Below are 72,089 nucleotides of genomic sequence, written 5' to 3'. Positions count from 1 at the left end.
CACATGGACACCAATAAATATTCGCAGTAGCATCAAACAGAAGCCGACAGGGGCGTACAGCAACAGCAGCAGCAGGATGAAGCGATCATTTGGTAACCTGTAAACACAGATGACAGGAATAGTAACCAGCTTCGAGATCTATTTCTGAGAACAGTCGCTTGGCCAACATCATGATGAACAGTCCACTTCAGAGAACTACTGAGTAACTACATGTTTACTAACTAGTGCAGTTCATTTCATCTGAAATATCTGAGTTACACTAACCTATTTCAGCATGACAATATTGGAAACTTGAGTTATAGATAGAATGGCACGAAATCTCGTAGAAATACGCAGATTATATGGCACTTTATTAGAAACACTTCTTTGTTTTCTATGTTTGTATAGTTAAAATTTTTTTTCATATTTTATATTTTGTCATATTTTCTACAGCTATATACTTTATATTTAAAGTTATTATATATATATATAACTCATATTTTCTATATATCGAAAATCGTCTGTTTTACTTCTTATTATCCTCCACAATTTAGATTGTTATTTATATTTTTTATAAGGTCACGGGTGGTTGTATTTACATCATTTTACTGCATATTGAACTGTGTATGACTGTGTTTGTGACTAAATAAAATTTGAGAATATTTAGCATAACATTAAGTCTATTTTTTCCTTCACTTTCGTCAATTGGTGAAGTTTTGTTCCTCGCCACTGGCTTGCTTGGTTTGGGACTTGTGAAGCTGCACTTCGATGGATTTGCTCTTCAGTGTGTAGACTTTCAGCAGTGGAAATTAAACCACACAGAACTGAACTGAACACTGGAATAAAGCAGTTTTAACGTACTAGAACTTCTATGTTAAGCTACTTTGACACAAAGTACATTGTAAAAGTGCTATAGAAATAAAGATGAATAGAACTGAATCTATTCGCTGAATAAATGTGTGTTAATTTATGTTTATTCAGATTTTACAGTAATTTCCGTAATATTACGCAAATGTTTATTGGGCTGGGCGATATAACAAAAAATTCATATCACAATACAAGTCATCACATATTCTGATAACGATATATATCATGATAAAGTACCATTTCTGTAAATTCAATCAGTTAATAGGTTATATAAGTGATATATATATATATATATATATATATATATATATATATATATATATATATATATATATATATATATATATATATATATATATATATATATATAGACAACATGCAAAGAACTTTTTTTTAAATTTAAAAGTACATACTCAGAAATGTACTCATTCATATGTAATCCTATTTTGCAAATTATTTAGAACTTCAGGGCAAATTTTGATTAAAAATGTAGAAATCTAAATCAAATGTGAATACAATTTAAAACACTTTTTAAAATCTATTTTTACGATGTATATCGGCATGTAGCAAAACTCTAAATGTTTATATGATATGTGAACAACATAGTTAAGTAATATTTTCTTTCTCCGGGTTTCTTTAGGTTTCAGCAAGTTAAATGTAAGACTTAAGACATTTTAAAGATCACTATAAATGAAATTTTAGACCCACACAGGGCTAAACGTGAAGTTTTTTGAATGGCCCAGTCGGAAAAGATCTTTATTTGCCCTATCAAACTTTATATATATATATATATATATATATATATATATATATATATATATATATATATATATATATATATATATATATATATATATAATTTAATAAATGTCATAATACAAAAATAATAATAATTTAAGAATTAAAAAAATATTTTAGTTAATTCTGAGCAAAACATTTTAAATATTGTCAAAACAAGCACGCTCTAGTTGTATACATACACTTTTACAACATAACCTTTATTAAAAATAAAAAACTGAAATTTTTTTTAAAGGTTTTTAAAACTACAATAAACTAAATGCATGCACAACAGTCTGTCCAATTCAGCTTCCTCAGCAGAAATTACATGGAAACTTTTAAACAAGCATTACTGTAAAAAAAATTAAATCATTATGGTAAATAATGACATTAAAAATTACATTCATAAATAAAAAGTTAAAAGTTTTATTGAGATGGATTGTAGGTGATTGTATGGGTGTTAATGACCAGTTTGTGTAGCTATAAATGAGCAAAGGAAAATTAAGACATGTTTAAAAAAAAATGTGAGACCTACAGCACAATTTTTCAGTAAATTTAAGACTTAAAAGGCCTAAAAGTTTTTGAGATTTGAGGCATTTTAAGACCCTGCTGTCTTTTAGAACACTCAAAAAAGTACTTTCACTGCTTGTTAAAACTGCTTATTTAAAATGAGTTGAAACAAAACAATTCCTGAGGTTTGTATTGGAAAATTCATTGTTTTATGTTCAATCTACTTAGATTTTCAACAACAAATAAATCAATGCGTTGTGACATGAACCCTACATATTTTAGAATGTAGATGTATGTTGTGAGACTTACTTTGTTAACCAGAGTAATTTGTATTGTTAACCTTAAATAAACGTTTTTTAAATTATGTTTTATTTAATTTGTCAAAATATTAATTTCTAAAGTCTCAAAATCATTACGCAATTTTTTACACACTTATTACACACAGATTCTGTCTGGCCCTTGTTATGGATTAATGATTTGGCTTTTGGGGAAAATGTCAGCTGAAATATCATCATACATATACATAGACTTTATATAAGGTGTAACGTTATTGATTGCAACAAGTCATAATCACAAATACGAGCCCTCGTTATGTCTATATACATCATGTGTTTACATGTTTGATTTACGACACGGCCAGTTTCGAAGACTGCATTATGTCTTATAGAGCATATAGTACTGTATCACAAGCATTTCTGGTAAATGCTGTGCATTAAATGACCATACCAGCCAAAATAATTCAGAAATCATTCCTCTTTTCTATTAATTTTCTTATGTACGGGTCTGAGTTTCATTTATGAGACTCTAACAGCCTTGACGCGGTTGTGTTTTTGAGAGTTTTGATGTTGTGCACGCTAAGGCTAATTGTGTTAGCGCACAATGCTGTTTTCAAAGCTTTAAATGTGAATAAGTTACCGCTGGAAGTCGAACATCTGCTCAATCCCCCGCGTTTCCATTATTTAAACTCTTTCTGTGGTATTTTCAAAGGCTGCTGCATACTATTCCTCGGGCTTAAACGAAAGGTGAGAGGGGGAGAAACGCTAGCCGTTATTAGCCTGTGCTGTTTTTCGCCATGTTGAGACGCGGCTGATGTTTCTAGATGAAGCGCAAAGAACTTCACCACAGAAAGGAGATCAGACACTCCGGAGTAACTTCCGTGCTTGATCACGTGTTTCTTGATGGCGCATCTGATTGGTGTTCAGATGTTGAATTTAGTTTTTAAGATTTAAAACAGCTATAATTATTTAGAAATTTGAACTGGGAAAATATGGTAATTTCAATAAAAATATTTCCTCACTGACAAGCTTACAGTAGTGTCTTTTAATTTAAATATTACACTGTAGAATTCACGAACATATTGATGGAGTTTGCATGTTCTCCTCGTGCTCACGTGGGTTTCCTCCGGGTGCCCTGGTTTTTCCCCACAGTCCAAAGACATGTGCTACAGGCAGGGGTGGAAAGTACCGAAAAATCATACTTAAGTAAAAGTACCATTACTTGCCTAAAATGTAGTGCAAGTAGAGTAAAAGTATCTGTTGTGAATATTACTCGAAGTATGAGTAAAAAAAGTAGACCTTTCAAAAGTACTCAAGAGTAGTGAGTATTGCGCTGTAAAAAGCTGATGTGTTTCCATGTCATTTGTGGATGTGTGTGTAAACGTAACATTCTGTAGTGCATTTAGTTATTGCGCAGCAGGCACACAAGGTCATAAGATGTTAATATTAAATTAGATTTAGGTTGTGTTGTCAGGAGACCAAAATTTAATGTCTAGCCAGCGTCTAAGGACAACGTTATTTTAATGTTCAATAATGACATCAAATGATGTTGATATTTGGTTGATTTTAGGTTATTAGAAAGTGACCAAAATTCAACGTTGAGCCAACATCTTAAACCAACGTCATATCGACGTCAAATACTGACATTTATTCATCAGGTATGGCAACCAAAATCCAACATCTGATAGACGTCATAGTGGTAACGTCCACAAAGCGTGAAGATGTAACATCATTAGACGTTACGGGTTGGTTGATTTTAGGTTGGACGTTGGACATTTACGTCGGCCTGATGTTGGGTTCTGACATCAACACGATATTCATTTCCAAACAAAATGCAACAACCCCACAACGTTGAGGTACAATGTCAATCTGACATCTTGTTGACGTCTAGTGCCTGCTGGGTGTTAAGGGCCATTTCGGGCATCATACAGTAAACATGGGTCTCTGGGTGTGTAAAGATTTTGGACCTCTTCTTGGACACTTTTAAGGTTCCAAACATGTCTCGGGGTAGTTCATTATGATGCGATTTACTTTCTATGTGCGATTTGATTGGACAGGAATCACAGGACTGATTTTTATAATCTCCATAGACAAGAAAAAATAAAGTAGTGGAGTAAAAATACCGTTACTGCAATAAAAAATGTACTCAAGGGAAAGTAAAAGTACACATTTTTAAAACTACCTAGTAAATTACAATTCCTGAGAAAAACTACTCAATTGCAGTAGTCTGAGTATTTGTAAATTAGTTACTTACACCACTGGCTATAGGTGAATTGAATAAACTAAATTGGCCGTAGTTTATGTGTTAATAGGTAGCCTATGTAAGGATGTTTCCCAGTGCTGGGTTGTAGCTGGAATGGCATCCGCTGTGTAAAACATATGCTGGATAAGTTGGCGGTTCATTCCGCTGTGCTGACCCCTGATGAATAAAGGGACTAAGCTAAAGGAAAACGAATGATTGAATGAATAAACTATAATTCTGTCCTTGTCAGTTTCATTCAGAAAATCCATTCATTCAGTTCATCCAATTAAATATTGTCAGGTCGACAATTCCCATAATTCTGATAAGTAGCCCAAACTGTCTGTCAACAAATGTAGATTTGTACACCTGCAGCCGTTCACGCAGATCCACTAGCACGGGCGTTCACCTGCATACAAGAGGGAGAGAGAGCAAAACAAATGCTGAATCGAAACTTTCAAATCCTGAATCAATATTGGAGTTACCTTTGCACGCTGGAGGAAGGACGACACCATGGCTGAAATATTTTTAGTTGTTACAAATGGGTTATATGCACAGAAATGTTGTTCAGCCACTTAAATCTCCCGACAAAAGATTAATGTGACTATATTCAGTTTCATAAGGGACCTTTTACAGCATCAATAATGTAGATTTTTATTGCGTTAAACAACAAACGTAAGTATTAGCGCTTTAGCGTATTAGCTATAAGCGTATTAGCGCTATTTAACAAAAGCAGTAATGTAGCGCTATTCCACCTAGCCTGCTTTACTGAGGTGAAGTTTACCGAGGTTTTATATTCACATTGGGTTATTTTTGAACAATGACAGCCTGTGACGCGCTCCTTAAATTGTTTATCATGCTACTCTGAATATTCGGTTTGAAACAGCATATAAGTATAGCTTAGTAATAAGTGTAATTCCTGCATGCCGCCAGCCAACCACTAAGCATACAGTAGTTGCTTTAGGACAAAGCGTGTGAGAGAGTGAGACCTTGCATGCGTGAAATATTACACATTATGACAAGTTTTGCTTGCTGACTACACAACTGTAAATGTGCTAGATACAATACAGTTTTCATTCGTAATTGTAGCATTATAAAGTACTATAAAGTTTATTAACTGGCAAATGACATGATCTAGTGCGTCTCTGTCATCTTTAATGTGAGTGTGTTCCTGTTTTAGGAAGCATGGCTTTTTAGGAGGGATTATGTTTCAAAGGTATTATGCTAACCGGTTAGCATTTAGGCAGATCACATACTGCACCTTTAATGGTAGGCCCATAGCCAGCCTATTAAAAGGGGTGGTTCTTTTTTCTCAAGAAGTGGAACTTTTTGCAGATTTTCGAGGTTCAAACACTGCATTTTAGAGACATTTTTAGCACTAATTTGTGCTAAATAGCTTGTCAGATAGTTATCATTACCACACTTTTTGATGCAACTAAAATACTTCCTACATTTTTGTCAAAGTGCTTATCATACTATTTTTAGTTTACAAACATTTGTTTATTTACAAGTTGTTACAGTTTTATAGATAATGTAATGAGATAAAAAATTTAGGAATATGAAAAAAAAATACTTATTTATAAATGATTATAAATGAAAAAACATCAACAAAAAAATTGGTAATGTGTTAAATCTTGTAAATGAAAAACAGTTGTCTATAGGCAAATAACAAACTGGCCAGCTCACTTCCTCAGTCAAAATTGGTCAATTTAAATAATAAAAGCCTTCCTTTATGGGTTATTTTGTTAGTTATTTTCTTAAAGTCTTCTTCCATTGGCTATTTTCACTATTTATGATGGCATACTGTCAAAAAAAGACAAATAAGCTCACATAAGGGCCAAATTCTGGACTTTGTCAGAAGGGGGGAGGGTCTTTTGAACCAACCAAACACCCCTAAATGGCAATATCCAACATTTATTACATTTATTAATGGTAATATCCAACATGATATACAGTTGAAGTCAGAATTATTAGCCCCTGTTTATTTTTTTCCCCAATTTCTGTTAAATGGAGAGCAGATTTTTTTCAACTCATATCTAAACATAATAGTTTTAATAACTCATTCCTTATAACTGATTTATTTATCTTTGCCATGATGACAGTAAATAATATTTGACTAGATATTTTTTAATGACACTTCTATACAGCTTAAAGTGACATTTAGAGGTTTAACTAGGTTAATTAGGTTAACTAGGCAGGTTAGGGTAATTAGGCAAGTTATTGTATAACGATGGTTTGTTCTGTAGACTATCGAAAAAATATAGCTTAAAAGGGCTAATAATAGTGACCTTAAAATGGTTCATAAAAATTAAAAGCTGCTTTTACTCTAGCCGAAATAAAACAAATAAGACTTTCTCCAGAAGAAAAAATATTATCAGACATACTGTGAAAATTTCCTTGCTCTGTTAAACATCATTTGGGAAATATTTAAAAAAGAAAAAAAAAAATCAAAGGGGGGCTAATAATTCTGACTTTAACTGTATATATTACGTTTAAAATAATTTTTCATTCATTCATTTTCAAAATGAGACATAGCCTACATTGTAAGAAAATAAGTGATTTTGCAATTACTAATTACTAATTAATTTACTTTAATTGACCCTCGAGCTCATGTTCATTTCATTTATTTTTCTTTCTTACCTTCTTTTCATACATTTTTTTCAGTTGGTATAATGTATATTGCTGCTATTTTTTGTATTGTATACAACTATTATATTCCAAGTCTGTATTCTATCTAAGTAAATAGTAAATAATGGCGTGTAACCTTCAATATATCAATATCAAACAGAAATCGTGGCAGACAAAACACTAATTTACTCACCCTCAGGATAACCAATATTCAGAGAGTTTCACTGATCTATATGTAAAATATTTTAATGCAGTTGATCATGTAATATTGTATCGTTATAAATGTATAGTATAATGCGTAATATATTATAGATCAGTGGGTAGGCGACTTTTTTTTTGAGTAGAACATTAAAGATTTTCTCGGATATGTGGTCCTTGGTGATTTATATATAATGTAAGTCAATGGATAACTTAGTATCGGCACCATAGACATTATAATAGATATTTCTTTTATTAAGCTTTCTATTATAATGTCTACGATTGGCATATTACATATGAAAAAATAATATAATAAAATTTGGGGGTGACACGGTAGTGCAGTAGTTAGCACCGCCGCCTCACAGCAAGAACATCGCTGGTTCGAGTCCCGGCTTGGTCAGTTGGCATTTTTGTGTGGAGTTTGCATGTTCTCCATGTGGTCCTCCGTGTTCCTCCGGGTGCTCCAGTTTCCCCCACAAGTGCAAAGACGTGGTACAGGTGAATTGAATAAACTAAATTGGTTATAGTGAGTGCATGTGAGTGTGTATGAGTGTTTCTTGTTACTGGGTTGCAGCTGCATCCGCTGTCTAAAAACATATGCTGGATAAGTTGGCGGTTCATTCCACTGTGGCGACCCCCGATGAATAAAAAGACTAAGCCGCAGGAAAATGAATGAATGAAAAGTTTGGTATACGCCTTGATAAGGGATCTTGTGCTCAATATTGTCATGAACGCGCTCATCATTTGCAGTAGGCTAATGTTCGCTTAATAATGCGTAGACCAGGGGTCACCAATCTCGGTCCTGGAGGGCTGGTGTCCCTGCAGGGTTTAGCTCCAACTTGCCTTAACACACCTGGCTGGGTGTTTCAAGTATACCTAGTAAGACCTTGATTCGCTCATTCAGGCGTGTTTGATTAGGGTTGGAGCTAAAATCTGCAGGACACCGGCCCTCCAGGAACAAGTTTGGTGACCCCTGGTGTAGACCATTTATTTCACAATGATCTAATGTCTTGTATTAATGTAGGCCTGCCTATATATGCACTTTTTGACTCTCGAAGTGACCATTAAGTAAAAATAATCAATAAATTAGGCTAAAAATCATCTTAGTCTTGTTGAACATACACTGAATGGTCTGAGGATGAGAAAATGAACATCAAATTGTCATTGAATTAATGTATTAGCATATTTCACTTGACGAATCAGACAAAAAGCAGTAAAATATTTAATTATTTAATCAACTGGGTAAATATAGTAATATCTTACTGTGTCTTTTGCCTTAAAACGGCAGGATTTAAGCTAAGGTAACTATTTAGCACATTTTGCTAAATCATCTGTCTGTCGAAATTCATGTAATAAACGTCACACACCTACTGTTAACCATTTCGTATTAGCCTTTCTAAAAGGAGGAATCGATAAATCATCTGTTTTTTGAATGCACATATACCCAAATGTTTTAGGTTTGATGTTGAATATCTTATATTTAAACTTACAAAATTAAATATTCTGTTTTCTTGTAAAGATTTTTTTTTTCTGATTTACAACAATAACAAAACTATGGAGCAAAATATGTTTATTAATTTAATGACAATATATGGGAAGTACCATGTACACACGCAAAAATGGTCCAATGATAAGCCTAATATTTATTTGTTTAAAATTGATCTTAAGCAATATATCGAAACCCTAAAAGACACAAAAAATAAAAAAGCTGTAAGAATGCATGCAATTTTGGAATCCTTTCTTATGCATTTTTTTTTGTAATTTCTATATTCCCTGTTTTATTTATTTTTTTTTGTTTTTGTATTTTTTTTCTACTGATTTGTTCCTTTGATGTGAAAAAATTTAAATATTGTATTCCTCATTTTTGTATGCTATTGTTCTTGTTATGCAATAAAAAAATATTAAAAATCAAATAAAAAAACGTTTATACGTCACACTGAAATAAAAGTACGCAGTAAAAAAAATTAGCCTTTCTAAAGCATGTGCTAAAATAGCAGCGACCTCTTGTGGCGCCCTTGTTAAACTGCTATTATAAGTCAAGAGTGGAAGAGCTGGGAAATGAAGCATCTTAGTTCCACTTGCGTTTTTAAAGGACAACTCACCTTTCAGCTTCTTATTTGCTTGCTTTTTTATATGCATTTTTCAAGTCGAAGGCTGACATCTTGCGTTATGGAATATGCATTACAATACTGACAACCTCAATCTTAGATGAAATATTTAATTTACATTCTATATAGTGTGCTGTAGTTTTTCAGTGTTTAAATTGTATACTTTTTTATTGTTGTGTGTAAATAGTTAGTAACCATTTCATTTAAATCATTTTGATAGTCATTTTGTAGAATTTGTTCAAACTGCTGTCCCACAATTAAAATACACATTCAAACAATAATTATGAAAAGCGCTATACAAATTAACTGAACTTGAATTGAACTGAATTGAAAAACTTGAAGAATAAAAGCTTAGAAGTTTGCTGAGATCTTTCTGCTATCTATTAAAACCCACAATGATATTTTGAATATTAGTCAAATTAATGTATATATATAATCATAATAAATATAATGGGGGTGGCTGTCCCAAACACTACCCCATAAATGTCAGCTTATGAAAATGATATTGAAATAAGTTTTGTAATTTTCCACTGTTGTTTTAAAAAAAAGTATAAATATTTAAAAGTGTAGTTATATTTTATATATATATTTTAGATTTTATTTTTAATATAACTGTTCAAAACTGTGCCTGCTTGCCATGTGCTAGGATCTTTGAGCTCAAATGAAATTAAAAAGGGTCACTACCAAAATCATCACAATACCGAAATCTGTGGTGAAGTTTGGTAGTGATATATCCACTTCGGTAGTGACATACTGTACTTAAATAATTTATTTGGGGGTACTAGCGGTGTTGTGCAAAATAGACTGTGATCATAAATGTTACTTTATTGACATGCCAAATCATTTTATTATGAGATTCGGTTGAGACATAATTGTTTTGTTAGGGACATAATTGTTTTGGTAGTGACATAATTGTTTTCTGAGAAAAGTTAATCCTAAATTAACACTTAATCTTTAATTTGGGGATACTAGTGCAATATATATATATATATATATATATATATATATATATATATATATATATATATATATATATATATATATATATATATATATATATATATATATATATATATATATATCGTCAACGATATCAGATTTTGTTGTTATAATATATTAGTAATAATCATATTATATGATTCTATTAAAATCTTTTATACATATATATATTTTTTTTTTCATTGTCGTTTTTACAAATCATATTACATGATCCTATTAAAATATTGTTTTGTATTTTTTCTTTTGTTGTTTTTTTTAAATAGTTTTTGATCATTTTTAAAAACTGAAGTTCAAAAAAATGTTGTATTTAGTTTTTTTAAATAATGCATTTTTATTTTTAATAGCCTACAACGGTTCGAAATTGTGCTTGTTTGCCATGTGCTTATTAGCATATCTTTGAGCTCAAAAGTATAAAATTGTCACTACCAAAACCATCCCTACCGAAATTTTTCGGTAGTGACATAATTGTTTCGCTAGTGACATAATTGTTTCGGTAGTGACATAATTGTTTCGGTAGTGACATAATTGTTTCGCTAGTGACATAATTGTTTTGGTAGTGACATAATTGTTTCGGTAGTGACATAATTGTTTCGCTAGTGACATAATTGTTTCAGTAGTGACATAATTGTTTTGGTAGTGACATAATTGTTTCGGTAGTGACATAATTGTTTCGCTAGTGACATAATTGTTCAGTAGTGACATAATTGTTTCGCTAGTGACATAATTGTTCAGTAGTGACATAATTGTTTCGCTAGTGACATAATTGTTTCGGTAGTGACATAATTGTTTCAGTAGTGACATAATTGTTTCGGTAGTGACATAATTGTTTCGGTAGTGACATAATTGTTTTGGTAGTGACATAATTGTTTCAGTAGTGACATAATTGTTTCGCTAGTGACATAATTGTTTCAGTAGTGACATAATTGTTTTGGTAGTGACATAATTGTTTCGGTAGTGACATAATTGTTTCGCTAGTGACATAATTGTTCAGTAGTGACATAATTGTTTCGCTAGTGACATAATTGTTTCGGTAGTGACATAATTGTTTTGGTAGTGACATAATTGTTTCGGTAGTGACATAATTGTTTCGGTAGTGACATAATTGTTCAGTAGTGACATAATTGTTTCGCTAGTGACATAATTGTTTCGGTAGTGACATAATTGTTTCGGTAGTGACATAATTGTTTCAGTTTTGGTAGTGACATAATTATTTTGGTAGTGACATAATTGTTTCGGTAGTGACATAATTGTTTCGGTAGTGACATAATTGTTCAGTAGTGACATAATTGTTTTGGTAGTGACATAATTATTTTGGTAGTGACATAATTGTTTCGGTAGTGACATAATTGTTTCGGTAGTGACATAATTGTTCAGTAGTGACATAATTGTTTCGTTAGTGACATAATTGTTTCGGTAGTGACATAATTGTTCAGTAGTGACATAATTGTTTCGCTAGTGACATAATTGTTTCGGTAGTGACATAATTGTTTTGGTAGTGACAAAATTTGTTTCAGTAGTGACATAATTGTTTCGCTAGTGACATAATTGTTTCGGTAGTGACATAATTGTTTCGGTAGTGACATAATTGTTTTGGTAGTGACATAATTATTTTGGTAATGACATAATTGTTTCCTGAGCAAAGCTTACACTTAATCCTTTATTGGGGGGTACCAGGGGTGCTAAATATATTCTCTGCGATATTTTCATAATTGTTGTTTTAATGATATGCCAAATCATCTTATTATATGATACTATTAAAATATTTCCATTGTTGTCTTTGCTAATATTTCTTTGATTATTTTTAAAAAGTAAAGTTCAAAAAAAAGTTTATTTTATTTTTTAAATAATGCATTTTTTAAATTATGCATTAATAATGGATTTTTATTTTTAATAGCCTACGACGGTTCGAAATTGTGCTTACTTGCCGTGTGCTTATTAGCATAATAAGAACTCAAAAGTATAAATTTGTCACTACCAAAACCATCCCCATCAAATATTTGTGGTGAAGTTTCAGTACAAGTGACATAATTGTTTCGGTAGTGACATAATCGTTTCCTGAGAAAAGTTTACACTTAATCCTTTATTGGGGGTACGAGGGGTGTTGTGCAATATATATTGCCTGTGATATTATCATAATTGTTGTTTTAATGATCAAAAAGCCTCAAATCTTTTTTTATTGTGCATGTCATTACCACTTTTCTGAAACAGTCTGCATTGTAAGATCTATGTGCATACCTCTTCTCACTTAAAGACAGTATAGAACAGCTCTAGGTGTCCTTATCAGATATTTACTGTCAGATGTGTGTCTAGTCAATGTGCTTGTTGCATTTAAGCAGCAGAGCAAGGCTATTTGAATTAGCATAAAATATCTGAATCAGCCAAGCCATATTTTTTTTTTTTACAGGAAACACTTGCGTCCCCAAACACTAGAGAGCGCCACAAGCTTTATCATTTTCACGTCATCAATCCCACTTCCTGAAAACAAAGCTTCAGCTCTTCTGTAATTCCCTGTCAGTGACTTTTTAGCATGTACTATAGTGTAATGAATTGAAAAAAAAATTACACATCATAAAAAAAACACCATTTTCCTAATATTTGTTCTTCTTGGAAACTAATCAGAATTTAAAAAGTGCACACTAACTGTTGCAAACTAAATCTCCTCTTGATCAGCCTGACAGTAGATATTGACAAAGCAGGTAACACAGTTTGTCATATATTGATCCCAGTATACACTGCAAAGGCAATAAACCCGGTGATCCTAAAAATCTGAAACGCCTGATCCATATGGCTGCCATCTATAATAAAAGTCACTATACAAATGAACAGTCTAACTCTCTCTTCGCACACACACACACACACAATGAACAGATAACAGTGGAGCCCCTTGAACGCAGCGTATTCGCCCGCAGCTGCAGTTCCCAAATCCGTCTCTTCAGTAAGAGATTGAATCTGCCCCATTCATTAGCCTAAGTGGATGAGCTTTCCTAATAGATGCTCCCCTTCCCCTCAATAATTGCTGTTGATTGGCGTAAATTAGACCCTAGTTGCCAGACGAGTGATTCTCGACGACGATAATCTGATTCCCAGCTGAAACTAATAGGATTTTAACTCGGGTTTGGCCTAATGTCCGTCTGTAAGGTCTGGCCCGGCTCTGTTGGTCCAGATCTGGCCTTCAGCCCCGCGGCCCGAGCACAGCGCAGTGTTACTACAGAGCTGCAGATGAGAGCGGACCAATAAATGAATTTGGGCCCTCAGGTGAACACGCACACACTCGTGCTGCCTGACCAGACCTGTTAACAGATGGCGTGGTTAACGCTGTGCTAAAAGAACTTGACTTTAAGGTCTAAAACTACACAGGGAAAGAGCTGATATTTGAAGATGTTCATTAAAATGAAAAAAAAAAAAAATGAAAAAAAACAAGAGTGTTTCAAAACTGTAACACATAAAACTAGTATAAAAGCATAATAAATAAACAAATAAATATAGAATTGATTAAAATATGAATTAAAAAAATTTAAAGCTGTAAGCCCTTCTTCATTCAAAAATAGCCTATATAAATTGTTATATGATATATACAAATGTAACCCACCGGTCCTACTGCACCCAACCCAGTCTGAACTGGGATCGAACCGGCGATACTTTGTATGGGAGTCAGTTGCTCTAACAAGGAGGCTAAAGACCATAGCCTCTAGCGTCTGTTGCTAGAGCACCTTTTGAGGTCAGAGGAGTGAGGTTTACCACTTTGCTAGCTTGCCTCTGTAACACTCACCCCGCTAAACCTCACTCCCATCCCGGACGAGCCCCCACGTATAACCCACCGAACCTACTGCAGTCTGAGCTGGGACCAAACTGGCGATTCTTTGTATGGGAGTCGTTTGCTCTAACAAGGAGGTTAACGCTTCTAATGTCTGTTGCTAGAGCACCTTTTGAGGTCAGAGCGAGGTATACCTGCAGCACTTCGGTAGCTGGTTACACTAGTAACGACAGACAGGTGCTAGAGGCCATGGTCTTTAGCCTCCTTGTTAGAGCAACTGACTCCAATGCAAAGAACCACCAGTTCGATCCCAGGTCAAACCGGGTTGGGTACAGTAGGACCAGTGGGTTACACATGGGGGCTCGTCCGGGATGGGAGAGACGTTTAGTGTGGTGAGTGTAACAGAGGCAAGCTGGCGAAGTGCTTTGCAGGTAAACCTCACTTATCTGACCTCAAAATGTGCTCTAGCAACAGACGTTAGAGGCCATGGTCTTTAGCCTCCTTCTTAAAGCAACTGACTCCCATACAAAGAATCACTGGTTCGATCCCAGCTCAGACCAGGTTGCGTGCAGTAGGACCGCTGGGTTACACGTCGGGGCACGTTCGGAATAGGAGTGAGGTTTAGATGGGTGAATGTAATGGAGACCAGCTAGCGAAGTGCTATGCAGGTAAACCTCACTGCTCTGACCTCAAAAGGTGCTCTGGCAACAAACATTAGAGGCAATGGTCTTTAGCCTCCTTGTTAGAGCAAAAGACTCCCATACAAAGAAACGCCAGTTTGATCCCAGCTCAGACCGGCTTGGGTGCTGTAGGACCGGTGGGTAACACACACATACAGTAGCCTTAAAATTCAGAAAACCTTTCATTAAAGTTGGCCTAAAACTGCTGAAGAACACCTATTACTATAGTGGAACAATTGAAAAAAAATTTTTTGATCCATATCAAATGTTGACTATTCATATTTGGAAAAAGTCTCCTTTTTTAAGTCACCTAGAGTTAAAATGATCAAAATATTTTAAAAAGTATCAAAACTCTTTTGGTCTAATTTGATTCAATGATTTATGCTAAGCTAAGCTAAGCTAAGCTAAGCTAAAGTGTTCTCGCCAGATCCAGAGATTCAAAAACAAACTATATTTAACTATAGGAAACCTGTAAAATAAGTCTATTTCCCCAAAAAAGTGGAGTGTTCCTTTAAAAATAAAATACTTTCCTACTATTCTATATCTGAACTTGGATGACATCATAGCCAACGTAGTGGCCTATAATACACATTCATACAACACAGAACGTGCTCTTAGATGAAGTATATATTTACTCAAAAAAGCACCTACTAAAGAGAGAACATGATTTCGGACAAAGCCAAGGTGTTCTGAGTGTGTTGCTATGCAGTTGCTTGGCAGGTGCTTACCTACTGGGCCAAGTCTCGATGATTTTGCTCTCTTAATTTTTTGAAACATCACTCCAAAAATAATATTTGGATTAAATACGTGCTACACATAGGGTTTGCACATATATCTATAATTTTAAGTATAATAGTGAACTGTTTTAGTGTTAATGTTGAGATACATGTTAGACACTAGTCCACGGTGTCCTGAAAGAATCTGATGTTTTGCACCAATCCCTCACATATTGTAGCTTTTTGAGACACATGTCCCTAATGAAGATCCCCCTTATTTGATATTATTTGTCATCAGGCTGATAAGAGCGAGCAGCACGCCTCGAGTCTAATGAAACTCCACTCCATTAGCGCTGAATCGGACAGATTGGCCTCCCAGAGAAATGAATTGAGTTTTTTGTATTTGTGAGATCATTCTCCCTGCATTAACTGATCTTTATCCCATCTCTTCATCACAGCCAAATCAGGTTAGGCGGCCATGATTAGCTGGGGTGGCCTCCCTTTTTAAGCAGTAATTGGGTTTAGCGGCTTAGCTGATAGCGCCATTAGGACCAATAACGGCCTTGCTTGGCTCGGGGAGTGAAACAGATTCTCCTGGAACAGATGGCAGATGCTGGTAAAGGGGTTTGATTTAGAGGGGGCGAAAGCAAAGTTTGTGTAACCGTAGAAGTTCTGGCGTTGTGCTGGGTCTGTGTGTCTTCTGTGTTTGCCAGGTGTCTGTTTTGCCTTCACTGGGTTAATACATGCAAATATAAAGGCTATTATTTGATTCCCTGAAACATTTTTTAAGAGGGCATTTGTTTTCTTTATGCTATTGAACCAGTTTTTCAGGGTGTAAGTGGAGATCGTTTCATGGTGTCCTCAATGAGAGACACAAAACTGTTTTTTGATTTGGACCAGAATGTAACTGGGTCAATAATGATCTACCTATAAGCCACATTTTGTTACTATTGGTCCCAATGGTTCTGTTTGCTTGACTGTTCCATTATGTGCCGAAATAGTTTAATTTCCCACTGTGGTGATGATAACAGAACTTATTGGAATGTAATACAAATGCGCCAGTTGTTACCTTGTTAACATAACCGGTCACTGAGACACAGAACCGGTTACAACAAATTAACAATTTACTAAAATAAATATGCGAAATCAACGATATCTCATGACGATTCGTAACTTGATGATTTAGTGGCTAATTTGTATGAATTCGTACGATCTAATTCATACAAATTAGTACGATTTGCTCATCCCCCAATGACGGATGGTTTTAGGTTTGGGTGGGGTTAGGTTAGGTGTCATGCCTCCTTTTTAAAATCGTACAATTTCGCATGGCTGAACTTGTACGAATTCGTACGAATTAGCCACTAAATACTTATGTTTTCTCGTGAGATCATTCTGGCTGATGTGATAAATTGCTGGGTAATAGTGGGTTGTCTATCTTTACAGAGTTGAAAAGCAGCAAAGAGCTTCTCATTAATGTAGGAACAGTGCTGCCATTTCCCGCTCAAATCCGTCTCTAGAGACAGCCTTATGAGAGAGCACTTCAGATGAATGAGTACACAAAACCACTTCAATTATTCAAGTCCAGCTTGGCACAGGGTGTGACTTTTGGGAAACACAACACACGCTGCCCAGATCTGTATACCTGTTGCGCATTTGAACGATTAAAATGATGGAGTTATGCAGCTTAAATGGTCCATCCCAGCAATTCATGCGTGCTGTAAGATTGCAAAGAGACCAAATTAACCATACTGACCAATATTACCTGCTCTGATTGACCATTTCGATGTCTTGGCGTGCCAAGTCCTCAAGTCGTGGCTAACACTGCGCGGCTAATGTCTGTCAAAGGAAAATAAGAGCACTTTAAAACAATTTAAAAAGAAATCGAGGGGCGCACTTTGCAGGAAACGCATCCTGTGGTGAGTCTACAGCAGTTGGATCATGTTAATAATGCTGCCTGCCTGGTGAGATAAAGACTTGACGGGTTATAAGGTGTTTCATAATATGAGACATAATGGATAATGAAAGCGCCATAAATGTAGATTGGTATATTTTGCGAAGATGAGCTGGAGAAACTTATTGCGCTAATGCGTTTGACTTGTTTCCTTTAATATTCTTGCTAACAGGCTACATAGCGCTGGTGAATTAAGGCGCAGTTCAAACGTGTCAGCAGAAATGTTGTCTAAAATCCATTACGCTAAACTCAATACTTCCAACACAGCGTGTGTACAGAGCCCGACAAAACATCGCACTGTGATTTCACAGCAGGTGATGTGCTGAATGGGATTTATATTGCTTTCTCGTGGAATTACATCTTTGTTATGAATATGTGCATTAGCAGGAGCACCATAACAAAAACAACTGACACTACAGTGCAATAGGTATATGAACAAGGAAATCAAACAGTACTACGCTATATGAAATAACAGATGACAAGCCATTATTAGTGGTAATGCAGTGATGATATAAGTAAAATTTCTGCTTATTCCACAGTTAATACAGCTAAAGATGTTGTATATTACAAGACACTTGTTGGGTTTTAGCCTTTTTGTGTATTAGACTAATTTCTTACGCATATAATAAAGTCATTTCAGAGCTAGTAATGGAGACTAGCCATTGAAAGACAACCAATTACAGTTATTTACAGTGGACGTCATTCATACATTAATATTCCTTCGGCTTAGTCCCTTATTTATCATGGGTTGCTACAGCGGAATGAACCGCTAACTATTCCAGCATATGTTTTACACACTTGCACTTCCAGTTGCAAGCCAGTACTGAGAAACACCCATACGCTCTCACATACACACACACTCCTACACTAAGGCCAATTTAGTTTACCCAATTCACCAATAGTGCATGTCTTTTGGACTGTGTGGAAAACCGGAGCACCCGGAGGAAACCCATGCAAACATGGGGAGAACATGCAAACTCCACACTGAAATGCCAACTGGCCCAGTCGTGACTCGAACCAGTAACCTTTTTGCTGTGAGGCTACAGTACTAACCACTGAGCCACCGTGCCACCCTCCAGAGATTACATACCATTTATTATTATCATTCATTCATTCATTTTCTTTTTGGCTTAGTCCCTTTATTAATCAAGGGTCGCCACAGCGGAATGAACCGCCAACTTATCCAGCACGTTTAATGCAGTGGATGCCCTTCCAGCAGCAACCCAGTACTGGGAAACACCCATACACACTCATTCCCACACATGCACTACGGATAATTTAGTTGATTTGGGTCACCTATAGCGCATGTGTTTGGACTGTGGGGGAAACCGGAGCACCCGGGGAGAACATGCAAACTCCACACAGAAATGCCAACTGACCCAGCCGAGGCTCGAACCAGCGACCTTCTTGTTGTGAGGCGACAGCACTACCTACTGCACCACTGGGTTGCCAAAACAATGATTCTTTAAATTTAAATAAATAAAGTTATTTAAATAACTTAACTTAAGATTTTTATTCTATAAATAAGTATACAGTTATGAAATGTACAATATTAAATAATCCATTACAGGATCTTGCATGACGTGATTTCACAGCTTTGAAGAGGAAGTTATCAAACCAACCCAAGCTCATTCGGAAAACGTACCGCTATATACATTTCTGGAGAGTGCCAAATATGTCCCAGGAGCTACATTTTTTTGCTGTTTTTGTTTTCATGAATACAACAGAGGCCGCTGTGTACGTTTTTTGAGATCTTAAATTTCTCTTGAATGCCATTCGCGCCTGCTCTTCTTGCATAAATTCACCAGAGGCTGCTGTCGACTGACTGACTGACTGACCGATCGACTGAACCACCCTCCTTCTTCCGTAAACCCAACCAATAGCGTTTTCAAAAGCACCGATTGACCCCACCATCCACTTCCCTAAACCCAACCGACAGTTTTGAAAAGCAATCCAGAAAAAGAAAAGCCCTCGCCTGATTTTTACCATGTTTTCAGATTTTACCACATTCTCACCCTGTTATTTACTTGTTTATTTTATTTTTTTAGCTTCTGTTTTTGACTCATCTGCTTTCTGGAACCGTTCTTCACCAGACTCAAAACCAGTCATCGTGATCATCTCTGCATCTCAAGTCCGCTGACGTACATGGCGAGCTGAACAAACTGGTAACAGCGGGAAAGCCGTCCATATGGAGGTAAGCGGTCAGCTGGTAAGCGCAAAAAGAAACGACGTCCTATCGCCTCGTAGCTTCTGTTTTAAAGACGAAACGCAGCCAAACGTTCCTTTGGCTACACAATTCGTGATCTCCAAAAATGTATACGGGGTACGTTTTCAGAATAAGCCTATGTTTTATCAAACGACTGCATTTCCATTAGTGAAATAAAGATCTTATTGATCATCATTTAAAAGAGCTGTTCGCCCTGCGACAGACTTCGCTAAATCATGACTTCCATGTTATTATCACAAACCAATATGTGATCCCTGAGGTGAGGTGAATCTCTCCCCTGATTCACATCCCATAATTCCATTGCTGGCCTTGTTTAATACACACACAGCCATTCAGATTTACAAGCATTTGCTCCACATGTGACCTCCGCTTACTGACATCATTGTTATAGAGGAATTCAATTTGTGGAGGCTCCATGAAGACTGTGAGACAGTGTGTGTGTGTGACACGCAAGAGAGACAGACAGACATGGAGAAGGCCATTGATCTTCATGAATCTGACATGCCTGTCCACTGGAAAATAAATCATGGGAGCAAAGTAGCCATTACACTGCAAAACAGAAACAGAAATTGACATGAATAAGAATGATCTGCATATCAAGTTTTGCTTTCCTTCGCATGGCTCTCTAATGGCGATGAAAGGTTTTCTGAACAATATGTGATTTGCATTTCTCGATCTGATCATTCTGCATTGCTGAAAAATCCCGTTTTCAAATAGCCACATTAAGATATTATTAGATGCTAATATGGTATATAATTTAAAGTCACAAAAAGGGTCATATTTCTAATCCAAATAACTAATTGTTTTGTAAATATTTATAAATAAACATGCAATTATTAATTTTTCTCCGGCTTAGTCCCTTTATTTATCAGGGGACGCCACAGCGGAATGAACCGCTAACTTATTCGGCACATGTTTTACATAGTGGATGCCCTTCCAGCTGCAACCCAGTACTGGGAAACATCCATACACACTCATTTACACACATACACTATTTAGCTTATTCAATTTAGCTTGTTCAATTTACCTATAGCGCATGTCTTTGGATGGAAATGCCAACTGACCCAGCCGGGACTCGAACCAGCGACCTTCTTTCTGTGAGGCGACAGGACTAACCACTGTGCCACCGATTCTAAATATTTATTATAATAATTATAAAAATTTATTCTAATATTGTATCCACTCTAATAAAAAAAAGGTGCATTCTTCATAAATGATCATTACTGTAATGCAAACAACCCAGGCTTATTCTGAGAACGTAGTCCCGTGGACGTTTCTGGAGACCGCGAAATACGTCCCGGGAGGTATGTATTTTTGCAGTTTTTGTTTTCGCGAATCCGCGAGAGGCCGCTGTGCGCGCTTTTTCCCGTGCCGTTTTCGCGTAAACCCGCTAGAGGCCGCTGTCGAACGACCTTCTGCCTGTCTGCCTGGATGACAGGATGATTGACCGTGCGACCGGCCAAACGGCTGACCCACCCTCCTCCGTCCCTAAACCCAACCAACGACGATTCACAAAAGCCGTCCAGAAAAAGAAAAGCCCTCGTGTAATTTTTACACGTTTTCGAATTTTAATCACATTCTCACCCTGTGACGAACTTGTTTGCTTCATTTTTTGGATTTTGTTTTCTTACCTGATTTCTGGAACCGCTCTTCCCCGCACTCAAACCCGGTCGTTGTCGTCAGCCCCTCTCTGCGCCTCGAGTTCGCCAAAGTACACGAAGAGCTAACTGCCCGCAGTGTTCGCTTAAAAAAATGAAATGCAGCCGTACGTACCCCCCGCTACGTATTTCGCGGTCTCCAGAAATGCTCCAGACCACGTTTTCAGAATGAGCCTGGGTTGAATGCAAAACATGTGACTATTATAAACACTATTAATATAATACAGTAATAACACTTTATTACTTTATTCATTTATTCATTTTCTTTTCGGCTTAGTCCCTTTATTAATCCGGGGTCGCCAATGCGGAATGAACCTCCAACTTATCCAGCACATGTTTTACGTAGCGGATGCCCTTCCAGCCGCAACCCATCACTGGGAAACATCCACACACACTCATTCACACACATACACTAAGGACAATTTAGCCTACCCAATTCACCTATACCACATGTCTTTGGACTTGTGGGGGAAACCGGAGTACCCGGAGGAAACCCACGCGAACGCAGGGAGAACATGCAAACTCCACACAGAAACGGCAACTGACCCAGCTGAGGCTTGAACCAGCTACCTTCTTGCTGCGAGGCGAACGTGCTACAGATTTAAAAAAGTGACTTTTATTCGCATTTCAGTATAGGGAGAATTAAGTCTGTATATAACTATATACAGTTGAAATCTGAATTATTAGCCCCCCCTTAATTTTTTTTCTTTTTTAAATATTTTCCAAATTAAGTTTAACAAAGCAAGGAAATTTTTGGATAATGTGTCGGATAATATTTTTTCTTTTGGAGAAAGTCTTATTTGTTTTATTTCAGCTGGAAAAAAAAGCAGTTTTTAATTTTTTTAAAACCATTTTAAGGTCAAAATTATTAGCCCCTTTAAGCTATTTTTTTCAGATAGTCTAGAATATAGTTATAGAATAACTTGCCGAATTACCGTAACCTGCCTAGTTAACCTAATTAACCTAGTTAAGCCTTTAAATGTCACTTTAAGCTGTATAAAATCGTCTTGAAAAATATCTAGTCAAATATTATGTCCTATCATCATGGCAAAGATAAAATAAATCAGTTATTAGAAATGAGTTATTAAAACTATTATGTTTAGAAATGTGTCGAAAAAATCTGCTCCTCATTAAACAGAAATTGGGGATGAAATTAAACAGTGGGCTAATAATTCAGGGGGGCTAATAATTCTAACTTCAACTGTTTATATCTGTAATAACAGAAAAAGCACTGGCAGTTTGTTAACAGGTTTTTGTATAGTAATTTACAACACAAACACAGAAAATATATCACTTTCATCGATAAAAAAGGTCAACATGAGTCACTATTCAAACATTTCAACATCTACAGCTTTTGGAGGAAAGATAACGACAGTGCAGATACAGGCTCAAAAAAAGACTTGAGCTGTGTGAGTCACATGACCAACATTTACAGACGGATAAGAAAAAGCACACTGTAACCTTGGGAAAGATTGCGAGAGAAAGTTAATTGGAGTGGGGTCTGATCTTATCACGGACGCTCAATCTGTGTTAGTTAATAGTGAAACTCCAGGCACACTCCAGAGCTCGCCGCGGCCTCTCCGGTGTTGAATGCAAACAGCCTGAAGCAATTAGCCCACTAAGACCCACTCATTAGGAGGCAAGACGTGAAAGAGAGCCGCTCGCCACAGCTAATCAATATTAATGATGGATTATTTACAATTAACAATGGGCCCGTAATGGCCACCTAATTGTTTGTTTTGGCTTAACGTGGCGAGGTGAGAGTAGCAGATAAACTAAGGGCATTAGTGAGAGAATGAGAGGAGCTCGATGTCTTCTCACTTTCTTTCACAGCACAGATAAGCTCATTTGTAATAGAGGCCTGCTTTGTTTTTCAAGTATAGGGCTCTGAAGACAAATCTGGATCAGCTACTGAATGTTGTTTTTAAGCACCATGATATAAAAAGGAGAGATTTATGGCTTTTAATCAATGTCTTTGTCATTCTGTACTGAAGTAGCAACGATTTTTATGCTTTGGACATTCGTTATGTTTATTAAATTAATCATTTTTTAGAAACATTTTGCATAGTAAAGCTATATATTTTCCTTGGCTTAGTCCATGATTTATCAGGGGTTGTCCAGCCTGATCTCACGAGAAAACGTAAGTATTTTACGTTTTGTCAGTTTAGTGGCTAATTCGTACGAATTCGTACGAGTTCAGTACGATTTAAAAAAGGAGGCGTGGCACCTAACCCCACCCCTAAACCCAACCGTCATTGGGGCATAAGCAAATCGTACTAAATTGTGCGAATTTGATCGTATGAATACATACGAATTAGCAACTAAATCAAAAAGTTACGAATTGCCATGAGATTGTGTTGGGTTGTCACTGATGAATGAACCGCCAACTACTCTAGCATATGTTTATGAGGTGGATTCCCTTCCAGCCGTAACCCAGTACTGGGAAAACAAGCTAAATAAATAAATGTAAATGTATGTCAGTTCGTTTGAAGCTGATTTTACACTGTAAAAAATAAATCCGTAAAATTTACGGTAAAAAAACGGCAGCTGTGGTTGCCAGTACTTTACCGTTAAAAATACAGTACAAACCGTAAAAGTAATTTCTCATTTTTATGTTAAACTACCGTATTTTATTAATTTATAGAGGTAAAATGTCTGTTTTTTGAATTACCAACACCTACACATCTTTTGTTGCACAGTTAGACACGTTAGCACACCCATATGCAGGTGGTGATGAGGAAGTTACATAATGAACCAATGCTCATCACAATCAAATAAAATTGAAATAAACATTGTTTATCAATATTAGATGTAACATAAATCTCTAATGTACATAACTGATGGGGAAACAACTAAAAAGATCAATAGTAATGTCAACAATAAGCATAAAAAGTGATGTGCCGTGCAGGGAATTCTGGGAAAGTCAATTTACAGTTATTCGTCGTATATATTAAGGAAACACACTGTTAACCAGATTACGGATTTTCACTGTAGCATTTTTACAGTTTTTTACCGTTGAAATCACGGCCATTTTTTACAGTGTAGCATTTATAAATGCTAAACATTTGAAAAACCCTTAAAGAAACAATCCACTTTTTGTTAAAATAGAGTGAAATGTTGAAATATCTGTCATTTTACAATTATACAACTTAAACAAATCCTTGCAAAAATGGATTTGTAATATATATTATATCAAAATATGTATATTCCAGTAAAACAAACCAAATATTTCACTCACCTTGTGTGCTACATAGATTCTAGTCGTGTCAGATGCTCTCAGACTGTCATCTTCCTGACTACAGTAGTGATGGATCATTAAAGAAGTTGTTCCAGCTGAAATTGTGGCACTTGGTGATTCATAAAATCCACGTCAACTGCTTCCAGCACTAAAGGAGTCGGATAAACATATAGAAAAAAAAAGAAAAATTACCATCTATGGCTTCAGACACATATAGTGAGGCCTTACAAAGACAAATGCAAGAAACATTATTTATAACATTAATACTTTACCAGATCACACTTTATTTTAATGGTCCATTTGTTGAATATAAGTTACATTGCATCTATATGCCAACTAATTCTCATCAGATTATAAGTAGACTGTTAGGTTGAGGTTAGGGTTAATGTTAGGGTGTCACGGATTGGCCAGGCTCTTCCACCAACATCACGCACCGAGCACCTTCACCTGAGTATTAACCACGCACAGCTGCACCCAATCACTCCCATTCACTATATAAGCACACACCTCACTTCACTCATTGTCCGGTCTCGTTCCTACGAAGCGGACTCTGAGTGAACCACTTCCTAGGTTTCACTCCCCTACGATCTCAGCAATTATACTTAACTTTACTCTGTTTCCTTCTAGTCTGTCCAGTGTTCCCGGTGTCCTGTCAGCGTTGTGTGTCTCGTCAGTCTGTCTTCCCCGCAAGTCCTCTGGTGTGTGCATTCGGTCATCCTTCAGTGTTTGTCATCCCACCTTCCGCAGAGGATCATCAGTTCCACTAAACTCCGTTCATCTCTCCATCACTATTCATTTATACTCAACTGTTGGAATAAACATTGTTTATACTCACTCCCCTTGTTTGTCCGTCTGCTTCCGTAACAGAAGACCGGACCTAAAACTACCAACAGCATGAGCACTCACGATCCCCTTCAGGAGTTGGTGGATTCATTGAAGAGAGTGCTACTACCATCTGCTCCACTTCCCGAAGCACCACCAGCACCGAGCACTTCTTCAACGTCCACCCACTCATCCAGTCCCATGGCTCGACCAGCGCCCTACTCTGGCGGGGCGGAGGAGTGCAATGGATTTCTCCTACAATGTTCTCTGGTATTCACTATGCAACCCGAGTTATACCCTACAGATCGGTCCAAAATCGCTTTCATCATCTCCCTTCTCTCTGGGTCGGCTCTTCGGTGGGCTGAAACCATCTGGCAACAGTCTGGGCCGGTAACAAATTCCATTCAGTCATTCACCCAGTACTTCAAGGAGGTTTTTGGTCGCGCAGATGCTGAAGTAGCAGCTGGAGAACAGTTATACCATCTCAAACAGGGAGCCATGTCCACTCAGGATTATGCTCTCAGGTTCCGAACTCTGGCTGCTGCTAGCGGCTGGAATGAGCGATCTCTCCTCACAACCTACCGGCTCGGACTAGAGCCCAGCCTCCGGTTACAGCTGGCCGCCCTCGACGATACGATGGGATTGGAGAAGTTCATCCAACACTCTCTGCGCTGTTCCGATCGTCTGAGGGTCTACCAGCATGATCCTCCACCAGTATCCCAAGCACTCCTCCGTTCGCCAGAGCCAGCCGTCCCTCCAGAACCAGAACCCATGATCATCGAATCTGGTAGACTCACGATCACCGAGCGACAGAGGAGGCTGACCCGGGGTCTGTGCATGTACTGTGGCGCCAAAGGACATGTCAGGCTGGACTGTCCCATTCGTCCCGCACGCTCTGTGGTGAGTTTGTTCAGTTCTCCTATTGAAAAGATGCATCCTCTCACCACTAATGTCCAGTTAACTACCCCTTCTGTCTCAGTTTCAGTCACAGCCCTCATCGACTCCGGGTCAGCAGGAAATTTCATCTCGCACGCCCTCTGTCGCCGACTCCAGCTTAACACCGAAGCCTCGACGCACGTCTACCAGATTCAGCCCATAACCAAAGATATCCATTCTCAGGCACGTATCCATCGAAAATGTGAACCCGTCAATCTCCAAGTAGGACTACTCCACAAAGAGGAGATTCAATTTCTGGTTCTGGAGGGTGCATCGATGGATATCATCTTAGGGCGCCCGTGGCTGGTGAAGCACGATCCCATCCTCTCTTGGGGCACAGGAGAAATTAAGAGATGGGGAGAAGAATGCAGATCCAGCTGTTTTCCCGATCTACCCTTACAAATTCGAAGACCCCTTACCGTCTACGCCACGTCTGTCGAAAGTCCAGTCGAGAAAATATCCATTCAGATCCCGAAGATCTACTCCTCATACGAGGATGTATTTTGCCCCAAGAGAGCTTCCCAGCTACCTCCACATCGGCCATGGGACTGCGCCATAGACCTGCTTCCAGATGCTCCTATGCCCAGAGGTAGGATCTACCCGTTGTCCCTTCCGGAGACCAAGGCAATGGAGGAGTACATCCATGAGGCTCTGAGTCAGGGGTATATCCGTCCATCCACGTCACCTGCTGCCTCAAGTTTCTTCTTCGTGGCTAAGAAGGATGGAGGGCTGCGGCCATGTATCGATTACAGAATCCTAAATCAAGGTACAGTCAAGTTCCGGTATCCCCTTCCTCTCGTCCCTGCGGCCCTGGAACAACTCAGATCCGCCAAAATTTTCACCAAGTTGGACCTCCGCAGCGCCTATAACCTGGTGAGAATACGTGAGGGGGACGAGTGGAAGACTGGGTTTGTGACCCCTACTGGACACTACGAGTACCTGGTCATGCCCTATGGTCTGGTTAACGCCCCCTCCGTATTCCAAAACTTCATCCACGAAGTCCTCCGGGAGTTCCTCCATCTCTTCGTCATTGTATACATAGATGATATCCTGATTTACTCCCGGAGTGAGGCCGAACATCGCCACCACGTTGCGGAGGTCCTGAAAACCCTCAGGAAACACCGCCTGTACCTCAAGGCTGAAAAATGCTCCTTCCATTCACCATCTGTTCAGTTCTTGGGGTACATCATCGATCAAAGAGGGGTTCGTATGGACGAGGGGAAGGTCACTTCCGTCATCTCCTGGCCCGAACCAAAAACCATAAAGGAACTCCAACGTTTCCTAGGATTTGCTAATTTCTACCGACGTTTCATCCAGAATTACAGTCTCATCACCGCTCCGCTCACCAACCTGTTGAAAAATAAACCCAAAGCACTACCCTGGCCTCCCGAAGCCGCCGCAGCCTTCCAAAACCTAAAAGAATCCTTCACTCAAGCCCCACTGCTGACTCATCCTGATCCTGACTTGCCGTTTGTGGTCGAAGTGGATGCATCGACCACCGGAGTGGGAGCCATCCTGTCCCAGTACCACGGTACTCCTTCATTACTCCATCCATGTGCCTATTTCTCCCGGAAGCTCAGCCCGGCGGAAAGGAACTATGACATCGGAAATCGAGAACTTCTGGCCATCAAGCTCGCCCTGGAGGAGTGGCGACACTGGTTGGAAGGGGCCAAACATTCGTTCCAGGTGATCACAGATCATAAAAATCTCCAATACCTAAAAGATGCTAAAAGACTCTGTCCTCGTCAGGCCCGTTGGTCATTGTTCTTCTCCAGATTTCAGTTCTCTATCTCATATCGACCAGGTTCAAAGAATATCCGAGCAGACGCACTTTCCAGAATTCACGACCAGCATGAAATTATTGAGACACCGGCCAAGATCCTTCCCGATCAGATCACTATCTGTCCCATCCAATGGTCCGCTCCTACAGTAATCGCCACTCCAGAATCCAGAACTCCGCCGGGCTGTCCCCCCAATCGACGCTTCATCCCTGAAAACCAACGGGTAGATCTCATTCATTCCAGCCATACATCTCTGGGCACAGGACATCCTGGGGCCAACAACACCCTCTCGCTGCTATCCCAACGCTTTTGGTGGCCGAACATGGCGAGGGATGTGAGAAGATATGTCCAAGGCTGCAGAGAATGCGCTATGTCGAAGAGTCCTCGCCATCTACCTGCTGGTAAACTCCATCCCTTGCCCATCCCAAACCGCCCCTGGTCACACCTAGGAGTTGACTTCATGACAGACCTCCCATTGTCTGAAGGTAACACCTGCATTCTAGTCATCATAGATCGATTCTCTAAATTCTGTCGTTTGATTCCTTTGAAAGGTATACCCACAGCCCTAGAGACCGCCGAAAACCTGTTCAACCACGTCTTTCGAAATTTTGGGTTACCAGAAGATATAGTCTCGGATCGAGGACCCCAATTCATCTCCAGACTATGGAGAGCATTCTTCAGACTCCTAGGTGTGACCGTAAGCCTCTCGTCTGGCTATCACCCCCAAACCAACGGCCAGACAGAGAGGAAAATTCAGGAAGTGGGGCGGTTCCTCCGGACCTTCTGTCACGGTCACCAAAACTCCTGGAGCCAGTTTCTGGGCTGGGCGGAATACGCCCAGAATTCCCTGCGGCAACCTACCACCGGACTCACGCCATTCCAGTGCATCCTAGGGTTCCAACCTCCACTCTTCCCCTGGGATGGCGCACCATCTGATGTCCCCGCAGTGGATTACTGGTTCCGGGAGAGCGAGAGAGTCTGGGACGATGCTCATCACCATCTCCAGAGGGCAGTACGCAGAACAAAGGAGGTATCTGATAAGAGGAGGATTCCAGGCCCCATCTATACTCCAGGACAAAAGGTCTGGCTCTCCACCAGAGATATCCGGTTGCGACTGCCCTCCCGAAAATTAAGTCCCAGATTTGTTGGTCCCTTCACCATTCTGGAACAGGTCAACCCCGTCACATACAAATTACAGTTACCACCACAGTACAGAATCCACCCCACATTCCACGTGTCCCTTCTAAAACCCTTTCACGATCCTCTGATTCCCTCCACAGAGCCTGGCCATGAAGAGGAACCTCCTCCCCCCCTGATGTTAGAAGAAGGGGCCATCTACCAAGTCAAGGACATCCTACGGTCCCGGCGTCGTGGTGGTCAGCTTGAATACCTCGTCGACTGGGAAGGATACGGTCCAGAAGAGAGGTCATGGGTCTCCAGATCCGATATACTAGATCCCGCACTTATGGAAGAGTTCCACTCCAATCACCCAGAATTTCCAGCACCTCGAGGACGAGGTAGACCACCACGACGTCGGAGGTTCAGGCCCTCAGGAGCGGGCCCTGGGGAGGGGGGTAATGTCACGGATTGGCCAGGCTCTTCCACCAACATCACGCACCGAGCACCTTCACCTGAGTATTAACCACGCACAGCTGCACCCAATCACTCCCATTCACTATATAAGCACACACCTCACTTCACTCATTGTCCGGTCTCGTTCCTACGAAGCGGACTCTGAGTGAACCACTTCCTAGGTTTCACTCCCCTACGATCTCAGCAATTATACTTAACTTTACTCTGTTTCCTTCTAGTCTGTCCAGTGTTCCCGGTGTCCTGTCAGCGTTGTGTGTCTCGTCAGTCTGTCTTCCCCGCAAGTCCTCTGGTGTGTGCATTCGGTCATCCTTCAGTGTTTGTCATCCCACCTTCCGCAGAGGATCATCAGTTCCACTAAACTCCGTTCATCTCTCCATCACTATTCATTTATACTCAACTGTTGGAATAAACATTGTTTATACTCACTCCCCTTGTTTGTCCGTCTGCTTCCGTAACATAGGGTAAGTTGACATGTACTTGCAAAGTTTCTTATAGTCAGTTAAATGTCTGTTGAAGGAGTAGTATCAACATATATTAAGCAGACAGTCTACTAATACTCAAATGGACCATCAAAATAAAGTGTTACCCTTTAACATCTCTGTAAATGGCACTTATGTGTTCCTATTTCCTTATGTAAAAATAAACGTGATTAATTTACAACGTTTGATAGAGTATATGCAATTTTCTCTTAAACAGAGACATTTCTTAAACAGGGTTTTTAAGATTAGCATTTAGGAGGTCCCAGCTAACAAAAAAGTACTGTTTAGCATTACCATTTAGTTATGAAATCATTTTCTGTGATTAAGACAATTTTGTTTTACACTCACAAACATTCATTGTTCTCCAGCTTACTGCATAGGTCTCAAACTCGATTCCTGGAGGGCCACAGCTCTGCACAGTTTTGCTCCAACCCTAATCAAAAACATATACAACACCGATACAACTAATCAAATTGAATTTGAGACCATTGGCTTAGAGCCTTATTTATCAGGGGTCGCCACAGCAGAATAAACTGCCAACTATTCCAGCATATGTTTTACACAGCAGATGCCCACTCTCAAGCCTTTTATGTGAATTTTAGAGCTTTTGTACCTTTATTTCTGAGGAATTATGATGCAAGTATAGGTTAAGTGGGCAGATGAGTGCCATATAAAACACCAGCACCGTATTTTAAAGTGTTACATAACAATACAGAAAGTTCATGGTACCTGTTGCCTGTTGTTGGTGTTGTTTTTTATTTTCTCAGCCTGGTTCTTTCAAGATCCTTCAACATCCATGATGCACAAACATGTTTGTATTAGTAGTTTATAAGGACTCTACATAGGTGTAATTTATTTTACACTGTAAAAACCCACTTATTACAATACTCTAGACCTAATCGCAACCCTAACAGGAAACATGTGGGAACATTTTTATTTCAAGACATCCAGTTAAGTATGATTTTTAAGCATTTTTAATTACAAGTATGGGTGGCACGGTGGCTCAGTGGTTAGCACCATCACCTCGCAGCAAGAATGGCATTTCTGTGTGGAGTTTGCATGTTCTCCCAGTGTTAGCGTGGGTTTGCTCCAGGTGCTCCGGTTTCCCCTACAGTCCAAAGACATGCGCTATAGGTGAATTGAATAAGCTAAATTGTCCGTAGTGTATGAGTGTGTGTTTGAATGAGAGTGTAGGATGTTTCCCATTTCTGAGTTGCAGATGCATATGCTAGAATAGTTATTGGTTCATTCCGCTGTGGTGACCCATGATAAGTAAGATACTTAGCTGAAGGAAAAAGAATTAATGACAAGCAGTTTAAAGGAAGGAGTGCAGCTAAGTCATACTTATTTCATTATATGACTTCATGTTCCTATAAATCACACCAACCTGCACACACACACACACTCACACAAACACATTATGAAGACATCAAGGAATCATTGTGAAAATACTTCTTTGCGAATCTGAGAATGTCTACTCTAGCTAAATGATAAACTACCCGAGACTGGGTTGTTTGTTAGGGTTCAATTATGAGCCTTTCTGCTGACTGAAAAACCTGTATTTTCAGCCCCCACCCCATCTCAGAACCCAAACACAGTGATTGGTCGCTGACTGTCCCAGCTCACACCTTTTTTTACACTTTTGTTGGGCAAATGGGGGGAGGCACCCTGCAGTTTAAGAGGGGTCACCAAAGTTAGAGCTGCCTCTGTGTTTTCTTTCCCATGCTCATTCAGCCTGCTTCACTTTTGTGACCCAAGAACTCAGGTCAGTCCATCAGGATACTCAGAGGACTGCACACACACTCATAGGAATCCCACATTTTGGCATTTTCAGGCCTAATGACTGGTAATGACCACTTAAGAGTGCATTTGCTGGTCTTCAACATTGCAACACTCTGAGACAAGGATATTTTTGACTGCTTTTTTTAAAATTATCTTCAAAACAATGCATTATTTACCAGGTTTACTTGTACTGATGCTTGTTTCCATATCCGAGTCCTTCCATTTGGAGCCCCTCAGTCGTTTTGACTGGCAGAAGAGCATTCGGACTGGCGAGAGATGCCCTAAAAAGTGCCACCCCGAACGTTGTCCGGATGTCAGGCAGCTGCAGGGCTGTCCAGCCGGATTGGTTCGTGATCAGTGCGGGTGTTGCTGGGAATGTGGGAATGATGAGGGGCAGTTGTGTGACCCGGAGCCCCAGTCTGGGTTGTCATTCTACGGCCGCTGTGCTGAAGGTCTGCGCTGCAGAGCTCCACGCAGAAACCATGCAGGTCAACCCAGAGCTGTCTGTGTGTGCGGCAAGCAGGAAGCTCTCTGCGGTTCTGATGGAAAGACATATAAGAATATATGTCAGTTACAGGCGGCTCAGCATAAGCAAAGCAAGCGGCCGATGCTGACAATGGTGCACCATGGACCCTGCAAAACAAGTAAGTAAATCATACATGCAGTTGAAGTCAAAATTATTAGCCCTTTCTTTTTCAAATATTTCCTAAATGATGTTTAACAGAGCAAGAAATCTTTCACAGTATGTCTGATCATATTTTTTCTTCTGGAGAAAGTCTTATTTATCTTATTGCGGCGAGAATGAAAGCAGTTTAAATTTTTTAAACCATTTTAAGGTCAATATTATTAGCCTACTTATGCAATATGTTTCATTATACAATGACTTGCCCTGTTACCCTAACTTGCCTAATGAACCTAGTTAAGCCTTTAAATGTCACTTAAAACTGAATACTAGTATCTTGAAAAATATCTAGTCAAATAGATAGTCGCCACTGGCTTGCATGGTTTGGGATCTATAGAGCTGCACTGAACTGAACTGAACTTAAACACTACAAACAGAACTACACTGTTCCAATTTACTATGACCTTTTATGTGAAGCTGCTTTGACACAATCTACATTGTATAAGCGCTATACAAATAAAGGTGAATTGAATTGAATTATTTACTAACATCATGGCAAAGATAAAACAAATCAGTTATTAGAAATGAGTTATTAAAACTATTATGTTTAAAAATGTGTTGAAAAAAATCTTCTTTCTGTTAAATATAAATTGGGGAAAAATATACAGTGGGGCTAATAATTTAGGAGGGCCCCCTACACTGTACAAATTGCTATGACAAAAAGTCATGACTACAAATTTTTTTGTTACTTTAACTTATTTAAAAAGTTAATCAGGTTTCAGCTACGTTTTTTTCAAGTTATGCAAAGAATAGCTTTAACTTTTTACTCAGTTTGCTTGACATTCTTATGCTCAGCGTAATTGAGTACACCCCATTTTGAAAACTAATATTTTTATCCATTTCTCAGTGAATATAGGCAATGTTTTTGCATTTTAACAAAACAGATTTATTAAACAGATATATTTATTAAAATAATATTTAGTCACCGAATATGTTTAGAAATTGAAAGATAAAAATAATGACAACCTACAAAATTTTAACTAAATTTTTTCTTTTTTTTTGCTTCTCTTGATCTTTCCCTCTTTTTAAAAATTGGATTTAACATTTTTCTATATCATAAATTTGGGTGTATTAGTTTTTGGACCGTTATCCTAAGTTATTTTGTTAGATAAGCTCCAGATTTGGCTTCAGCACTGACTAATCTAATGCACAAATATAATATTGTATAGCTTCCTATTAAAAAAGTGAATTTAAAAGATAGATTTTTGAGGGGTGTACTTATATATGCTGAGCACTGTAAATTGAGATTACTTAACTTGTTAACTTGATTCAACTAAAAACATAAGGCCGCACTCATTTTTGAATGTTATGTTGAGTTATTTCACTTGGTGTAGTTAAATAGATTTAGGACAACTTTGAGAAAAGGTTTTGAATCCACTTCGAATGCTGACTACTATTAGTTTATGTATGCATGACATATGAATCACTGTACTTAGACTTGGTCAATAACTATATTTAAATTTAATTATTGAAACTATTAAACAAGGAAGTGATAAATTAAATAGCATGATAAACAGTAAATTATTATATATCAGATATTAAATACATTAATTAGATAGATTAAATAGATTAATTAGAGGATGGTATGGGGGTTGAGCGTTGGGCTAACAACGAAAAAATGAGATGTTACGAAACACCAACATGGTGCGGCTAAATATCAACTTCGATATAAAAACAGCCCTGGGAGTAAGTAAGAGGATGGTAATGAATAAAGGAACAACTTGGTGGGGTGGTTTAGTTTTCGTTTAGCAAAAAATATGATTATTTTCGGATATTACTTTAAACTACTTCAAATAAAACTTAAAATATATTTACATTCAAGTAAATAAATGTGATTTTTTCCTTCATACAAATGAGAATAGCATTCCTTAAATAAACATTGTTGTAAAAACTTTAGATTTTGATTATTTAAAATACAATTATTTAGTTTGTTTTTGACCAGGACGTGTCTTGACAGAAATTGCTGCTATTAAAAGTGTTTGCAATTGCATTGGATTAGTTTTTCTATTTGCATTTGATATTCATACCTACTGTAGTAGTTGTTTTGTTTGCTCAGCCACCGCAGCTACAGTAAACGGTCGCATCATTTCGGTATGAATGCATGGGCTAATGTAAATGTAAATGTATATTAAGATGTAAATGTCTCCTCAAGAGGAACCATTGTCATTGATGGAGACTGAGCGGCATCATATTCATCTCAATTAAATGTTTTATTATGGAAAAAGCCAAATGAAAACCCATTTGTTCAGCTGTGGGAATAAAAAAGTCTGCCATTAGGTTTGTATTGAGCTTACTGTCATGTTTAAGATCAGCAGCCCGTGAGTGTCCATTCTCACACCTTGAAATAATTAACCAAGCTAAACAAACACAACCAAATGGCAGAGCAAATACAGAAGCAGGGGAGAAACAAAACATTAGCTTAGCATTAGCTTTCATGCTCAATGTTTCTTCTGTTCTGCTTTTTTTACAGAACCAGTTATTACATATGCTCCCCGTGATATCATCACAACCAAAGGAAGCGATGTCATGTTTTCCTGCGAGGTCTCGTCGTATCCTTTGGCCTCCATTCAGTGGAGTAAAGAAGGAAATCTTATTTCTTTTCCTGCTGATGATTCAAGCACTGCTGTACAGGTATGCGCAAGCTATATCATTTTAAAGCATTTTTATAGCAATATCCCATTAAACACACAGTCAACCATCAATCAAATAGTTTGAACGTGATTATAGTCACAATCTGTATTGTTTGGCATTTTTAGATCACACTGTGCATCTATATCACGGGGTGCCCGAACTCTGTCCTGGAGGGCCGATGTCCTGCATAGTTTATCCAACTTGCCTCAACACACCTGCCTGGTAGTTACTAGTATACCTAGATAGAGCTTGATTAGCTGTTTAAGTTGTGTTTAATTGTGGTTGAAGCTAAAATCGGCAGGACATTGAGCCCTCCAGGATCGAGTCTGAGCACCCCTAATCTATTTAAACTGATAAACTATGCATTCTTAAACATAAAATGCTCTAAAATTCGAGTCGCAAAGCATTGCGCTCTTAAAAATGATCATTCTATATTGACATAAAAGGAACACTTTTTTTTTAGGAAATTTGCTCATTTTAAATTTTTTGAGTGAGATGCTAATGGTCTAATCCGATTCAATGATTTATGCTAAGCTAAGCTAAAAGTGCTCCCACCAGACCCGGAGCCTATTTCCATAAAAAGTGGACTTTTTTGGGGAAATGAGCTCATTTTACAAGTCCCCTAGGGTTAAACAGTTGAGTTTTATCATTTTTGAATGCATTCAGCTCTTCTCCAGGTCTGGCGGAAACATTTTACCTGACTTTAAAGTTGACTTGGAGAACTTTTTTGTTTTCGTTGGTCTTAGTACATGATGTAACTACAGAATAGTCAAACTTTAAATAATGTCTTTAGAAATTTTTGAGCGAGATGCTAATGGTCTAATCTGATTTAATGATTTATGCTAAGCTAAGCTTAAATTGCTTCCACCAGACCTGGAGATCTGCTAAATGGATCTATTTAATGCTAGTGGAGCCTATTTCCACAAAAAGTGGAGTGTTCCTTTCATTTTCCATTAAGAACTTTTAACATACCTAAAACTTCTCCATTCCACAAAGGTTCTTTACAGTGCTGGCCCATAAGGTTGAGGAGCCCTAGGTGAGATAAAAAAAAATTGGGCCCACTGGTGTAAAAACAGTGAGAAGAAAGCACAAAAAAAAATACAATTTTAATATGTAAGTGTATACATTTTTTATTAACTGTCACATATTAAGCTTTAATACATATGTAAAAATATTTACTCAGATGTAAACAAATAAGTTTGCAAGTATTGCAAAGTACTACTAAATAAGGTATTATGCATGGCAGAACATACCTTTACTTTGAGCTTGCTTTCCTTCCTTTTTTCGGCTCTGGAAGGATGCAGTTTGTATGCCATTTCATTTCAAATTAAAATTTTATTAAGATCGATTAAAAATATCAACGACACTTATGACGTTATATTACTTAAGACTTTAAGACACTTTTTTGGGTTTATATCTAACGTGAGCAGTTAGAAGACATGTTGAATCTGTGTACAAATACATTACGTCATTCTAGTTCACCCAACTATCGCGGGTGGTGTTTTGCAAAATAGAGTTTGGTGCTGCTGGGTATGTTTCTAATATTTTCTTCTTTTATTCATACTGTTGTTGTGTATTTATTATCGTATCTTGTTATAGAGAGCTATTCTTTTAATGAAATGTGGAGTTTTTTTTTCTCACCGTCGTTGTGAATTTTATCACGTTTAATGGGGGTTGTGCATTGCGCATTATTATCCTTACAAGCTCGTTCTCGCACTTACGTTGACAGTAAATATACAAGAGCAACATTTGTGGGGCCCTCCAAGAAATGCGGGGCCCTAGGCGACCGCCTATATTGCCTGTAAGATGGGCCGGCACTGGTTCTTTAAACCTGGTTTATACTTCTGCGTTGAGTAATCAGCGTGACCCATGTCGCATGCCTTGCGTGTTATTGTGCATTTATACTTCTGCACGCTGTTTGTGTTGCTCTGCAATAACACTTCCGAAACGCTAGCTGGCAGTGAGGTTTTTATGTTCCTCTGTGTTGAGTTTCTTTGTGGAATTTTAGTTTTTTCTGAACGCTACCTTAATGTAGAAGTAGCTCAAACTAACTCATTTTGAGGCGGGAAACAGGAGACGTGCAACGACTTTAGTCATAAGGTAAACACAAAACAAAAGTTTCCATCTGGACCTCCTTCACGGGACGCGACAGTTGTAAACACTCGCTCCAATGAGTTTCCGCGGCTCTCTGTCCCGCCCACACTCATCACAGCTACCAAGCCAACCAATCAAAGAGCTTGCACTACGCGTCATTGCGATGTGTAGTTACATTTTTTGAGAGGTGCGCATCAGCAACGGCCTCGGTGAGGGCTATGCATCTACGCGCAGGCTGCGCCGGAGCATATACGTGGGCTTGACGCAGAAGCATAAATCAGCCTTAAATGTGAAAAATTCTTTACACTATAAACAAATGGTTCTTATAAGTAGTCTTTACTTAAAATTCACTTAAACGTTCTTCGAGCAACTAAAACTGGTTGTTCTATGTGCTTAAAAAATCTGACTATACTTAAAAAAGTGAGTAAACTCGTTTATTTTAAAGCGATTAGTTAATTTTACATTGTAAAAATCTATCCGTAAATTAGTAGTTTTTCATGTTTTGTGGTTCATGCTTTTATTTTTTATTTTTTATTTTTTCCAGTTTATTTATGCTTTTGAATTGCATTATGGGACCTTTATATTTCTCCCAACAACTTTTAACATTTAAAAGTTTGGAAAAAGTGACTTTTATTCACATTTTAATAGTTTAAAGTGATATATTGTCAGGGTTGCTGTTTTATATTGCGCTACAAACACCTTGTAATAAACTGTCAGTACATTTTCTGTTATTTTACAGACTTATTTCTCTACACATATTATTTATTATGTATTATATTATTTCAAACTACCTAAATGTCAATAAAAGTCACTTTGTTCAACTGTTGAGTTGAATTTTCAACATCAAAAGGCGACAAAGCAAAGATCAAGGTCCCATTTTTTCCAGTTTCCCACTAAACAGAACTGTCATGTGGTCAAAATGTTTCACAGATGTTCAAAGTTTTTCATGGAACGATCTCAACACAGAAAACCAATAGACCATTTCAATGTGGTCATGTCATAAGCCCATGAACATTTTCTGCTTGTTATCAAACTACTTCATAACTGTAACAAGAGGCAATTCAATCATAACTTAATGTCAAAACAGCTATCATAACCTTATCTATCTATCTGTGGCTCTTTTTGGATTCTCTGCAGCTATAGAAATTAAAAACGTAAAACAGGAAAAACCATTGTTTTTGTTTACATCCCTCAAAATGGTCTATACACAAGTTTGTTTTTAAGAGTGTTCACAGATAAATGCCTACTCGCACACCTACATGCATTAGTCGCATTCTCTGACAAACGGTTGTGTGTTGTGTGCTTGTGTAATTACAGGCCCGTGGAGGTCCGCGGCGTTTTGAAATGACCGGCTGGCTCCAGATTCAAGGAGTCGGGCCCAATGATGCAGGTGTGTACACATGCACCGCCAGGAACGCCTTCGGTGAGGTGTCTGCCTCCGCCAGATTACAGGTTACACATGGAGGTATGCTTGAGAGCACACTCATTCAAACACACAGACAGACACAGCCATTACCAAACAAGGTCAGGGGTGAACAAGCTGAAAAAACACCATTGTTGGTACTGCTTCCACACACTCACACACACATATCCCACCGTTTATGTCTTTCACACTTATGCCCAAGAGAAAATATTATTGTTTAGAGGTTTTGATGGGACATAGTTAAGGACACTTACCGAGGCTGTCTAAGATGTTTCTCCTAAAAAGATATGGGAGAAATAAAACACAAATTCTATTTGTGTCTATTTGTTCTTCTTCCAGTCAGTTGTTCTTTTCATCCATCCATCCATCCATCCATCCATCCATCCATCCATCCATCTATCCATCTATCTATCTATCTATCTATCTATCTATCTATCTATCTATCTATCTATCTATCTATCTATCTATCTATCTATCTATCTATCTATCTATCTATCTATCTATCTATCTATCTATCTTCCAGTCAGTTGTTCTTCCCATTTATTCATCCATCCATCCATCCATCCATCCATCCATCCATCCATCCATCCATCCATCCATCCATCCATCCATCCATCCATCCATCTATCTATCTATCTATCTATCTATCTATCTATCTATCTATCTATCTATCTATCTATCTATCTATCTATCTATCTATCTATCTATCTATCTATCTATCTATCTGTCTTCCAGTCAGTTGTTCTTCCCATCCATCCATCCATCCATCCATCCATCCATCCATCCATCCATCCATCCATCCATCCATCCATCCATCTATCTATCTATCTATCTATCTATCTATCTATCTATCTATCTGTCTTCCAGTCAGTTGTTCTTCCCATCCATCCATCCATCCATCCATCCATCCATCCATCCATCCATCCATCCATCCATCCATCCATCCATCCATCCATCCATCTATCTATCTATCTATCTATCTATCTATCTATCTATCTATCTATCTATCTATCTATCTATCTATCTATCTATCTATCTATTTTCCAGTCAGTTGTTCTTCCCATCCATCCATCCATCCATCCATCCATCCATCCATCCATCCATCCATCCATCCATCCATCTATCTATCTATCTATCTATCTATCTATCTATCTATCTATCTATCTATCTATCTATCTATCTATCTATCTATCTATCTATCTATCTATCTATCTATCTATCTATCTATCTATCTATCTATCTATCTATCTATCTATCTTCCAGTCAGTTGTTCTTCCCATCCATCCATCCATCCATCCATCCATCCATCCATCCATCCATCCATCCATCTATCTATCTATCTATCTATCTATCTATCTATCTATCTATCTATCTATCTATCTATCTATCTATCTATCTATCTATCTATCTATCTATCTATCTATCTATCTATCTATCTATCTATCTATCTATCTATCTATCTTCCAGTCAGTTGTTCTTCCCATCCATCCATCCATCCATCCATCCATCCATCCATTTCTGAAAGCTGATTGCAGTAAGTAGCTGAAGGCTGATTCACCCTGCTTTGACTGAACTCTTGGAATTTCTAATTTACTTGATCCTAATGATCTGAGTGATCTGTTAGGTTTGTATTCAGTGAGGATATCTGTAATGCATTGAGGTACAATATGTTTTATTTATGTTCAGCTCATTTTAAATAATTTGAGTGTTTTCAGAGATATATACCAATTTTTTTTTGTTCTGAAAATTATAAAATCAATATTTAATTTCCGAGTACATCAAATAAAAGCACAGATTATTTTGACCAATTTTGACTTTAGAAAAGCTCTAAATGACAATATTTTTAATTAAAATGTTGAAATTTTTTTTTTATAAAAATCCAATAAAATAAATAAATTAATTGGCATACACTGAAAAAAAAATATTCAAAGATGATTCCTTGGATTTACTAACTGTTTTTAAGTTAAGTTTTTGTAAACAATTTATTTAGGTTGAATTAAAACAAACAAATTAAGTTGAACAATTTGTTTAAATTCAACACATAAATTGTTTGCAACATATTGCAGAAATCGTTTTTTTTTCAGTGTACACTTTCAGAAATAAAGGTACAAAAGCTGTCACGGTGCCAGAAGTTTTAAAAACGTACATTTTTGTACTTTAATATGTACATTTAAGACTAAAGAAATTGTGCTTAATTGTTAACTTAAAAAGATTAATTTAATTGTTTTTTGTTCAAGCCACTTAAATTAGTACAAATAAATAAATAAATAATTGATAACCATGAATGATGAACAAATGAACATGAATGAATTGTGTGGAACCCAGAATTTTTTACAGTAAACATTCCTCACAGTTCCACACAATTCATTCATGTTGTCTTAACACAAATCCATTAAGTTAACTTAACACATTTAAAAGCATTGAACATACAGTGAAGTTGTCCCCCCCAAAAATCTCAAGAATTCTGTTGTTTCAGCTCATTTTAAATAAGTAGTTTAAACAAGCAGCAACAAATTTGTACCCTCTAGGTATTAATATATATCTTTATATATAATATATATCTTTAAGGTACCAATTTGGATGCTTCAGGTACTAACATAACTCTTTAAGTATGCAAATGTACCTTTTGTACCTTTTACCTTTTATTTTTGACAGTGTACCTTCATTCATTTATTTTCCTTCAGCTTAGTGCCTTATTTATCAAGGGTCACCACAGCAGAATGAACCATCAACAATTCAGGCATATATTTTATGCAGCTGATGCCCTTACAGATGCAACCCAGTTCTAGGAAACACCCATACACTCACACATTCACACAAACATACACTACGGGCAATTAGTTCATCCAATTCACCTATACCGCATGTCTTTGGACTATGAAGGAAACCGGAGCACCCGGAGGAAACCCACGCCAACATGAGGAGAACATGCAAACTACACACGGAAATGCCAACTGACGCAGCCGGGACTTAAACCAGTGACATTATTGCTGTGAGGCGACAGTGCTAACCTCTGAGCCACCATGCCGCCGCCGGTGCACCTTTGTAGAATAAAACAAATATTAATATTTTACCCATCCCTAATAAATCTAACCCATTTTTATGTATTGTGAAGTTGAGTATAGTTGAGAGGTGCTCATCTTTTATCTTAAATTGATTTCCTCCTCTTCTTACAGTGAACAGTATTTTTAGCATGTCGTTTCACTTGATGCAAACAATAAATGTTTATTTCCCTTCCATCCAAACGTTTTTCTACTTTTAACACTGGAAAACTATCCGCCGGCTCTCCAGTGTGGGGTCTGTTAGGTTATTCGTGTTCTCTTTGCGGTCTGTGGCCTGGTCACAAAAGACGCACCAACAGTGGGAGCTGATCGATTGGCATATACTCCTATCAAAGCTTATCATCTCCTCATCGCTAAAGGTGAACTTGGCCTTCCGAGAAGCCGCCAGAGCTGATGATAACCGTACACCAGTCCAGGGCCTTTTCGGCAGGAGCGTAAAGGCTGGTGCTGACAGGAGGTCGAGAGGGCCTGAGATGGGGGGGAGATTTGGAGGGGAAAGGGAGACGGGGTGGAAGGGCTTGTGTATTATGTGGCAGGTCTTTGCTGTGACTGTCTGGCTGTTATCGCTTTCTCTTGGGGGTCTGCTCCTTTAGACAGACCCTTATCTGTAGCAGCAGTGCCTATACCCCCCCTCTCCCTCCATTCCTCATTTCCCGGAACGTCTCGAGTGCTATGAACTCTGGGATATAGGCGGTAGTGAAAGGTGACTCTGGACAGACCCTTTCCTATAGGTTAAAAAAAGATGGATGTTTTATATATATAACGCACATGTTTTACAGAAAGTCATGTGCAAAATATTAGAGAATGCTGCACTAAGTATTCCTTATTTTGAGTTTTTGTTTTCAGAAATAAGTTAAAATTAAGTGAGATTTTCCCCTTAAAACAAGCTAAACTGTCTAAATAAAACATGATATATTAATTACCTTAATGGCAGATTTAAGAAATAATATTTGCATGTTTTACAGGAAATTAAATGCAAAATATTAGAGAATGATGCACTTCAAAATATGCAGTTTTTGTCTTGTTTCTCTCTAAAAACTCTTAAATCTCTAAAATCTTAAATAAAAAAAGTATTTGTTAGTTTAATACTAAAAGAATATTTGTTTTCAGAAATAATGAGTCAAAATTAAGTGAGTTTTTTTCCTTAAAACAAGCTTAATGGTCTGTCAATAGGGTAAGCAAAATAAACTTGATTAAACAAAGCAAGATTATTACCCCAATGGCAGATTTATAAAATAGGTTTTTAGGTTTCAAATTTTTTAGGTTTAAGGAAAAAATAATTAAGATTTAAATGTAAAATGCACATATGTTTTACAGGAAGTCATGTGCAAAATATTAGAGAATGCTGTACTTTACAAAATTACATTATTGTTTTGTTTCGATCTAAAAAATAAAAAAGTATTTATTATTTTATAACAAAAACTGTTTTGTTTTCAGAAATAAACTTGATTAAAAAAACAAAGCAAGATTATTTTAATTACCCCAATGGCAGATTTATAAAATAGGTTTTTAGGTTTAGATTTTTTGGGGTTTAAAGAAAAAATAATTAAGATTTTAATGTATAATTCACACATGTTTTACAGGAAGTCATGTGCAAAATATTAGAGAATTCTACACTTAAAAAAATTAAGTTTTTGTTTTGTTTTGATCTAAAAAAATAAAAAAAGTATTTATTATATTAATACTAAAAAAACTGTTTTGTTTTCAGAAATAATGAGTCAAAATTATGTGAGTTTTTCCTTAAAACAATCTAAACTGTCTGTCAATGGGGTAGGCAAAATAAACTTGATTAAAAAAACTTTAAATTAACAAAACATTAAATTAACAAAACAAGATTATTTTAATAACCCCAATGGAAGATTTAAGAAATAGGTTTTTAGGTTTAAAGAAAAAACAATTACGATTTAAATATATAACGCACACGTTTTACAGGAAGTCATGTGCAAAATATTAGAGAATTCTACACTTCAGAAAATTAAGTTTTTGTCTTGTTTTGATCTAAAAAATAAAAAAGTATTTATTATATTAATACTAAAAAAACTGTTTTGTTTTCAGAAATAATGAGTCAAAATTATGTGAGTTTTTCCTTAAAACAATCTAAACTGTCTGTCAATGGGGTAAGCAAAATAAACTTGATTAAAAAAACTTTAAATTAACAAAACATTAAATTAACAAAACAAGATTATTTAATTAGCCCAATGGAAGATTTAAGAAATAGGTTTTTAGGTTTAAAGAAAAAACAATTACGATTTAAATATATAATGCACACGTTTTACAGGAAGTCATGTGCAAAATATTAAAGGATGCTGCACTTAAAAAAACGCAGCTTTTGTCTTGTCTCGATCTAAAAAATTATTAAATCAAAAAGTATTTATTATATTAATACTAAAAAACTGTTTTGTTTTCAGAAATAGAGTCAAAATCACGTGAGTTTTTCCTTAAAACAAGCTAAACTGTCTGTCAATAGGGTAAGCAAAACTTGATTTAAAAAACAAATCGAGATTATTTTGTTTGTTTCAAAGGTAAAACTCACTTCATTTTGACTTAATATTTCTGAAAACACCCCAATATTTTTACTTGTCTAGAAAATGCTTCATGCAATTATTTTTGGATATTTGGACTAGAAACAAGACAAAAACTAAAAGTATTTTCCTTGCTATGTAAATACAAACATATGCTGTTTTTTACACTCTTAACATGTTTGTTATTAGCATTAATTGTTCCATAATTGATAAAACCTTTCTGTCTAAGGGAAAAAAATTGGGTAGACTTTTATAAAATGTTCTTTACAAGCTTTAAATAATGTTGGGTTGTTTAATCAAAAATATAAAACATTTTGTAAAGTTTTATTCATAGCAACTCATTATTTTTTATTATTGTTATGATCAGTTACTGATGAAATACAGGACATTTATCAGGCACTAAATGTGGATCTTTCAGTTTTCTGAACTAGTTACTTGCTGAAATTAATTTGAACAAAGATTATTAATTGCTTCACACTTATTTCATGTTAAATACTTGTTAACAAACACTTTTCTCTATGCGTTTTTTCTCCAGGTTCTCAACTCAACAAGGAGTTCCAGCAAAAAGGAGCTTACAAAATATCAGGAGAAGACGAGAACATTGACGACGAAGATTACGAAGGCCAGCCGAGCGGACATATGTATTTGTAACATACAGAGATTCTAAAAACATAGCATTTAACCAGAAAATTGAGCTCACTATGTACTCTTAAACTATTTTTACCCTCTTTAATGCGTGAGTGTTGTATATAATTTCAAATGACTTCTATTCACTCATGAAAATTGTACTTACAAATTGAACTTAATTAAATATTTGATTTAATCCTCCTTTTGGATTTTGTGCATATTTTCGTGACGTTACATAAAAGGGCAAACCTCTCTAAACGCTCCCGAAAAAAACACTCATCGATGCTGTCGATAATAATGTAATAATAATAATAATAATAATAATAATAATAATAATAATAATAATAATAACAATAATTAGCTTAATAATGGCAAAGATAATAACAACAATAATACTACTACTACAACTAATAATGATAATAATAATAAATGTAATGTTTATTATTATTAATAATAATAATGATAATAATAATAATGTTTATTTTATATTTAGCAGAATTGTTATTATTATCATCATCATCATTATTCATTCATTCATTTTCTTTTTGGCTTAGTCCCTTTATTAATCTGAAAAAATTTTATATTGAGTAGAATTGTTATTATTACTATTATTATTATTATTATTATGATTTGATTTTTTTATTTACTATAGCGCAGAATTTTTCGGAAGACCCAAGGTTGCTAGACAACAGACAAATAAACGCTTCATAAAAGTGCAGACCTCTCTAAAAGCTCCCAGAAAAACACTCATTGATGCTGTCGTGGCACACACAAATCCCCCACCCGAACCCTATTGAATAAAACATTAGCAGTGTTTTATAATAATAAACATAATAATAATAATAATAATAATAATAATAATAATAATAATAATAATAAATAACAATAAAAGCAATAAAGACAAATATTATAATAATACTACTATGGCTAATAATAATAATAATCATAGTAATAACGTAATGTTTATTATTATTAATAATAATAATAATGATCATAATAATAATAATAATAATAATAATAATAATAATAATAATAATAATAATAATAATAATAATAATAAAATAATAATAATAATGCTTATTTTATGTTGAGCCGAATTGTTATTATTATTATTATCATCATTATTATTCATTCATTCATTTTCTTTTCAGCTTAGTCCTTTTATTTATCTGGGGTTGCCACAGAGGAATGAACCACCAACTTATCCAGCATTTGTTTTACGCAGCGGATGCCCTTCCAGCCGCAACCCAGTACAGAGAAACACCCATACATTCTCACATTCACACACATACAGCCAATTAAGCTTATTCAATTCACCTAGACCACATGTCTTTGGACTGTGGGGTCATTATTATAACATAATAATAATAATAATAATAATAATAATAACAATAATAATAATAATAATAATAATAATAATAATAATAATAATAATAATAATAATAATAATGTAATGTTTATTAATAATAATGTTTATTTTATATTGAGCAGAATTGTTATTATTATTTATTTATTTATTATTTTTTATTTAATATAGCGCAGAATTTTTCTAAAGACCCAAATTGGCTTGACAACAGACAAATAAACGCTTCATAAAAGCGCAGATCTCTCTAAAAGCTCCCGAAAAAACACTCCTCCACGCTGTCGTGGCACACACAAATCCCCCACCCGAACCCTATTGAATAAAACATCAGCAGTGTCTCTCCTCACTTGTGTCCTCAGCAGAAAAAAAGCACCCAGGTTAAGTTGTTTGAAAGCTCTGGTATTAAGAGGCGTTTTACACTTAAGAAGTTGGTTTCGCTAGGTTTTCCCTTCCCTCCTCGTATTGATTGATGCTTAGCTATCAATGCATAATAGAAAAGCACTCAGGACAAATGTGGGGTTATGGCCTTCCAGGGAGAGAGAGCAGACCGGGCTGTTTCTCAGCGCCATTATTGCCCCATAAAGGATCCCCAGGGAGGGACAAGTTCCTCACATCAGCACACACCAAATACCCAATTAAAAAAGAAGACCTTTAAATTCTCTCCTCTTTCCTGGGCGGAAATCAATCAGAATTCAATCTGTTCGGGTTTGGATTCCGACAGGCCAGGTAATTGCTCACCAGAGCTCGGATAGGTGACAACGGCTTGCCAGCCAGCCAATCGGGTGTTCTCTTTCATACCGAAAGCTTCATCCAGGACAACTTTTATTTTTAGCCTCCCCCCCTCCGGTGGCAGGTGAGGACTTTCTTTTATAGGCAGCAGCATCAGGTAAAGCGATCCGACTTGGCGCTTTAAAAATAAACGCCTCATTTCACAGTAAGTGGCTCTCATATTCGTCTTCTTAAAAGCTCTTCGGAAAATGAATTCCAATTTGGAATGATTTGTACGAGGTGTCGGCAACACGATTGGACGAGTGAGAATCAAACTGTGTGGGAGGGAGAGAGAGAGAGAGAGAGATGGATGAAGATGTGAGATGGAGTTAGAAGAATGCAATTAAAAGCTGAACGGTTCTCGCTCCGGCGTAACTCTATCCGTTGAGATGAGAGGAGAGCCTCTTTCTCATGGCTGTGTTTGCGGGGATGAAGCTCTCCCCTGGCCCTCGTTTTAGATCTGCGCCTTAATGATTCCCTCTCTCCGATGGGAGCGAGTGGGCTGCTGTCGGGATCGGGAGACACAGCAGTGCCCGAGTGGCCGCCGAACACCATGTGCAGGGGTCAGCCCGGGTCAGAGGTCATGGGCAGAGAGCTGGGATTAATGGACATCTCAATAAAACGCGGGCTCGGGTTACTAGTTGCCCAGCTTGACCTGACACACACTCACACACATGCATGCAATCCATCTCTAATTATTTCACCAAAGTGTAAACACAAGACTCACCGCAAGTGGAAGAAGATGTGGTCAGAATCGTAGCTTCACCTGAAATAGGCAAATATGTTAATTTTATTTATAAGAAATTACTATGCAATTGTATAATATTATGTATATTGGATGTGTGTTCAAACAGTGTGTGTGTGTGTGTTTATTCATTACTCATTGCTGTAAGTGCACATTGATGGATGCAGAGCACAATTTATATATCGAAGCAATTTTTATACTAATTATATTATTCATTCATTCATTCATTTTCTTTTCGGCTTAGTGCCTTTATTAATCAGGGGTTGCCACAGCGGAATGAACCGCCAACTTATCCAGCATATGTTTTAAATCATGACCATAATAATAACAATTCTGCTCAATATAAAATAAACATAGTCATAATAAATATATATTTAGCTTTATACTCATAACAATTCTGCTAAACATAAAATAATTTGATAATAATAATAATAATAATAATAATAATAACAATTCTGATAAATGTAAAATAATTGTATAATGATAATAATCATAATCATAACCATAATAATAACAACTATGCTTAATATAAAATAATTTGAAAATATTAATAATCATAATGATAACAAGTCTGCTCAATATAAAGTAAACAATAATAATAATAATAATAATAATAATATTAATAATAATAATAAAAATAATACATTCATTTATTCATTTTCTTTTTGGCTTAGTCCCTTTATTAATCTGGAGTCGCCACAGCGGAATGAACCGCCAACTTATCCAGCATTTGTTTTATGCAGCGGATGCCCTTCCAGCTGTAACCCATCACTGGGAAACACATACACACTTATTCACACACACACATACACTACGGAAAATTTAGCCTACCCAATTCACCTGTACCGCATGCCTTTAGACTGTGGGGGAAACCGGAGCACCCGGAGGAAACCCACGCGAATGCAGGGAGAACATGCAATCTCCACACAGAAATGCCGAGGCTCGAACCCGCAACCTTCTTGCTGTGAGGCGACAGCACTACCTACTGCACCACTGCATCGCCAACATATCATTATTATTAATAATATTATTTTTAAATAATAATAATTATTGTATATTTAGCTTTATACTCATAAACATTCTGCTAAACACAAAATAATTGGATAATAATAATAATAATTCTCATAAATGTAAAATGATTTTATAATAATAATAATCATGAGCATAACAATTCTGCTCAATATAAAATAAACATAAAATAAACATAATAATAAACATAATAATAAACATAATAATAATAATAATAATAACAATTCTGCTAAATGTAAAATTATTTTATAATAATATGGCAACCCCAGATTAATGAAGGAGCTTAGCCAAAAAGAAAATAAATGAATGAATAATCATAGTCATAACCGTGATAATAATAACTACTCTGCTCAAAATCATAATAAACATATTAATAACATCAATAATAATGATAATAATAACAATTATACATTTAGCTTTATACTCATAATAATAATTCTGCTAAATATAAAATAATTTGAGATAATAATAATAATAATAATAATAATAATAATAATAATAATAATAATAATAATAATAATAATAATTCTGCTCAATACAAAATAAACATAGTAATATTAACAATTTTGATAAATGTAAAATAATTTAATAATAACAATAACCATAATAATAACAACTCTGTTCAGTATAAAATAAACATCATAATAAACACATTAATAATTATATGTTTATTTTATATTGAGCAGAATTGTTATTATTTTGATTATGATTGTTGTTATCATGAATATGTTTCTTTTATACAGCACAGAATTTTTCTGCAGACTCAAGGTTACTATACAACAGAAAAATAAACAACAGAGACAGGAGAACAAGGTAAGGGTAAATGAGAAATTAACATACAGTGAATATACAGTGATAGATCATTAATCTACAGTGGATAGATTAAACCACACTGAACTGAGCTCAACTGAACTGAACTTAAACACTACAAACTGAACTACACTGTTCCTATTTACTGTGACCTTTTATGTGAAGCTGCTTTGACACAATCTACATTGTATAAGCGCTATACAAATAAAGGTGAATTGAATTGAATCATAAAGTCACTGAACAGAAAAAAAACCATATTGGAAAAACTATTATATGATGTAAACATTTGAAAAGAAATCTGAAAAATAAAGCAAATAAAATCGGTATTGGGTATCACAGTGAAGCAGTGGGTAAGATGATTATCTTACAGCAGGAAGGTCGCCGGTTCGAGCCCGGGCTGGGTCAGTTGGCATTTCTGTGTGGACATACAGGTGAATTGAATAAGCTAAATTGGCCGTATGTGTGTGAATGTGAGAGTGTATGGGTGTTTCCCAGTGTTGGGTCGTGAATGGAAGGCCATCCGCTGTGTAGAACATATGCTTGATAAGTTGGTGGTTCATTCTGCTTTGGCAACCCTGGATTAATAAAGAGACTAAGCTGAAAAGAAAATAAATGAATGAATGAATGAATGAATGAATGAATGAATGAATGAATGAATGAATGAATGAATGAATGATAAATTAGTATTGAATCAGTAATGAATGAAAATTCTTTACACAAGTGAGCATCAACTGGAAAATATGGAAAACTGAAATGAAAGCGGGAGAAAAAATATATACAGGGAAGATGTTAGACTTAATGAACTGGTCATGACAGTGAATGAAGCATTTTAATATTGCACTGGTCGATGGGAAAGACAGTGAATATCCACAGGAGAGATGAACAGAGATCATATTGACTGCTGATGGCGAGTCTCCGCACAAAAAACAGACGTGAGCAACTAATCGCTTGTTGACAGATGATTGGTTAGCTTGTTTTGATGTTTCAAATTCTGCCAAAATTTTATTCATCTGTGGGGGCAACCGACCTTTTAACGAACGAATGTATTTAATAAATACACTTTTAGATTTAAATAAATAGGTAAATAAATAAACATTCAGTCAATTTAATTTACAATTTTATTATATTTATAAAATATTCATTCATTCATTTTCCTTCAGCTTAGTCCCTTTATTCATCAGTGGTCACCACAGCGGAATGAACCGCCAACTTATTCAGCATATGTTTTACACAGCGGATGCCCTTCCAGCTGCAACCCAGAACTGGGAAACATCCATGACACGACGGCCAATTTAGTTTATTCAATTCACCCATCCCACATGTCTTTGGACTATGGGGGAAACCGGAGCACCCGGAGGAAACCCACACCAACACGGGGAGAACATGCAAACTCCGCACAGAAATGCCAACTGGCCCAGCAGGGACTCAAACCAGCTACCTTCTTGCTGTGAGGCGATCGTGCTAACCACTAAGCCACCATGTCACCACCTATATAATATAATTATAACTAAACGCAATGTTTAATAATGACTTCATTGATGTTATCATATCAAATAACTATTTGTATACATTATTATTTAATTATTAATATTTAAATGTTTTCAGGTAAGTATCGTGTCTTGATTTGATCCATACATTAATTGATTAATAAGGCCTAGTTAGTTGTTGAATGTAGTTGGAATGTAATTACACTGTAAAAATGTATATGACAAAAAAGTAATGAGAACAAATGTTTTTTGTCACTATAACTTATTTGAATAAGATAATCAGGTTAAGTTAATATTTTTAGTCAGACTGACTGATATGACTAAATATGAAATACTGATATGACTAACTGATATAAGTTGAGATGACTACAAATTCAACCAAGCCATCACACATTTTTTTTTCATATATAGCCTAATTATTAAAAATAATTAAATATTTAAATTAGGTATCATAATTAAATATATTTTCATAATTATGAAATTGTGATATATACATTTCTTTTATGATTTAATTGTTATTTATACATTTATACAAATTATTTAATTATGATTTATACTTGCATACAAATTATGATATATGCATATTACTTATGATATTTACATTTCGTTTATAATTATGAAACATAATAACTGGGTTTATATGTATAACATGACATTTAATATATTCATTTATAATTAATATATGTTTCATTATTTACAATGTTGTTTTTTCTTATAGCCTAATTATTAAAAATAATTATATATTTTAATTAGATATCATAATTAAATTAAAAGATATCATAATTAATTTTTTTTTCATAATTATGAAATGGTGATATATACTTTTATTTTACGATTTAATTATAATTAATACATATATGCAAATTATGATATATACATATTAATTAAGTTATAGTTTTCATATATAATTATGAAACAATTACTAGATTTATATGTACATAACATGGCATTTATTATATTCATTAATAGTTAATATATGTTTCATTGTTTACAATAGCTTAATTATTAAAAATAATTATATATTTTGATTATATATGATAATTAGATATATTTTCAAAATAATGAAATAGTGATATATACAGTCCTTTTATGAATTATTTATAACTTACACATATATACAAATTAGTTAATTATGATACATACATATTAAATATGATATATAGATTTCATATCTAATTATGAAACATAATTACTAGCTTTTATATAACATCTATTATATTCATTAATAATTCATGTTTCATTATTTACAATGTTATTTTTACATATATAGTTTAATTAATAAAAAACTATTAGATATTTTAATTAGATATAATTAGATATGTTCATAATTATGAAAATATGATATAAACGTTTCTCTTATGATAAATTTTTGATTTATACATATTTACAAATTATGATATATATACATATTAATTATGATATATAGATTTCATATTTAATTATGATGCACAACTACTAGATTTATACGTATATAACAACATCTATTATATTCATTAATAGTTAATATATGTTTCATTATTTACAATGTTGTTTTTCTTATATAGCCTAATTTATAATATATATATATATATATATATATATATATATATATATATATATATATATATATATATATATATATATATATATATATAATTTTTTTTTTTTTTTTAATATTATAATTAGATATTTTTCATAATTATGATATATACTTACCTATTAACTTACTTATTTATGATATAAATTGACATTATGATATATAAATGTGATATATAAATTATTTAATTACGATTTATAGATATATACAAATTATTTAAGTACGATTCATACATATATACAAAGTATGATATATACATAGGCTATTAATTATGATATATAGATTTCATATATATGAAACATAATTACTAGGTTTATATGGATATAACATAATTTTAATTACATGTTTTGGAAAGAAAGAAAGAAAGAAAGAAAGAAAGAAAGAAAGAAAGAAAGAAAGAAAGAAAGAAAGAAAGAAAGAAAAAGAAATCGTACTCAATTATGTAAATCTGTATGTGATTATTCAAATGTATCAGTATTATTTACCTCAGTGTGCAAATGAGATCATGTCCTCGGGTCTGAAGAACGAAACCCACAAAAACTATAACCAGAAACCGATAATTTCTGCCTCGGTTCCAAAGCAAGCTTTAGTAATGTAATGTCAAGCAGCACAGAATCGAGTTTAGCTGTAAAACATCTGAGAAAAGTCGCAGAAATGTCTCATTAATACCATCAGGTGGCGCGTGCTGCTGTCTATTCGCTCCGTGTAGGAACTCTCGCGAGAACACTGAAAGCTGACGCTGAAAGTCTCGCGAGAATCCGTCCTCTGCTGGGCTGCATTTGGATGATGGATTGTGAGCGCCCTCATTAAGTCACGCAATGAGTGAAATATGTCTTTGTCTCCCCTTTGTCGCAAAGTAATAAAGGGACGCTGAATTCTTCTGCACAGCTGCACATTATTGCACAGCTCTCAGCTGGACGATTTTTTCCCTCTCCTCTAATTGATAAATGACAGGATGAAAGGTTATTGTTGTCACACTAATTGGAAATGGCGCTGAATTACCAACCGGCTCGTCGTTTCTGCTATGGCATTGGGTGGCACTGACTGGTCTTTTCACATCCAGCTGCCCATAGAACATCCACACAGACATAGAGGGAATGTTATTTCTTAATATAATAATTATATAAACATAAAAATAAAAGAAAACTTGGTGGAAAGTGGTAGTATTTCCGAACAATAATAAGCTATGCTACTAAAACTATAGCTAGTGGTCACACTTAATGCTTTTTTATATCAGTGTTGGGCAAGCTACTTGCAAAATGTAGTGAGCTAAGCTATTAGCTACTTTACTTAAAATGTAGCTTAACTACGCTAAAAGCTAACCTCTGGAAAATGTAACATTTTCATAATGTAATTTTCATTTTTATATCGAAGCAACTTAAATCCAAGTCAATCATATCTTAGTGATCAAACTGTCAATAAAACATATGAGGCATTAAGTAAAAAAACAAATCGTCAAAAATAACGCGCCAAAATGTTTGTTGTCGACCACCAAAAAACAGGAAAAAGTAGAAATCTTCATTCTCGACATCATTTGGATTTACTTTCATTAGCTAGACACCGGCCTCACAGCTCCGTGAATGTCAGTGCCGTCACTTATTGATCCGTGATCGGTAAATGTATCTTTTGTTGACGCTACTGCGCTACTTCACTAAAAAAATAGCTTCACTACTGAAAGCTATTTGATTTAGAATGTAGCGACGCTACCACCACACTACTGAGAAATGTAATTAAGCTAGTAGTGTCACTACTTGTAGTGACGCTACTGCCCAACACTGTTTTATATATATAGATTTTTTTGGAAATGTGCTCATTTTACAAGTCACCTAATGTTAAATAGTTCAGTTTGACCATTTTTTAATCCATTTAGCTGATCTTTTGTTCTGCTGGGAGCGTTATAACTTAGCATAAATCATTGAACTGGATTAGACCATTAACACCTCTTTAAAAAAAGAGTTTTGATCATTTTCCTATTTAAAGCTTGACTCTTCTATATTTAGATCATGTACAGTACTAAGACTGATGGAAAATAAAAATCTGTTTTCTAGGTTGAAGGAAATACACTCTCATTCAAGGAACTTTGCTGCTGTAGGAAGCCCAATGATATTATGCACCTGAAAAAGTCCCCAGTTAGGTAAGCTCTGCATTATATCACTGAACCTGCTGCAGATATCATACTACAACAAAGTTCATTGATTATTATTATTATTATTATTATTTTTATTTCAGTTAGGTAAAAGTGTTATACTGAGTTAGTTTGATTTTTGGTTTTGTTATTTTCCTTTTCTTTCAGTGCCACTTTTGTCCTCTTTCCCTGTGGGGTTTATTGTTTTTGGATATTGTTTTTGTTCGTATAAACTGTATATAATTTACCTTTTGCTGTTATCTATATTATTCTTCTTTATTATTACTATTTTCTGTTCATCTTTGATTTTGTATAATAAATTATTATTTATTGGCAGCACTTTGGATGACGCATGATTTTCTTTTCCTCCCACATTGCACAGAATGGACACAATATAAATGTTACATACTTCAGTTTCTAGATTAGCATAGAGAAGTCGTATCAGCCAGAATGACAGTTTAGTTCCCAGCCATATCGACCTATAAAATATCAACATTTTATTTTCCATCAATCTGCAGACAGTGCTCGTCAATGTCAAAATATCAGAGCCAATCAATTAAGTCAAAGAGGGTAAAAGTTAGACAAAATTAAGACTTTGGAGTGGCCTAGTCAAAGTCCTAACCTGGATCCAATTGAGATGCTGTTGCATGACCTTAAAAAGGCGGTTCATGCTTTAACACTTTATTGCAGTTGTTGCTGCTATGGGTGGCCAAACCAGTTATTAGGTTTAGGGTGCAAACATTTTTCACACAGGGCTACGTAGTTTTGTATTTTGTTTTCCATTAATAATAAAAGCCTTCTTTTCGAAACTGCATGATGTGTTTACTTGTGTTATCAATGACTAATATTTTAATTAGGTTGATGATTGTTCAACATACAGTAGCTATTAACCCACCCTTTTACTTTATTTGTACAAAATTTGTATATTACTTTATTTAAATGCTATATTTTAACCAAGCAAAACCATAATACTGTTTACAGTTTTAATCCTTTATATATATACTGTATATAAAACTGTATTCTTATCATGAACAGAATGCAGTGCTTAGTATAAACGGGCGTCCGTTTGCAGGAATGTATCATTTAACCCATCTATTTTTCTCTCCGGAGAGCTACTCTTTCACTTAGCTTTTTTCCTGTGAAAGCAGGATTTGATTACTACACTAAGTTGTAAACATGCAGGTATTTTTCCATCCCAGCTTGTTCTTGGTTCAGGGCCTCCGAGTCTGCGAATGCAGCTCGTCTATGGCACTTTCGCAGATCAGCTTTCACACAAACAAACCCTCACAGAGGAAACGGCACTATATGCAGGTGAACGCACAATGCCAGCCATCCGCAGCCTCGAGAAGCATGCTGAATGTCAAACACAGTGGGTTACGGATGCTTTTCGTGCTCAAATTTGCCTTCACAAACACATCAGTTCAGTCCCTTTTGACACCTTTTAAATGTTGTTACCTTTCCTTATCTTCTCCAGTTGTGTCAATAACTGAGTTTCAGAGGAATTGTTTATCGTTAAATTATGTATTTAGTCAAATGAATAGCACGGAACAATATATATTTGCAGTATGCCGTGTTAAAATATTAATTGTGTGTTCAGAACAAACAAGGTAAAGCTGACAAGGGATGTTTCACAGCTCTCACGTCTCAGCAACACAATGAAGGAACATAATGCATTCTGTAGCTGCACTAATAAACTCGTATTACTTTTTGAAGTGACAGCTTTTACTCATGTTTCAGGCAAAAGTATATTTGCCTTTTGACTGCGGCTTATTAAAATAACACGCTTTCTTGTGCATGCATTTTCATTTGGCCCAGTCAGACAGCAGCCGGGTGACTGACAGATGTATCGATCCCCAGAGAAGCTTCAGTGAGGGTGATGTGGCATATTTTTATTTACTGCCTGTCTTTAATCCAGCCTAGCCACCGCTGACAGAAGCGCCTGTCCTTTAAGACTGACAACAGAGCCTATTGTGTGGAAATGGAGGAGCGCGGTGTTTGATCTGTTGAAGATGCATCAGGGGAAACTGTCAAGGGTTTTCCAGAAGGTGCCGTCACCAACATAATAAATCAACTGTCTACTCATCCATTCACCCTTTAGGCAACTCTCGCCCAGCTTCTTTATTATTGTTTATAAAAACCCTTTTAAAATTGTTTTTAGATTTTTTGCTCTATTTTCATTTAAGGTAAAATGTTGGCTAAGAAGGCTCAGTGGGTAGCACAATCGCCTCACAGCAAGAAGGTCGCTGGTTCAAGCCTCGGCTGGATCAGTTGGCGTTTCTGTGTGGAGTTTACATGCTCTCCCCGTGTTCGCGTGGGTTTCCTCTGGGTGCTCCGGTGTCCCCCACAGTCCAAAGACATGGGCAATAGGTGAATTGAGTAAACTAAACTGGCCGTAGTGTATGAGTGCGAATGAGTGTGTATGGATGCTTCCGAGTGTTGGGTTGCAACTGAAAGGGCATCCGCTGCGTAAAATATATGCTGGAAAAGTTGGCGGTTCATTCCGCTGTGGCGACCCCAGATTAATAAAGGGACTAAGCCGAAAAGAAAATGCATGAATGAATGTTGGCTAAGAAGCTTTATGGCTGTTGAGTAACATGACCCATTTGCGCACACAATTCATTCACTTTTAATATTCCTGGCTGTGTTTATAGGTGAATGAACAGAAATCACCTGTGAAAGGTTATCACAATTTTTCAGGATTTGAAGTTTTGGCAGCAAACTCCACAACTCATCAAAAACATGCCATTGAATGAACTAAATTACCCATAGTGTATGAGTTTGTGTGAATGAGTGTGTAGGGGCGTTTTCCAGTACTAGGTTGCGGCTGGAAGAGCATCCGCTGCGTAACATATGCTGGAATAGTTGGTGGTTCATTCTTCTGCGGCGACCTCTGAAATAGAGACTAAGTCGAAATAAAATGAATGAACGAAGAAACATGTCAAAAGTGCTAATCAAATTCAATGTGAAAACATTGACGTCTAAAAGACATCCACACACTGATGCTCTTTTGACCACCAAAAAAAAACAACACAAAAAATTGTATACTAAATTCACTGGTTTTTGTATCCCTATAATGCATGTAAACTATATTGACATTAAAACAACATCTAATTGACATCTAACATTGGCGTCAAAAAACTGGTCAAAAATCCAGACTTTCTTGTAATTGATTTTTTATGTGCTCAATTTGATGTCATTGTGACATCAAGGTAGAAAATTGATATCAAACCAGTTTGCATTTTTGATGTGGTTCAACCTGATCTCACAAGGAAACGTAACTATTTTACGGTTTTGTCAGTTTAGTGGTTAATTCTCACAAAGTCAGTCAGTTTAGTTGAGTTCAGTCGTACAAAATGAAAAATTGTTAAAAAGAAGACGTGGCACCCAACCCCACCCCTAAACCCGACCGTCATTGGGGGATGAGCAAATTGTACCAAATTGTATAAATGAGATTTTAATTGTACAATTTTATACGAATAAGCCACTAAATTGAAAAGTTTTGAATTTCTGCGAGATAGCATTGGGTTTTTGACATGTTTTTTTCAAGGTGCCTACTGGGAATATCAACAAAATCTCACAGCACTTTGTAACTTTTTGATTTAATGGCTAATTCATATGAACTCATCGGATCTCATTTGTACAATTTAGTACAATTTGCTCATCCGCCAATGATAATGAATGGGATGACAAAATGGCGGATGTAGTATGTCCGAATTCCATTAATACTTCTCACATTCATACTGTATAGAACGTACTATTCCAAATGTATACAACTATACTTTTCTACTGCATTTAAATGCAAATGCAGTACCTACTGAGTAGTAAATGTTACGGATGCAGCCAACGTAAACACAAATCAACCAAGAAGGTGGCAAAGGGGCACAATGGAACTTGGGTAAAGTCCAGGCAATTGAACCAAGTGTGAAAGCACCCTAAGAGATCCTCCACAAAGAATTTAGCACCAAAACTGACTCCTAAATATGGGAAATGTTAGAAACGTTAGAGAAGAATCGCTTAGACCACTAACTCTCCAATTTTTTTTTGTCATAATCTGAAATTAAAGCTAATACTTGTGTAAATGAACACAGAACAATAATTTCTCTTCATAAGACCTCAGTGATGAGGAGGCACAGCGATTGATTTGGACTTGTATGTGTTTAGGGTGGCACAGTGGCTCAGTAGTTAACACTGTTGCCTCACAGCAAGAAGATCACTGGTTCGAGTGCTGGCTGGGTCTGTTAGCATTTCTTTGTGGAGTTTGCATGTTCTCCCCGTGTTTGCATGGGTTTCCCCCACAGTCCAAAGACATGTGCTATAGGTGAATTGTGTAAACTAAATTGGCAGTAGTGTATGTATGTGAATGTGAGAGTGTTTGGGTGTTTCTCAGTACTGGGTTGTGGCCGGAAGGGTTTCACTTGTGTAAAACATATGCCAGAATAGTTGATAGTTCATTCTGCTGTGGCGACCTGTGATAAATAAGGGACTAAGCTGAAGGAAACTGAATGAATGTATGTGTTTAAGTTTATTCTCAAAAATGGCTGACCATCGACTTGCATTACACAAATCACCAAGGACCACAGATTCAACTAAAAATCTTCTTTAAAGTCTGCATGAAATCAAAAATGGCAAAATCTACAATGTTTATTTTACTAGCGCATTGTTATTCCAACAACTAATCCGTGGAAGTTAATCCACTGTTTGTTTTGGTAATCTTCAATCAAATCTGACCATTTGCTTTTGCATTTGGAGTGTCCATCCTTCTTTGTTTACGTCACTTTGGCAGCTTCATTTACAATGTTTTTAGCCACACCCCTTTTACAATTAGTTTGCTAAGAGGGAATGATGCATAAAAAGAATGCTCCGCCCCCTACTCAATATTCTATTTTAATTGGATGTACATCAACATACTGAAACAAAAGTCTCAGCAATTTTTGGTTCACAAAGAATTGAATGAAAAAGTCGCCTACTGTACATCTTTGATGGCCTGAGGGTGAGTAAATTAACTAAATATAAAACTTTTTGTGAACTATTTCTTTAAAACAATATCTTAACATAACCTCCAACTTAAAATCTTACCTTTTTACAACAAAGTTTTCCAATTAAGGCATAGATCAATTAAAACCTAATTGCAATGCATTTCAGGAAGCCAAATCTGCAGTGCCATCATGCTGCGACAGTAAATCAGTGCTGGAAGCATTCGCAGGTGCTGAGGTTCATCGGTTATGGATGGGAACCTATCATCGCCTCTGGTCCCGAGCTCTCACAGAACTGCAGTAGGCCTACCTGCAGCGAGAAGCTCACTATTGCAGAGTCGAAAAACATTAACTAAACACCCCACGTCATTAATGCAGCATCAAACCTGTTGTGAGCCATCTCATCGCAGACTGAAGTGAGCAGAATCATTCAGAGAGCGATCGTCGGTTCACTCCATCCTGTTTTATCGCCTCCTATTCTCATTTCCAAACAATTATGCTTGACTTAATTGCTAATATCCACAGCTGGGTTTCAATGAGTTACCACATCAGCAGTCATCATGTTTCCACAGTGAAATAATACTGCGTTGCATCAGAGGGGGGTTTGGCTTTATGAGAAATAAAACTGAAAGTGTTTTACTCGCACGCTAAAAGGACCTGTTGGGGACATCAGGATTTGGTATGGTTGTCAGTGATGTTCTGATGTGATCTAATCGCCGTTTTGAGGACATGCACCAGGTTACAAAGTAGTGGATATATGCAGGACTTGGACCATCAGGGGTGTATTACAGAAATCTGCTCAGTTGATTAACCCTAAACCAGCTAACTCGAGATTGAAAATCGATGGTGAGAGTAAGAAGAGTAACCATGAGAAACCATAGAAAGAGACACCAAAAAAAAAAAAAAGAGTCTCTCCTATTGATACAATATTTGTAATCCTGATCTTAAAACTTAATTTTAATCTTAAAGCACCTATTTTACCCCTTTTTCAAGATTTAATATAAGTCTTTCGTGTCTCCAGAATGTGTCTGTAAAGTTTCAGCTCAAAATACCCATCACATTATTTATTATACCTTTCTGTATATTGGAAATTTGAGCTGTAACAACATTGTAGCTGTTTTTGTTGCCTGTGCCTTTAATGCAAATGAGCTGGTTCTCCCCGCCCACTGTTCCCACGTGAGTGTCAGAGATCTGTTTGTATTGCACGAAGTCAGGGCCATCACGTCCATAGAGGCGACCTAGGCGGAATAGAGAGTGCGGCGTCCACGACACCTCCCTCACCACCCGCGTCCTCAGCAGGTATATTCTAGGTTGGCAGAATAGAGAGGGCGGCATCCGCGACACCTCCCTCACCACCCGCGTCTTCAGCAGGTATATCCTAGGGCAACAAAATAGAGAGGGCGGCATCCACGACACCTCCCTCACCACCGTCCTCAGTTATAGCCGCGACCCTGCCCCCCCGCTCCTCACTTTGCTAACGGGTCACTTCCGTTTTCACTTTCGAGTTGAGGGCGGCGTGATCGTCCTTTGCCTGGAGCGGCAGTTCAGCTTGGTCCGGCCCTGCATGAAGTCTTCATGTAGATGAACAGCACAGTGACAGACATAAATGAAGCAGATCCCTTACTATAGTAAGAACTTTCTCAATTGTTATTTGATGTATCTGTTGTGGAGTGACTTCAAGCCTTTCTGCAACGATGAGTCACACACAACATCGTTATAAATTACAAATGTTATAAATTATTAGACAATTAAGAATGCTGTTAATTTACACTGACGAACATCTTTTATGTTAATGTACAAAATAAACCTGATGGAACTGGGACTGAAGCGTCTTCTTTTAGAATTGTACTAACACTATGCGGCTATGGTGTTAATTTACGTAGCGATTTTAATGTATTTCTTACAAACATGCACCGTTTTAAAAAGATTTTAAACTTTAAAACTCATTCACGATGACATTTGATGATCACAGAGAGCTGAACAGATCTTTTAATCCCAGCTGCTTTGCACACGTCCTGTCTTGTGGATATGATTATACTCATTAATATGGAGACATGTTAATATGCGGGGGCGGGTGTCAATTAATTCGGGGGGTGGGGAAACCTCACTCCTATGTCACGTTGCTGTGGGCCTCAAATTATGAAGGATTTGGATCCTATTTTTAACATCAGATATTTTAAAAAGAGAGTCTTGTTGTGTTTCTATGACTTCAGTATGACTGTGGACACATTAAACCTACAAACAGTTCTGTCCAAACAGCTTACAAACGATGATTTTCATCATAGGGCATTGCAAAGTTCAAGCTTGGTGAACTCTGACCTTGCGAAATAGAATCACATGACTGCGTGAGACCAATTGAAGATCAAGAGATGACCTCAGTGTCCAGCAATTTAAAATAAGGACCAATCACTCGCTTTTTTTAATGTCTGATCATCTTGTCTAATCCCGCCCCTTTTCGCAGTCCCGTATGACAGAATTTGCCATGCTAAAACTCTAGTGTGACCCACTTTGTAAAATAAAATGTAAATAAATGAATAATAATACAAAAAAAAAACATTATTTTATAATTGACTATATATACACTGCAAAACCAACACCATATCACAGTAATTCATAACTTTATGATTTAGTGGCTAACTCGTATGAATTCATAGGATCACAATCGTACAATTTAGTCTGATTTTCCCATCCCCCAATAACGGTTGGATTAAGGCTGGGGTTTGGTGCCATGCCTCCTTTTTAAAATTGTACATTTTCATACAACTGAACTCGTACAAATTCGTATTAATTAGCCACTAAACTGACAAAACGTAAAATTGTTATGTTCCCTCTTAAGATCAGGCTGGCAAAACACATATATAGCTCAAGGTTAACTAACCTTAAAACTCTGGAGCAGATCTTTGTTTTTGGATCTGAAAGATGAGGTTATTCGCTCACATATCTTCATACCCTGAAACTCTGGAGCAGATCTCAGATGTTTGTTTTTAAAAATATTAATGATATTGAAATTTGAAAATTTACTAAATATTTTGTGAAACCAATGCTTAAAGTAGTTTGTAACTTTTTGATTTAGTGGCTAATTCGTACGATCTCATTCATACAATTTAGTATAAGATTTGCTCATCCCTCAATTACGGTTGGGTTTAGGAGTAGGATTTTGTGCCAAATTGTAAATTTTTGTATTACTGAACTGAATTCGTATGAATTGGCCAGTAAACTGACTAAACGTAGAATAGTTACGTTACTTCATGAGATCAGGCTGGCGAAAACACACACATATATAGTTCCAAAGTTAACTAACCTTAAAACTCTGGAGAAGATCTTTGTTTTTAGAACCGAAAGATGAGGTTATTCGCTTACATATCTTCAAATTTACCTGGGTAAATTACAAACCTTGCTTTCTGGAATAAACCCCAGAGCCATTTGTGTGACACACAGAAACTCTAATGTTTCTTCAGATGATGTAATAATATTTTATAATAGTGTTTTTTTGAAAATTGACTAAATACATTGCGGAACCAACGCTATCTCATGACGATTCGTAACGTTTTGATTTAGTGGCTAATTTGTATGAATTCGTACAATCTCATTCGTACAATTTAGTACGATTTGCTCATCCCCCAATGATGGTTGGGTTTATAGGTGGGGTTTAATACCATGCCTCCTTTTTAAAATTGAACATTTTCATATGACTGAATTCGTATGAGTTAGCCACTAAACTGAAAAAAACATAAAATAGTTACGTTTCTTCATGAGATCAGGCTGGTGAAACACACACACACACACACACACACACACACACACACGCACACACACACATATATAGTTCCAAGTTTAACTAACCTTAAAACTCTGGAGCAGATCTTTATTTTTAGAACCCAAAAATGAGGTTATTCGCTTACATATCTTCAAATTAAACTTGACAAATTATAAATCTTGCTTTCTGGAATAAACCCCAGAGCCATTTGTGTGACACAGAAAATCTACTGTTTCTTCAGATGATGTTATAATATTTTATAATAGTGTTTTATTGAAAATTGACAAACTATATTGCAAAAGGAATCTCACAGTAGTTCGTAACTTTGTGATTTAGTGGTTAATTCGTATGAATTCATACAATCTCATTCGTACAATTTAGTGTGATTGGCTTGTCCTCCAATGACGGTTGGGTTTAAGGGTGGGGTTTGGTGCCATTTTTTTTTTTGTACGAATGCCTCAAATTTGTACGACTTAGCCACTAAATTGACAAAACGTAAAAAAGTTACCTTTTCTCGTGAGATTAGGCTGGCAAAACACACATATATAGCTCAAGGTAAACTAACATTAAAACTCTGGAGCAGATCTTTTGGAGCTGAAAAACGAGAATATTTGCTTCCATATCTTCAAACTTACCTGGGTAAGTCACACTTTCAGGAATACATTTCAGAGCCATTTGTGTGACACTCAGACAATCTCCGTTTCTTCAGATGATGTAATCCTAACACAAGTGACTGCCGGAGAAACCGAAGAGAGCGGTATACAGCGCGAGGAAGAAACAGAGGTCAATTTGGTCCAGTTTGCAGGCCCTCGTGTCATCTTTATGGAGAGTGATCCGAGAGAGGCGTAGAAAAGGAAGCGAGATGCAATCTGATTATCATCGGAGCGGAGACACGAGGACGATGGGCGTTTAATGCATAAATGCTGGAAAAAGTGATATTTTATTACAGCAAAAAGGCTTTCAAAAATTACAGGAAAAGGCTGGAAAATGTGTCTGCTTGGGATGGCACTAAAACCTGCTTTAACAGGGTCATAATTCACTTAAGTCTGATGGGTCCTGTCGTTCATACTCTCAAATGTGCTGCCCTGAAATCCTGATTCGATCAGCAGAAACTGCATTTTTGAGGAAAAACCACTTTGTTGCTATTACTGTGGTATTTCGACAACGGATAAGAGCGAAAAAATGCCTTCTTCAAATTTCATTTTTCGATGTCCCATTCAATTGATCAGTTTACACTGTGAAAAACGACCATGTTTCCTTCCAAAGGGGACGGCCTTCTGTTACATGTGCTACACAAAGCAGAGCAATTAGATGAAAGGCGCTACATTTAAGATGATTTATGCCACGCATTATGTCTGTGGAAATCCCCAGTCTCACTTCACACTCACATTTGCTTGAAAGAAAGGGAGATGTCAGGCATTCTGACTGCGATCAAATAATTGCCAGTAAATGAGGAGAGCATTAATTATTGCGATGATGCCATCTATTTATATCAATTTGTTCGACGATGTATATGAAAAGCAGATATGTCTTTAAAGATACCGAAAGGCTTATGATACCAAACGCTGAAGGTTTTCATCAAAATCAGTGTTAACCCAGCAGGCACAGGACGTCAAAATCATGTCAGATTGATGTTGTACCCCAATGTCATAGCGATGTTGCATTTTGTTTGTAAATGAAAATAAGGTTTACGTCAGAACCTAACATCAGGCCGATATCAAAGTCCAATGTACAACTTACAATCAACTAAATATCAACGTCTAATGATGTTACAGCTTGATGTTGTGTGGATGTTACCACTATACGTTTATCAGACGTTGGATTTTGGTTGCCATACCTGATGAATAATTGTCAGTATTTGACATCAATATGACGTTAGTTTAAGACAGGGGTCACCAAACCTGTTCCTAGAGGGCCGGTGTCCTGCAGATTCTCCAACCCTAATCAAACACACCTGAACAAGCTAATCAAGGTCTTACTAGGGATACTTGAAACATCCAGGCAGGTGTGTTGAGGCAAGTTGGAGTTAAACCCTGCAGGGACACCGGCCCTCCAGGATCGAGATTGGTGACCCCTGGTTTAAGATGTTGACTCAACTTTCCAACACAACCTAAAATCAACCTAAAATCAACCAAATATCAACGTCATTTGCAGTGGTGTAAAATAAAAAAATTACAAATACTCAAACAACTGTAATTGAGTGGTTTTTCTCAGGAATTGTGATTTACTAAGGTTTTTTTAAAATGTGTACTTTTACTTTCTCTTAAGTATATTTTCAAGGCAGTTTCGGTACTTTTAGTCCACTACTTTCCTTCAATCTGCAGTCACTACTTTATTTTTCCTGTATATGGGGATTTGAAAAATCAGTCCTGTGATTCCTGTCCAATCAAATCACACATAGAAGGTCAATCGCATCATAATGAACGACCTCAAGACATGAGTGATTTATAACTGCAGCAAACTGTTTGGAAGCATTAAAAGTGTCCAAGAAGATGTATAAAATCTTTACACGCATTGACCCAGAGACTGTTTAGATGCATGTCATTGATGAGAAGATGATGGATGTTTACTGTATGAAGGCCGAAATGGCTTTAAACACCCAGCAGGCACAAGATGTCAACAAGATGTCAGATTGACATTGTATCCCAACGTCATGGGGATGTTGCATTTTGTTTGGAAATGAAAATCGGGATGACATACAACCTAAAATCAACCAAATATCATCATCTAATGATGTTACAGCTTGAAGTTCTGTAAACGTTACCACTATGACGTCTATCAGACGTTGGATTTTGGTTGCCATATCTGATGAATAAATGTCAGTATTTGATGTCAATATGAAGTTGGGTAAAGATGTTGGCTTGACATTGTATTTTGTTCACTTTCTAACAACCTAAAATACACCAAATATTAACTTAATTTGACGTCATTATTGAACATCAAAAGAACGTTGTCCTTAGACGCTGGCTAGATATTGAATTTTGGTCACCTGACGACACAACCTAAATCTAACCTAATATTAACATCTTATGACGTTGTGTGCCTGCTGCGTTTACACACATCCACAAATGACATGTAAATGCATCAGATTTTTAAAAGCGTAATACTCACTAATTTTGAGTACTTTTATAAGGGCTACTTTTTACTCATACTTTGGGTAATATTTACAACAGATACTTTTACTCGCACTACATTTTTAGGCAAGTAATGGTACTTTAATTTAAGTATAATTTTTTAGTACTCTTTCCACCACTGGTCATTTGACACCATTATTAGACGTCACAAAAACGTTGTTCGTATACGCTGACTAGACATTGAATTTTGGTCACCTGACATCATGACCTAAATCTAACCTAATATTAATGTCTTATGCCATTATGTGCCTGCTGGGAAACTTCTAAAGTTAAAATGTGTGCGTCTGATTATGTGTATGTTGCTAGAATCAGATTTGTACAAGTTAGAAGTCAGAATTTTAAAAAATGGACGTCCGAAATTTTTACGTAAATGTAATTGAATACAACATTGAGTTTAGTTAATTCAGACGATTTTCAGTTTTGATGAGTGAATTAAGTTTTATATAGATAATAAAGTATATTGTGTAAAAGAGAATTTGACAAAAACTTACACACTAACTCAACTTCAGCTTATACTGCATGCTATCAACTGGCAACACAAATCAATCAATGAGCTTTACCAGTAGGGATAATTAAAATTATTTGTGGGAATAAAAACAAAACAATAATAGTGCTTTTAGGTTAGGTTCCCATACCAAGAAATGGCAAAATGATCAAATATTTAAGAGCAATAAACTCACTTTGCTGCAGCGCCACATGGTCCTCAGGGTGCCTTTGATGATGTCACAGACTGTCAAATTGCTCAGATAATTTTTTTATATGATTTTAAAATTCTGTAATACTGAATGATGTCTAACAAGCCCTATAGTTGAGACAAAAGTCCTATGGTTATTTTAATAACTAAGAAGAACAAATAATGTAAATGGAAAGAAATTGTAAAACACCACGAACACTTATTTGAACATGCCAAGAAAACAAATATGTCTCATTTTCCCTGGTGTTTTATGTTTTATTAATTCCTTAATAGCCCCAACTTTTTACAGTTTAGAGAATCATTCCACCCATATTCCGACAATGTGACTTTATTTGCCTTTAAATAGACAGTTCACTCAGATATGAAAATTCTGCCATCATTTGCTTACCTTCCTCCTGTTTGAAATTCTTTTTTATGTTGAACACAACAGTCTGTGACTATGAATTACCGGTTTATAACATTCTTCAAAATATCTTCTTTTGTGTTTGACAGGAAAAGAGAGATTAAAATTGTAATATTTCAAGAATAAAGTATAAATTTCGAGAATAAAGTTGAAATGTCATGAAAATAAACTCAGAGTTATACGAGATTGAAGTCGCAATGTTTCAAGAATAAAATTAATATATTAAGACAATAAAGTTGGAGTTATACAAGATTAAAGTTGCAATATTTCTAGAATAAAGTGAAAGTTATACGAGATTAAAGTCATAATAATTTGAAAATAAAGTTAAAATATTAATTTAGTTTCACATGAGTCCAAGTATATTCACATAATTTTTTTACTTTATTCTCTAAATAATAAAGAATAAATTCAAAGTTATACAAGAATAAAGTAGCAATATTTCGAGAATAAAGTCGAAATTTCAAGAATAAAATCTAAATTTCTAAAGTTGTAAAGTTATTTCTAAATCTAAAGTTGTATGAGATTAAACATTATAAAAACAAAGTCGAAGAATCAGAAAGAGCTTTATTGCCAGGTATGTTTACACATAAGTTACAGTAAATAAAATTAAAGTCACAATATTTCAAGAATAAAGTCGAAATGTCACGAAAATAAAGGCGAAATATTATGAGAATAAAGTCGGAGCTAAAAAAGATTAAAGTCATAATATTTCAAGAATAAAGTCAGAGTTAAATGAGATTAAAATCATAATATTTCAAGAATAAAGTCAGAGTTAAATGAGATTAAAATCATAATATTTCAAGAATAAAGTCGAAATATTATAAGAATAAAGTCAGAGTTAAATGAGATTAAAGTCATAATATTTTGAGAATAAAAGTTGAAATATTACAAAAACAAAGTGACAGTTATACAAGATTAATGTTGTAATATTTCGAGAATAAAGTAAAAATTCCAAGAATAAAGTTGAAATGTTATGAGAATAAAGTCTGAGTTATATAAAATTAATGTCATAAGATTTCAAGAATAAAGTTGAAATATTATGTGAATGAAGTTGGAGTTATACAAGATTAAACTTGGAATATTTCGAGAATAAGGGTGAAATATTACAAGAATAAAGTCAGAGTTGTGAAAGATTAATGTTGTAACATTTCAAGAATAAAGTCAAAATTTTGAGAACAATGACTAAATGTCTTAAAAATAAAGTTGAAATATTATGAGAATAAAGTCGGAGTTATACGAGATTAAAGTCATAATATTTTGAAACTAAAGTTGAAATATTACAAAAACAAAGTGACAGTTATACAAGATTAATGTTGTAATATTTCGAAAAAAGTAAAACTTCCAAGAATTAAGTTGAAATGTTATGAGAATAAAGTCTGAGTTATATGAAATTAAAGCCATAATGTTTCAAGAATAAAGTTGAAGTATTTTGAGAATAAAGTTGGAGTTATACAAGATTAAAGCCGCAATATTTCGAAAATAAAGTCAAATTGTTACAAAAAGGTAGTTGGAGTTATACGAGATTAAAGTCACAAAATTTCGAGAATAAAGTTAAAATATTACAACTTTAATCTCATATAACCAACTTTATTCTCATGATATTTCAACTTTATTCTTGAAATAATAAAGAACAAATTCAAAGTTATACAAGATTAATGTCGTAATATTTCTAGAATAAAGTAAAAATATTACGAGAATAAAGTCGAAGTTATACGTGATTAAAGTTGTAATATTTAGACTTTATTCTTGAAATATTGCAACTTTAATCTCGTATAACTCTCACTTTATTCTCGTAATATTCTGACTTCAATCTCATAACTTTATATTTTTACTTTTTTTAACAAGGCACTAAACTCCGTCCTAATATATAAAGTCACTTCTAAAAATTCAATTCAATGCGGCCACCAATATGGGATGTCTCATAATTGACACACATATAACTGAATATAACTTTATTCTCAAGATATTTTGACTTGATTCTTGAACTATTAAAGCTTTAACCTCAGAACTCCGACTTTATTTTTATAATATTTTGACTTTATTTTCGAAATATACAAGAATAAAGTTATAATATTATAACTTTAATCTTGTATATTTTTGCAACATTTTGACTTCATTCTCTAAATTTCGACTTACTTCTCAAAATATTCTGACTTTAATCTCATAACTTTTAGATTTTCACTTTTTTTAACATGGCACTAAACGCTGTCGTAATAAAGTCACTTCTGAAAAGTAAATTCAATGTGGCCACCAACATGGGACGTCTTATAACTGACACACATACATAACTGAAAATAACTTTATTCTCATAATATTTCCACCCTTTTCTCAATATATTATGACTTTAATATCGTATAACTCCGACTTTATTCTCATAATATTTTGACTTTATTCTCTAAATATACAAGAATAAAGTCATAATATTTCTAGAATAAAGTTAAAATATTATGACTAAAATCTTGTATAACTTCAACTTTATTTTTGCAATATTTCAACTTCATTCTCAAAATTTCGACTTAATTCTCAAAATATTCTGACTTTAATCTCATAACTTTAGATTTTAACTTTTTTAACATGGCACTAAACGCCATCGTAATATACAAAGTCACTTCTGAAAATATAAATTAACGTGGCCACCAATATGGGACTTCAATATGAGACACACACATAAAACTGAATGTAACTTTATTCTCAATATTTGGACTTTATTCTTGAAATATTACAGCTTTAACCTCAGAACTCCGACTTTATTTTCATAATATTTTGACTTTATTCTCGAAATATACAAGAATAAAGTCATAATATTATAACTTTAATCTCGTATACTTCGACTTTATTTTTGCAATATTTTGACTTCATTCTCTAAATTTCGATTTAATTCTCAAAATATTCTGACTTTAATCTCATAACTTTAGATTTTAACTTTATTTTAACACGGCACTAAACGCCATCGTAATATACAAAGTCACTTCTGAAAATTAAATTGAATGTTGCCACCAATATGGGGCATCAATATGGGACACACACATATAACTGAATATAATTTTATCATCAAAATATTTAGACTTTATTCTCGAAATATTACAGCTTTAATCTTATAGAACTCTGACTTTATTCCCATAATATTTTCACTTTATTCTCGAAATATACAACAATAAAGTCATAATATTTCGAGAAAAAAATAAAAATATTATGACTTTAATCTCGTATAACTTCGACTTTATTTTTGCAATATTTCGACTTCATTCTCAAAATTTCGACTTAATTCTCAAAATATTCTGACTTTAGTCTCATAACTTTAGCTTTTTACTTTTTTTAACATGGCACTAAATGCTGTTGTAATATATAAAGTCATTTCTGAATATATAAATTAACGTGGCCACCAATATAGGACGTCAATATGAGACACACACATATAACTAAATGTAACTTTATTCTCATAATATTTTGACTTTATTCTCGAAATATACAAGAATAAAGTCATAATATTATAACTTTAATCTCGTATACTTCGACTTTATTTTCATAATATTTTGACTTTATTCTCTAAATATACAAGAATAAAGTCATAATATTTCTAGAATAAAGTCAAAATATTATGACTAAAATCTTGTACAACTTCAACTTTATTTTTACAATATTTCAACTTTATTCTCAAAATTATGTCTTCATTCTCAAAATTTCGACTTATTTCTCAAAATATTCTGACTTTAATCTCATAACTTTAGATTTTTACTTTATTTTAACATGGCACTAAACGCCATCGTAATATACAAAGTCACTTCTGAAAATTAAATTCAACATTGCCACCAATATGGGGCATCAATATGGGACACACACATATAACTGAATATAATTTTATTCTCAAAATATTTAGACTTTATTCTCGAAATATTACAGCTTTAATCTTATTCACCTTATTCTCCGCGTACGAGTGGGCGCAGCCATTTGAATCATTTTGGCTCGAAACTTCCGGTCTCATTCACT

General features: G+C 35.7%; 2 protein-coding genes across 3 annotated transcripts in view; one reads left to right on the top strand and one right to left on the bottom strand.

Moving 5' to 3' along the window:
* Nucleotides 1-3,241, bottom strand: part of aup1 (AUP1 lipid droplet regulating VLDL assembly factor) — a 23,455-nt gene extending 20,214 nt beyond the window's left edge. For both annotated transcript variants that reach the window (XM_056472423.1, XM_056472425.1), the window contains exons 1-2: nt 3,049-3,241; nt 1-97 (exon numbers count right to left, since the gene is read on the bottom strand). The exon at nt 1-97 is cut by the window's left edge and continues 41 nt beyond it. In XM_056472423.1, the coding sequence (XP_056328398.1) occupies nt 1-97; nt 3,049-3,089 (138 nt within the window). In that variant the 5' untranslated portion in view covers nt 3,090-3,241. The remainder of the gene's footprint in view (nt 98-3,048) is intronic.
* Nucleotides 3,242-32,199: 28,958 nt separating this feature from the next.
* Nucleotides 32,200-45,439, top strand: kazald2 (Kazal-type serine peptidase inhibitor domain 2). Its single transcript, XM_056472649.1, has 4 exons — nt 32,200-32,841; nt 35,350-35,510; nt 38,922-39,069; nt 45,147-45,439. Exons 1-4 carry the CDS (start codon nt 32,361-32,363, stop codon nt 45,260-45,262), a joined length of 906 nt encoding a protein of 301 aa, XP_056328624.1. The 5' UTR covers nt 32,200-32,360; the 3' UTR covers nt 45,263-45,439.
* The last annotated feature ends 26,650 nt before the right edge of the window (nt 45,440-72,089 follow it).

The sequence above is a fragment of the Danio aesculapii genome, chromosome 14, assembly GCF_903798145.1.
Source record: "Danio aesculapii chromosome 14, fDanAes4.1, whole genome shotgun sequence".
Taxonomy (NCBI): Eukaryota; Metazoa; Chordata; class Actinopteri; order Cypriniformes; family Danionidae; genus Danio; species Danio aesculapii.
Note: the sequence above shows the minus strand (reverse complement) of the source record. Positions and strands in the feature narration are given on the sequence as shown.

Bases quoted from the DNA above. Each gene is read 5' to 3' on its own strand.
- kazald2 (XM_056472649.1), top strand. From the start codon at position 32,361: ATGCATTATTTACCAGGTTTACTTGTACTGATGCTTGTTTCCATATCC. The intron at 35,511-38,921 runs GTATGCGCAAGC...GTGTAATTACAG, and splicing joins ATTCAAGCACTGCTGTACAG to GCCCGTGGAGGTCCGCGGCG. The intron at 39,070-45,146 runs GTATGCTTGAGA...TTTTTTCTCCAG, and splicing joins ATTACAGGTTACACATGGAG to GTTCTCAACTCAACAAGGAG.